The 71589-nt window shown below is 43.3% G+C and overlaps 3 protein-coding genes across 12 annotated transcripts; 1 reads left to right on the top strand and 2 right to left on the bottom strand.

Annotated features, from left to right (window-relative positions):
• Window positions 1-25153: 25153 nt before the first annotated feature.
• ddx3xa (DEAD-box helicase 3 X-linked a) lies at window positions 25154-35861 on the bottom strand. Of its 10 annotated transcripts, XM_061088278.1 has the most exons (22): window positions 35575-35861; window positions 34539-34590; window positions 34129-34176; window positions 33535-33594; window positions 33143-33235; window positions 32974-33045; window positions 31058-31231; window positions 30586-30730; window positions 30246-30344; window positions 30061-30160; window positions 29839-29974; window positions 29614-29708; window positions 29436-29534; window positions 29015-29175; window positions 28763-28907; window positions 28532-28676; window positions 28199-28237; window positions 26911-27092; window positions 26505-26622; window positions 26262-26415; window positions 25969-26087; window positions 25154-25568 (listed from the first exon to the last, which is right to left on the bottom strand). In XM_061088278.1, the coding sequence occupies exons 1-22, from the start codon at window positions 35617-35619 to the stop codon at window positions 25465-25467; spliced, it is 2385 nt and encodes a 794-aa protein (XP_060944261.1). In that variant the 5' UTR covers window positions 35620-35861; the 3' UTR covers window positions 25154-25464. The 10 variants fall into 10 exon arrangements, with proteins under 10 accessions (XP_060944261.1, XP_060944251.1, XP_060944255.1 ...); XM_061088268.1 differs by lacking the exons at window positions 32974-33045; window positions 33143-33235; XM_061088272.1 differs by lacking the exons at window positions 32974-33045; window positions 33143-33235 and having other exon boundaries at window positions 31124-31231.
• A 3286-nt stretch (window positions 35862-39147) lies between these two features.
• On the bottom strand, window positions 39148-45517 carry nup35 (nucleoporin 35). Its single transcript, XM_061088290.1, has 9 exons — window positions 45238-45517; window positions 43581-43736; window positions 43357-43481; window positions 42975-43038; window positions 42358-42466; window positions 42182-42251; window positions 39712-39840; window positions 39488-39595; window positions 39148-39382 (listed from the first exon to the last, which is right to left on the bottom strand). Exons 1-9 carry the CDS (start codon window positions 45248-45250, stop codon window positions 39305-39307), a joined length of 852 nt encoding a protein of 283 aa, XP_060944273.1. The 5' UTR covers window positions 45251-45517; the 3' UTR covers window positions 39148-39304.
• Window positions 45518-46459: 942 nt separating this feature from the next.
• On the top strand, window positions 46460-60052 carry dnajc10 (DnaJ (Hsp40) homolog, subfamily C, member 10). Its single transcript, XM_061088282.1, has 25 exons — window positions 46460-46562; window positions 47614-47855; window positions 47946-48108; window positions 48664-48714; window positions 48793-48875; window positions 49008-49139; window positions 49258-49351; window positions 49447-49524; window positions 51331-51374; window positions 51561-51626; window positions 51789-51854; window positions 51952-52041; window positions 52359-52469; window positions 52542-52656; window positions 53890-54017; window positions 55313-55429; window positions 55513-55614; window positions 56012-56072; window positions 56290-56384; window positions 56581-56714; window positions 56897-56950; window positions 59029-59176; window positions 59265-59387; window positions 59583-59690; window positions 59772-60052. Exons 2-25 carry the CDS (start codon window positions 47646-47648, stop codon window positions 59781-59783), a joined length of 2385 nt encoding a protein of 794 aa, XP_060944265.1. The 5' UTR covers window positions 46460-46562; window positions 47614-47645; the 3' UTR covers window positions 59784-60052.
• The last annotated feature ends 11537 nt before the right edge of the window (window positions 60053-71589 follow it).

Here is a 71589-nt window from a genome sequence, read left to right as displayed (position 1 = left end):
TGTGCCTTATAAAGACCAGTTATAAGCCAATGTTCAATAGGTCTATATTGTAAATGTTTATATTTCTTTATGAGTGATAATGTTTGAAGTAAAGAGACACCATAACAATTGAATGTATGTTTTATGCACTTTAAAATGCAGTTACACTCAGAGAAATGCTTGTAAATTGTGTTTATTTTGAATAAGATGCAGTCTGGATGAGGAACTGAAGACTCCATGTCGTTATTGCTGCTCCATTCATGCTGTATTCTACAGATATACTTTGTTGCTGTGGTATTAACATTAGGGTAAAATGAGCCAAAAATCGAAAACAGTGTTGTCAGAACATGCTAGCACATTGAGGCTTATGGTTAGAGTGTGTGTGTCCAAGCAACTTCGACGAAGAAAGACCTAATTTTTTAAGTTTTTGTGGAAAATCGTTTTGAAAAAATATATTTTTTTTTTTTGGGGGGGGGGGGGGGCGCCAGGAGTGAAGCTTGCCTAGAGCGCCAAATGTGCTAGGGCCGGCCCTGCTCAGGACACATCCGAGCCTGCAAAGACATGTGTCACAGCTGCACCTGAGAATGGCGCTGTGAGGCGTCTCAGAGACATGTGTCAATCAAACTATCAATGGACTCCACGGCAGCACAGGTGTTTTACAGGTGACCTGCAGGGCGTGGCCGGGCACGCTGGTTAATGTCGACGCACCTGAGAGCCGGGGATTATTCCCCAGATTTATAGAATATGTAATAGAGTGGAGAGGCCGTCTCTTCACTCAGAGAACCAACACGACAAAATAACCAAGAGTTCAGTTTATTTGATGTTTCTGTACCTCATGTGTTCTCTAATGAGCTGTGAAATATTATTGTTAAATATATTTTTAGTTTATTTATTACCAAAGCAATCTAACATTATCATTTTAATTTCAATGATTAAATAAATAGCCTAAAAAGCCTGCCCCTTGCAGATATGATGATGAATGCTGCCGTGTGAATTGATTTGTTCACTATGGACCTGATGTCAAAGTTTACCAAGAAGGAAAATGTTCATTAAAAGTTATAATTCGCTGGTCATGTTTGGAGATATGAGGATTTTGGTAACACAGCTGGTCACTATTTCAATACATATATTTAATGAAGCTACTAATGTGTGCTGCTCAAGGTATTTTATATCAAAAAGAAAATAGAAGAACACATAAGTCACTTTTTATTTTACATATATTTATTGATGCATTTATACATTTACACATTTTTGTCTATCTACTTAATCTTACCAATCTATTTTCTATAAGACAGGAGTTTCCATAAACCCAACACCAGTGAATTATTAATGTTTTCTTTGCAATTTTGCTTTTAAATCTGACAAAACAAACAGCTGAGAGCTAAGAGCTGAGATCTCGTTCACCAGGAGGATTATCAGAATCAGAACCAGAACCAGAACCAGAATCAGAACCAGAACCAGAAGGTATTTATTGCCAAGTAGGTTTACACCTACCTGGAATTTGCTCTGGTTATTGATGCATACAATGAACATAGAAACATAAAAACACAATAAATACACCACACATAAGAAAAAAAACAATAAAAAAGAGATTATTATTTACTCACTATTTACTTCTTATTTACTCACTTTTTCTAAAATGTATACAAAGTAACATTTATTTAGACATAAACATATCTATATAAAATATATAAAAGATAAAAGATATAAAAAGTGAAGTAAAAAGTGAAGTAAAAAGTGAAATGCAAAATGCAAAACAGTAACGAAAAGATACAGAAGGAGTCTGAAACCAGGCGGAGTCTAAATGATCCAAAGTGTCTGTTTGTGTTGAAGAATCATCACAGAGCAGATTCATGAAGTGATAACACACAAGTACATCACAAGACATTTCTAGTTTCTCTCACTGTAAAGAAACAGTAGTCAAAACCAACATCATCCAAATATTCATTAATGCATTAACGTTATTAGAATCACTATTGAGACAATTACTGTTTTTCTGATGTCAGGATGTGTTCTCTCTCTCTCTCTCACTCAAGGAAGCACCAGCCGCGCTGTTCCATGCTGTAGCAGACAAAAGGTTTTCTATCTTCACAGGAAATTAATTTCCATTTTCCTCCATTCTCCAAATCTGCAACACCACATCCGACTTCCATCGAGCCAAGTGGGTTGAAACCAGGGAACCAGGAGCTGAAAGAGAAGTTACTTCCGTCGGACCAGTAAATCTGAGGATCTCCGTACAAACCGATCCATGCCCAAAGGCCATCGGGTATCAAGTTCTTTATCTTGTTGTTGTCAGCTTCGTTCCTCACAGTGGCCAGATCTGTGGCGTGTTCTCTGCAGTACCTCTGAGCCTCAGACCAATTCTTTGCTGTATTCACTCGCACAAACTCGAATCCTCCTGCAGCTGAGTCTGAGAACAAAAGAGGGATTGTTGAGATCACACAATGGATTAAAAAATCATATCTTAAACATGATGTTGTATCGTAAAGATCAATATAAAGCACAACATTACCTCTGTAGCAGACAAATGGAAGCGTTCCATGGCAGAAAAAATCAAACCATTTTCCTTGTCTAGTCATTCCCACACAGAGCTCATTGGCATTATAATAGTTTGGTTCATCATGTTTCCAGTTCCTATATTCAGCTCCACTCTGGTTGAACCCATCTGACCACTTCCAGTCCACATGACTGTACAGGCCGATCCAAACCTGAGACCTGTGACCAGCAGCAGAAACTGTGTCGTTCAGTTTCTTCATTTCTTCAGTGTTTCCCACAGTGGCCAGGTCGGTGTACTTCTCTCTGCAGTAGCTCTGAGCTTCAGTCCAAGTCTTTGCTTCAGACACAAAGTGGTACTGGTGGAGGAGGCAGGTGGAGAAGGTGAGGCACCCTGAGGAGGAAACCAGTTATTGTTGTTATGTATGAGGACTCAAATTAATCTCTATATTCATATTTCCTGTTAGACATCATACAAACAGTTAAATTCACTGACCTGAGAGACACAAGACACCAAAGAGGATCCGGTCCATCCTGATGCTGCTCGGTGGACTGTCTGTCCCAGTGTCCTCCACCAACACCTAACTGATCCAGCTCTAGTGCAGCTTTAGGGAAATGTAACTCCATTTCCTCCTCTGCTACAGACAAGAGTGTTCTGTTGAACTCTTTATGCAAAAAGGCAAAGATGCAAACAACAATTTTTTCTCATGTATTTCTGGATGCATGTCACTGTGCAGATAGATCTGATCGTATCTGAACTCCTCTTCCATGTTTCTGGCTGCTTTGCATTGTAAATCCTCTCTGGCAGGAGCTCTGTGTATTCACTCATGTCTCTCAGGGTTATTATCTTTGTTATTATCTTTGTGTTGATGTTGTTTGGAACTCCAGATCTCATGGAGTCGACTCTACTCACCTCTGGCCTTGTTGAGCCGTAAGGCTGCTGTTCTGTGATACTTGTGAAACCTCCATGTTCACAGACGGGACATGGACCAGACCCTCAGTGTCTGTTGAGGACGTCCTGACGTCTCCGCAGCACAGACCTCAGGTCAGCTGACAAACCAGAACTCACAGGTTGTGACTGCGGTCAAAGACAGAAACATGAAAAGGAAGATTTAAGTGAATCAGACAAATGAGTCACTGAGACATCAGAGAGACATCCTGCTCAGCCAATCACGTCTCTTTAATCAGTTCACAGTGTCTGAGGGTCGGAGCGTGGGAACAGGACACACACGTCCATTCACACACCAGCCTGAAGACAGACACACAAAACTCAGGCTCCATCCACACAGAGAGAAGGGGGGGGGGTACAGCAACAGTAATGCACCTGGACGTTGGTTCCAGCCCCAATACACAGAAGAAGAAGAAGAAGAAGAAGAAGAAGAAGAAGAAGAAGAAGAAGAAGAAGAAGAAGAAGAAGAAGAAGAAGAAGAAGAAGAAGAAGAAGAAGAAGAAGAAGAAGAAGAAGAAGAAGAAGTGTGTGGATGTGGTTTGTATCATGTTCACTTCAGTTTCCAGATCAGTTAAATCACTTATTCCATTACATTTTTTATTAATAATAAATTAGTAAAAACTTGGCTGGGACTATTAATAATTAATTAAATCCATACTCAAAAGTTACTAATAACTTTTAATCTACTTGCTCCAATGCTCCACCAGCCAGTACCTGAGGAAGAGAGACGACCCTCTTCGCTACTGTGGTCGTGCCACAGCACCACCTGCAGGTCAGAGGAGGGATAACGTAACAACAAGACGTTTACTAGAGTCTCAGCAGTGTGATGCAGACATGTTATCAGCTCTGTGAGTCTGTGCTGAGGAGCTCTGATGCTAATTCTAATTGCATTAAATGTCATTATCCTTGATACTGTTACTGCGTGGATATGGTGAATGGGGGGGGGGGGGGCAAAGAGGCAGCTGGGGAGATAGACAGAAGGAGGTGAAGGAGGTCAAGGAGGTGAAGGAGGTGAAGGAGGTGAAGGAAAGAAAGAACAAAGACAGGAGCTCCTAACGTTTCCTTTGATCTTCCCTCTCAGCAGGTAAAGTGTGCAGTGAGTCTGGGAGGTCCTGTGGCCCCTCAGGCCCCCCCGACGGCCCCAGGGTGGTCCTCGACTTCAACCTGTGGTCCAGACTGTGAATCATTTCTGTTTGAGGATGTTTCTAAGTGTGTGTGTGTGTCTGTGTCTGTGTGTGTGTGTCTGTCTGTCTGTCTGTGCGTCTGTGTGTGTGTGTGTGTGTTTGTGTGTGTGTGTGTGTGTTGTGCTGCTGCAGAGGTGGACAGCTACGAGCCGGCCTTCTCCTCTCAGGTGTGTGAGCAGCTGTGTGTGGACAGCATGAGGGACATCGTCCTGAGGGACCGAGGACGACCTGACATCCCGGCGGCCTGGACGCAGCACCAGGTCAGAGACAGACACACAAACAGATGCTTTTGTCGCAGACACACACACGTGTGCAGACGACTTGGTTGACATGTCTCTGTCTCACCCTGGTCCTCTGTCCTCTGTCCTCTGTCCTCTGTCCTCTAGGGCAGGGGTCTTCAACGTGTTTCAGGCCAAGGACCCCCAAACAGGTGGAGAGATGGAGCAGGGACCCCCTACTATATATATTGTATAAAACTGTGTTTTATATTAAACTGGGCCTAGTGCCATGTATAAACATAACTACCCTGATATTGTGCATTCAATACTAAGCTATTCAAATATTACACAGGTTCATATATTCATGTTTTTAATTTAAACATGTGCAAGGTACAGGGGGGCCATGCCACTGCTGTTTATAAACATACAGTGGGTACGGAAAGTATTCAGACCCCTTTAAACTTTTCACTCTGTTTCATTGCAGCCATTTGCTAAAATCAAAAAAGTTCATTTTATTTCTCATCAATGTTCACTCAGCACCCCATCTTGACAGAAAAAAACTGAAATGTAGAAATTTTTGCAAATTTATTAAAAAAGAAAAACTGAAATATCACATGGTCATAAGTATTCAGACCCTTTGCTCAGTATTGAGTAGAACCTTTTGAGCTAGTACAGCCATGAGTCTTCTTGGGAATGATGCAACATGTTTTTCACACCTGGATTTGGGGATCCTCTGACATTCTTCCTTGCAGATCCTCTCCAGGTCCGTCAGGTTGGATGGTGAACGTTGGTGGACAGCAGTGCTTAATTTGTAAATCACAAGGTGCCGGAACGCAAAGTACGTATGACAGCGCAGGGATGACGAGACGGACACAGGTCCCGGAACGGAACGGTGCTGAAAAAAACATGCAAATGCCCACTGACAATGCTGTGGGACTTACAAGCCTTAATTTCAATTAATATCCATGGTATAAATGTTATGACAATAATTTACAATTATTTTAGGCTATACAGCACAGGCAAATGCCCACATCAACACAGGTGGGACTTACAGTCAGCAATTAATTTCTCAACATAGATCTAACTTGTAAAACATAAAAAATAAAAGTTCAAAGCTTACAATAAATCACATAAATCTTCCATTATTATTATTTAAAGATTTGCACGGCGGCCTATTAATAGACAGTATGCTCATCATATTTAGTCCAAAACACCCCACATCACGACCATGTCCGGATTCTCCTCCTCCCTGTTTCGGGTTTTACTGCGTGTGTCTGTGGCAGTTCTGTGTCCTTTGGCCACCCACGACCTCACGTACGGGATTGAATTTAGCCAGGGGGGGGGTCCAACAAGATTTAGGAAGAGTAAAGATGATATGGTGGATGTGAGCAGAGAGGAACGGTTGGGAGTGTAAATTAAGTTCATTTGCGAAAAATCCGCGCTCACATTCAGCACTCGCAATAGGAATGCTGTTGACAGCAACAAGTCGCTCCATCAGTTCATCGGGGATGTCTTTTCCTCCGAGTCTCTGTGTTTCCTGTAGGCCCGTATGACTGCGGGCGGGTTGGTGATGTTAAAGCGCTGGCACAGCGACTCAACCTCAGTGTCTCCATACAGCGCACCTGCGTCCTCGGGCCAGTACTGTGCGTAAAGCACCTTCAGGCGGTTGCCTAGGGCGCCACTCAGAGGGGGGTGCCAAAAACTGCGCCCAGCAAAAAAAAATAAAATCTATATATAAAAAAAATAATTTTTGCGCCCCCTTCTATATGTGGTATGCCCCAAAATATTGTATTTAATGACTTCAACAGTAATTAAAGATTATTCCTACTTATATACGTGATAGTCACGTGGTTTATGTTTCATTAGAGAAATATCAGTAAAGGACCGCAGCACTCAGGTGGAACGTTTGGCACGGGAGCAGTTGCACCCCGGACTGTCTCTCTGGGGGGAACGTCCTCCCACATGCCAGATGCAGTCTGGATCATAGATATAAACACTTAAACTCTTTATATATATCTATGGTCTGGATGAGGAACTGGATGCTCCGTGTCTTCATTGCTGCTGCATTCATCCTGTGTTCTACGGGTTAGTAGTGGGCGGAGTCACCTACGTTAGCTCCTTAAGCTTCGCTTGATCACCACGAGTGTCATTGAGACATATTGATATCGTTTTGATTGTCTACTTAGACTGGAAAAAACGTAGAAACTTCGCTGTGCAGTGGGACACTCACGCCAATAGGTGGGCGGGGCTACATTCGCCTGTATAGGTGTTTATTTTACCTGCGCGTCGTCTTGCAGGCGGGTCGAGATAGTATATTGTTTACTTTAGACAGGGTGTAGTTCAGCTCCAACACAAACAGACTCTGTAATTAAGTCATGTATTGTTATTGTGCCTTATAAAGACCAGTTATAAGCCAATGTTCAATAGGTCTATATTGTAAATGTTTATATTTCTTTATGAGTGATAATGTTTGAAGTTAAGAGACACCATAACAATTGAATGTATGTTTTATGCACTTTAAAATGCAGTTACACTCAGAGAAATGCTTGTAAATTGTGTTTAATTTGAATAAGATGCAGTCTGGATGAGGAACTGAAGACTCCATGTCGTTATTGCTGCTCCATTCATGCTGTATTCTACAGATATACTTTGTTGCTGTGGTATTAACATTAGGGTAAAATGAGCCAAAAATCGAAAACAGTGTTGTCAGAACATGCTAGCACATTGAGGCTTATGGTTAGAGTGTGTGTGTCCAAGCAACTTCGACGAAGAAAGACATAATTTTTTAAGTTTTTGTGGAAAATCGTTTTGAAAAAATATTTTTTTTTTTTTTTTGGGGGGGGGGGGGGGGCGCCAGGAGTGAAGCTTGCCTAGAGCGCCAAATGTGCTAGGGCCGGCCCTGCTCAGGACACATCCGAGCCTGCAAAGACATGTGTCACAGCTGCACCTGAGAATGGCGCTGTGAGGCGTCTCAGAGACATGTGTCAATCAAACTATCAATGGACTCCACGGCAGCACAGGTGTTTTACAGGTGACCTGCAGGGCGTGGCCGGGCACGCTGGTTAATGTCGACGCACCTGAGAGCCGGGGATTATTCCCCAGATTTATAGAATATGTAATAGAGTGGAGAGGCCGTCTCTTCACTCAGAGAACCAACACGACAAAATAACCAAGAGTTCGGTTTATTTTATGTTTCTGTACCTCATGTGTTCTCTAATGAGCTGTGAAATATTATTGTTAAATATATTTTTATTATATTTATTACCAATCTAACATTATCATTTCATTTTAATGATCAAATAAATAGCCTCAAAATCCTGCCCCTTGCAGATATGATGATGAATGCTGCCGTGTGAATTGATTTGTTCACTATGGACCTGATGTCAAAGTTTACCAAGAAGGAAAATGTCCATTAAAAGTTATAATTCGCTGGTCATGTTTGGAGATATGAGGATTTTGGTAACACAGCTGGTCACTATTTCAATACATATATTTAATGAAGCTACTAATGTGTGCTGCTCAAGGTATTTTATATCAAAAAGAAAATAGAAGAACACATAAGTCACTTTTTATTTTACATATATTTATTGATGCATTTATACATTTACACATTTTTGTCTATCTACTTAATCTTACCAATCTATTTTCTATAAGACAGGAGTTTCCATAAACCCAACACCAGTGAATTATTAATGTTTTCTTTGCAATTTTGCTTTTAAATCTGACAAAACAAACAGCTGAGAGCTAAGAGCTGAGATCTCGTTCACCAGGAGGATTATCAGAATCAGAACCAGAACCAGAACCAGAATCAGAACCAGAACCAGAACCAGAAGGTATTTATTGCCAAGTAGGTTTACACCTACCTGGAATTTGCTCTGGTTATTGATGCATACAATGAACATAGAAACATAAAAACACAATAAATACACCACACATAAGAAAAAAAACAATAAAAAAGAGATTATTATTTACTCACTATTTACTTCTTATTTACTCACTTTTTCTAAAATGTATACAAAGTAACATTTATTTAGACATAAACATATCTATATAAAATATATAAAAGATAAAAGATATAAAAAGTGAAGTAAAAAGTGAAGTAAAAAGTGAAATGCAAAATGCAAAACAGTAACAAAAAGATACAGAAGGAGTCTGAAACCAGGCGGAGTCTAAATGATCCAAAGTGTCTGTTTGTGTTGAAGAATCATCACAGAGCAGATTCATGAAGTGATAACACACAAGTACATCACAAGACATTTCTAGTTTCTCTCACTGTAAAGAAACAATAGTCAAAACAAACATCATCCAAATATTCATTAATGCATTAACGTTATTAGAATCACTATTGAGACAATTACTGTTTTTCTGATGTCAGGATGTGTTCTCTCTCTCTCTCTCACTCAAGGAAGCACCAGCCGCGCTGTTCCATGCTGTAGCAGACAAAAGGTTTTCTATCTTCACAGGAAATTAATTTCCATTTTCCTCCATTCTCCAAATCTGCAACACCACATCCGACTTCCATCGAGCCAAGTGGGTTGAAACCAGGGAACCAGGAGCTGAAAGAGAAGTTACTTCCGTCGGACCAGTAAATCTGAGGATCTCCGTACAAACCGATCCATGCCCAAAGGCCATCGGGTATCAAGTTCTTTATCTTGTTGTTGTCAGCTTCGTTCGTCACAGTGGCCAGATCTGTGGCGTGTTCTCTGCAGTGCTTCTGAGCCTCAGACCAATTCTTTAGTGTATACACTCGCACAAACTCGAATCCTCCTGCAGCTGAGTCTGAGAACAAAAGAGGGATTGTTGAGATCACACAATGGATTAAAAAATCATATCTTAAACATGATGTTGTATCGTAAAGATCAATATAAAGCACAACATTACCTCTGTAGCAGACAAATGGAAGCGTTCCATGGCAGAAAAAATCAAACCATTTTCCTTGTCTAGTCATTCCCACACAGAGCTCATTGGCATTATAATAGTTTGGTTGGTGATCGTTCCAGTTCCTATATTCAGCTCCACTCTGGTTGAACCCATCTGACCACTTCCAGTCCACATGACTGTACAGGCCGATCCAAACCTGAGACCTGTGACCAGCAGCAGAAACTGTGTCGTTCAGTTTCTTCATTTCTTCAGCGTTTCCCACAGTGGCCAGGTCGGTGTACTTCTCTCTGCAGTAGCTCTGAGCTTCAGTCCAAGTCTTTGCTTCAGACACAAAGTGGTACTGGTGGAGGAGGCAGGTGGAGAAGGTGAGGCACCCTGAGGACGAAACCAGTTATTGTTGTTATATATGAGGACTCAAATTAATCTCTATATTCATATTTCCTGTTAGACATCATACAAACAGTTAAATTCACTGACCTGAGAGACACAAGACACCAAAGAGGATCCGGTCCATCCTGATGCTGCTCGGTGGACTGTCTGTCCCAGTGTCCTCCACCAACACCTAACTGATCCAGCTCTAGTGCAGCTTTAGGGAAATGTAACTCCATTTCCTCCTCTGCTACACACAAGAGTGTTCTGTTGAACTCTTTATGCAAAAAGGCAAAGATGCAAACAACAATTTTTTCTCATGTATTTCTGGATGCATGTCACTGTGCAGATAGATCTGATCGTATCTGAACTCCTCTTCCATGTTACTGGCTGCTTTGCATTGTAAATCCTCTCTGGCAGGAGCTCTGTGTATTCACTCATGTCTCTCAGGGTTATTATCTTTGTTATTATCTTTGTGTTGATGTTGTTTGGAACTCCAGATCTCATGGAGTCGACTCTACTCACCTCTGGCCTTGTTGAGCCGTAAGGCTGCTGTTCTGTGATACTTGTGAAACCTCCATGTTCACAGACGGGACATGGACCAGACCCTCAGTGTCTGTTGAGGACGTCCTGACGTCTCCGCAGCACAGACCTCAGGTCAGCTGACAAACCAGAACTCACAGGTTGTGACTGCGGTCAAAGACAGAAACATGAAAAGAAGATTTAAGTGAATCAGACAAATGAGTCACTGAGACATCAGAGAGACATCCTGCTCAGCCAATCACGTCTCTTTAATCAGTTCACAGTGTCTGAGGGTCGGAGCGTGGGAACAGGACACACACGTCCATTCACACACCAGCCTGAAGACAGACACACAAAACTCAGGCTCCATCCACACAGAGAGAAGGGGGGGGGGTACAGCAACAGTAATGCACCTGGACGTTGGTTCCAGCCCCAATACACAGAAGAAGAAGAAGAAGAAGAAGAAGAAGAAGAAGAAGAAGAAGAAGAAGAAGAAGAAGAAGAAGAAGAAGAAGAAGAAGAAGAAGAAGAAGAAGAAGAAGAAGAAGAAGTGTGTGGATGTGGTTTGTATCATGTTCACTTCAGTTTCCAGATCAGTTAAATCACTTATTCCATTACATTTTTTATTAATAATAAATTAGTAAAAACTTGGCTGGGACTATTAATAATTAATTAAATCCATACTCAAAAGTTACTAATAACTTTTAATCTACTTGCTCCAATGCTCCACCAGCCAGTACCTGAGGAAGAGAGACGACCCTCATCGCTACTGTGGTCGTGCCACAGCACCACCTGCAGGTCAGAGGAGGGATAACGTAACAACAAGACGTTTACTAGAGTCTCAGCAGTGTGATGCAGACATGTTATCAGCTCTGTGAGTCTGTGCTGAGGAGCTCTGATGCTAATTCTAATTGCATTAAATGTCATTATCCTTGATACTGTTACTGCGTGGATATGGTGAATGGGGGGGGGGGGGGCAAAGAGGCAGCTGGGGAGATAGACAGAAGGAGGTGAAGGAGGTCAAGGAGGTGAAGGAGGTGAAGGAGGTGAAGGAAAGAAAGAACAAAGACAGGAGCTCCTAACGTTTCCTTTGATCTTCCCTCTCAGCAGGTAAAGTGTGCAGTGAGTCTGGGAGGTCCTGTGGCCCCTCAGGCCCCCCCGACGGCCCCAGGGTGGTCCTCGACTTCAACCTGTGGTCCAGACTGTGAATCATTTCTGTTTGAGGATGTTTCTAAGTGTGTGTGTGTGTCTGTGTCTGTGTGTGTGTGTCTGTCTGTCTGTGCGTCTGTGTGTGTGTGTGTGTGTTTGTGTGTGTGTGTGTGTGTTGTGCTGCTGCAGAGGTGGACAGCTACGAGCCGGCCTTCTCCTCTCAGGTGTGTGAGCAGCTGTGTGTGGACAGCATGAGGGACATCGTCCTGAGGGACCGAGGACGACCTGACATCCCGGCGGCCTGGACGCAGCACCAGGTCAGAGACAGACACACAAACAGATGCTTTTGTCGCAGACACACACACGTGTGCAGACGACTTGGTTGACATGTCTCTGTCTCACTCTGGTCCTCTGTCCTCTGTCCTCTAGGGCAGGGGTCTTCAACGTGTTTCAGGCCAAGGACCCCCAAACAGGTGGAGAGATGGAGCAGGGACCCCCTACTATATATATTGTATAAAACTGTGTTTTATATTAAACTGGGCCTAGTGCCATGTATAAACATAACTACCCTGATATTGTGCATTCAATACTAAGCTATTCAAATATTACACAGGTTCATATATTCATGTTTTTAATTTAAACATGTGCAAGGTACAGGGTGGCCATGCCACTGCTGTTTATAAACATACAGTGGGTACAGAAAGTATTCTGACCCCTTTAAACTTTTCACTCTGTTTCATTAGAGCCATTTGCTAAAATCAAAAAAGTTCATTTTATTTCTCATTAATGTTCACTCAGCACCCCATCTTGACAGAAAAAAACAGAAATGTAGAAATTTTTGCAAATTTATTAAAAAAGAAAAACTGAAATATCACATGGTCATAAGTATTCAGACCCTTTGCTCAGTATTGAGTAGAACCTTTTGATCTAGTACAGCCATGAGTCTTCTTGGGAATGATGCAACAAGTTTTTCACACCTGGATTTGGGGATCCTCTGACATTCTTCCTTGCAGATCCTCTCCAGGTCCGTCAGGTTGGATGGTGAACGTTGGTGGACAGCAGTGCTTAATTTGTAAATCACAAGGTGCCGGAACGCAAAGTACATATGACAGCGCAGGGATGACGAGACGGACACAGGTCCCGGAACGGAACGGTGCTGAAAAAAACATGCAAATGCCCACTGACAATGCTGTGGGACTTACAAGCCTTAATTTCAATTAATATCCATGGTATAAATTTTATGACAATAATTTACAATTATTTTAGGCTATACAGCACAGGCAAATGCCCACATCAACACAGGTGGGACTTACAGTCAGCAATTCATTTCTCAACATAGATCTAACTTGTAAAACATAAAAAATAAAAGTTCAAAGCTTACAATAAATCACATAAATCTTCCATTATTATTATTTAAAGATTTGCACGGCGGCCTATTAATAGACAGTATGCTCATCATATTTAGTCCAGAACACCCCACATCACGACCATGTCCGGATTCTCCTCCTCCTCCCGGAGGTCTTACTGCGTGTGTCTGTGGCAGTTCTGTGTCCTTTGGCCACCCACGACCTCACGTACGGGACTGGATTGAATTTAGCCAGGGGGGGTGGTCCAACAAGATTTAGGAAGAGTAAAGATGATATGGTGGATGTGAGCAGAGAGGAACGGTTGGGAGTGTAAATTAAGTTCATTTGCGAAAAATCCGCGCTCACATTCAGCACTCGCAATAGGAATGCTGTTGACAGCAACAAGTCACTCCATCAGTTCATCGGGGATGTCTTTTCCTCCGAGTCTCTGTGTTTCCTGTTGGCCCGTATGACTGCGGGCGGGTTGGTGATGTTAAAGCGACTCAACCTCAGTGTCTCCATACAGCGCACCTGCGTCCTCGGGCCAGTACTGTGCGTAAAGCACCTTCAGGCGGTTGCCTAGGGCGCCACTCAGAGGGGGCGCCAAAAACTGCGCCCAGCAAAAAAAAATAAAATCTATATATAAAAAAAATAATTTTTGCGCCCCCTTCTATATGTGGTATGCCCCAAAATATTGTATTTAATGACTTTAACAGTAATTAAAGATTATTCCTACTTATATACGTGATAGTCACGTGGTTTATGTTTCATTAGAGAAATATCAGTAAAGGACCGCAGCACTCAGGTGGAACGTTTGGCACGGGAGCAGTTGCACCCCGGACTGTCTCTCTGGGGGGAACGTCCTCCCACATGCCAGATGCAGTCTGGATCATAGATATAAACACTTAAACTCTTTATATATATCTATGGTCTGGATGAGGAACTGGATGCTCCGTGTCTTCATTGCTGCTGCATTCATCCTGTATTCTACGGGTCAGTAGTGGGCGGAGTCACCTACGTTAGCTCCTAAAGCTTCGCTTGATCACCACGAGTGGCATTGAGACATATTGATATCGTTTTGATTGTCTTCTTAGACTGGAAAAAACTTAGAAACTTCGCTGTGCAGTGGGACACTCGCGCCAATAGGTGGGCGGGGCTACATTCGCCTGTATAGGTGTTTATTTTACCTGCGCTTCGTCTTGCAGGCGGGTCGAGATAGTATATTGTTTACTTTAGACAGGGTGTAGTTCAGCTCCGACACAAACAGACTCTGTTATTAAGTCATGTATTGTTATTGTGCCTTATAAAGACCAGTTATAAGCCAATGTTCAATAGGTCTATATAGTAAATGTTTATATTTCTTTATGAGTGATAATGTTTGAAGTAAAGAGACACCATAACAATTGAATGTATGTTTTATGCACTTTAAAATGCAGTTACACTCAGAGAAATGCTTGTAAATTGTGTTTATTTTGAATAAGATGCAGTCTGGATGAGGAACTGAAGGCTCCATGTCGTTATTGCTGCTCCATTCATGCTGTATTCTACAGATATACTTTGTTGCTGTGGTATTAACATTAGGGTAAAATGAGCCAAAAATCGAAAACGGTGTTGTCAGAACATGCTAGCACATTGAGGCTTATGGTTAGAGTGTGTGTGTCCAAGCAACTTCGACGAAGAAAGACATAATTTTTTAAGTTTTTGTGGAAAATCGTTTTGAAAAAATATTTTTTTTTTTTTTGGGGGGGGGGGGCGCCAGGAGTGAAGCTTGCCTAGAGCGCCAAATGTGCTAGGGCCGGCCCTGCTCAGGACACATCCGAGCCTGCAAAGCAGACATGTGTCACAGCTGCACCTGAGAATGGCGCTGTGAGGCGTCTCAGAGACATGTGTCAATCAAACTATCAATGGACTCCACGGCAGCACAGGTGTTTTACAGGTGACCTGCAGGGCGTGGCCGGGCACGCTGGTTAATGTCGACGCACCTGAGAGCCGGGGATTATTCCCCAGATTTATAGAATATGTAATAGAGTGGAGAGGCCGTCTCTTCACTCAGAGAACCAACAAGACAAAATAACCAAGAGTTCAGTTTATTTTATGTTTCTGTACCTCATGTGTTCTCTAATGAGCTGTGAAATATTATTGTTAAATATATTTTTAGTGTATTTATTACCAAAGCAATCTAACATTATCATTTTAATTTCAATGATTAAATAAATAGCCTAAAAAGCCTGCCCCTTGCAGATATGATGATCAATACTGCCGTGTGAATTGATTTGTTCACTATGGACCTGATGTCAAAGTTTATCAAGAAGGAAAATGTCCATTAAAAGTTATAATTTGCTGGTCATGTTTGGAGATATGAGGACTTTGGTAACACAGCTGGTCACTATTTCAATACATATATTTAATGAGGCTACTAATGTGTGCTGCTCAAGGTATTTTATATCAAAAAGAAAATAGAAGAACACATAAGTCACTTATTTATGTAGCATATACATATATTTATTGATGCATTTATACATTTACACATTTTTGTCTATCTACTTAATCTTACCAATCTATTTTCTATAAGACAGGAGTTTCCATAAACCCAACACCAGTGAATTATTAATGTTTTCTTTGCAATTTTGCTTTTAAATCTGACTAAACAAACAGCTGAGAGCTAAGACCTGAGATCTCGTTCACGAGGAGGATTATCAGAATCAGAACCAGAACCAGAACCAGAAGGTATTTATTGCCAAGTAGGTTTACACCTACCTGGAATTTGCTCTGGTTATTGATGCATACAATGAACATAGATACATAAAAACACAATAAATACACCACACATAAGAAAAAAAACAATAAAAAAGAGATTATTATTTACTCACTATTTACTTCTTATTTACTCACTTTTTCTAAAATGTATACAAAGTAACATTTATTTAGACATAATAATATCTATATAAAAGATAAAAGATATAAAAAGTGAAGTAAAAAGTGAAGTAAAAAGTGAAATGCAAAATGCAAAACAGTAATGAAAAGATACAGAAGGAGTCTGAAACCAGGCGGAGTCTAAATGATCCAAAGTGTCTGTTTGTGTTGAAGAATCATCACAGAGCAGATTCATGAAGTGATAACACACAAGTACATCACAAGACATTTCTAGTTTCTCTCACTGTAAAGAAACAGTAGTCAAAACCAACATCATCCAAATATTCATTAATGCATTAACGTTATTAGAATCACTATTGAGACAATTACTGTTTTTCTGATGTCAGGATGTGTTCTCTCTCTCTCTCACTCAAGGAAGCACCAGCCGCGCTGTTCCATGCTGTAGCAGACAAATGGTTTGCTTTCTTCACAGGAAATGAATCTCCATTTTCCTCCCTCGTTCAAATCTGCAACACCACATACGAATTTCATCGAGCCAAGTGGGTTGACACCCGGGGACCAGGAGCTGAAAGAGAAGTTACTCCCGTCGGACCAGTAAATCTGAGGATCTCCGTACAAACCGATCCATGCCAGGCCATAGGGTTTCAAGTTCTTTATCTCTTCGTTGTCAGCTTCGTTCCTCACAGTGGCCAGATCTGTGAAGTGTTCTCTGCAGTGCTTCTGAGCCTCAGACCAAGTCTTTCCTGTATTCACAAACTCGAATCCTCCTGCAGCTGAGTCTGAGAACAAAAGAGGGATTGTTGAGATCACACAATGGATTTCAAAATCATATCTTAAACATGATGTTGTATCGTAAAGATCAATATAAAGCACAACATTACCATTGTAGCAGACAAATGGAAGCGTTCCATGGCAGTACAAATCAAACCATTTTCCTTGTCTAGTCATTACCACACAGAGCTGATTGGCTCTATAATAGTTTGGGTCACCAGGTTTCCAGTTCCTGTATTCAGCTCCACTCTGGTTGAACCCATCTGACCACTTCCAGTCCACATGACTGTACAGGCCGATCCAAACCTGAGACCTGTGACCAGCAGCAGAAACTGTGTCTTTCAGTTTCTTCATTTCTTCAGCGTTTCCCACAGTGGCCAGGTCGGTGTACTTCTCTCTGCAGTAGCTCTGAGCTTCAGTCCAAGTCTTTGCTTCAGACACAAAGTGGTACTGGTGGAGGAGGCAGGTGGAGAAGGTGAGGCACCCTGAGGAGGAAACCAGTTATCGTTGTTATATATGAGAACTCAAATTAATCTCTATATTCAGATTTCCTGTTAGACATCATACAAACAGTTAAATTCACTGACCTGAGAGACACAAGACACCAAAGAGGATCCGGTCCATCCTGATGCTGCTCGGTGGACTGTCTGTCCCAGTGTCCTCCACCAACACCTAACTGATCCAGCTCTAGTGCAGCTTTAGGGAAATGTAACTCCAGCTCCTCCTCTGCTACAGACAAGAGTGTTCTGTTGAACTCTTGTCTGTAGAGGAGGAGGAAATGTAACTCCATTTCCTCCTCCTCTAGGAGGAAATGTAACTCCATTTCCTCCTCCTCTACAGACAAGAGTGTTCTGTTGAACTCTTTATGCAAAAAGGCAAAGATGCAAACAACAATTTTTTCTCATGTATTTATGGATGCATCTCACTGTGCAGATAGATCTGATCGTATCTGAACTCCTCTTCCATGTTTCTGGCTGCTTTGCATTGTAAATCCTCTCTGGCTGAAGCTCTGTGTATTCACTCATCTCCCTCAGGGTTATTATCTATTAGTCTAGGTCCTGGGAAAGATTTGTATGCACTTCATTTAGCGGAGAATATCTCAACTGTTATAGACTAATATGACCCCACTGAACAACGTGGGATGTGTGCCAAAATCTCTATCCTGGACGAAAGTCCTGAACAAGACCACTACAGGTGACACTATTATCACACTACAGGTGAATGGGACTTTTTTTTCCTTTATAGATATCCTCATCAAATCTACCAGATTAATGTTCATATTAAGAGAAATACTTTTTGTATTACACTTTGTCTCAAAAATTTAATAATATATGCAAATAAGGCAATATCTCATTAAATATGCGTACATATAAACTCTTGAAGCTACAGATTTTCTGAGGTGATCACAATGTTTAAAGTGAAAGAATTCTGGTTTGATATTTCTAATTGTGTCTCTGTAGATGTCCAGGGTGGATGTGTGTGTGTGTTGCTGTTATCATTGGAACGTTAACTTAAAGTGAAAAATACAAAACAGCAGGTTTATTCCCTGTGTTGCAAGGTAACACTTCAGGTCCAGGTACTGGTAGGAGTCCAGGTATGGGGATGATGATGAGAGCTCATTCAGTGATAGGATTTTTACTATTGCCTCCCTTGCATTTGCAGTACTTGCAACAATGGATACCAGCTACCCAGAGGTGTGGACTCGAGTCAGACTCGAGTCATGAATGTGATGACTTTAGACTCGACTTGACAAAATGTAAAGAGACTTGCAACTCGACTTGGACTTGGACATCAATGACTCGTGACTTCACTTGGACTTGAGCCTTTTGACTTGATGAGACTTGCTCCTTTCCCCTAAACCCAAAGATTAAAAAGTATGTTATTAAGGAACGCTCTGTATCTTTCATTGTGTATGTGTGCGTCAGGGGTGTAAAGTAACGGAAGGCAAGGCAATTGTCACTGCAGTGTTAGATGCTGCACAGAGTGGATGACGTTCCCTAACGTGCACATTCAACATATGAAAACTGATCGTAAAGTTCACTGTTCGCGAAAAATATGCGCGACAGCAGGCACGTGCACAGACATTTTGGGGGGCAGGTGCTCAAACCAAAAAAAAAGGGCACCCATCGCCAAAATTATTTATGAAATTAAAAATAATAATGATAAATAAATAAAAACTTACTGATTCTCCCTCATTTGTTTTACTAGTTGATGGCCTGATCCAATATAAAAGAGAGCTGCTACCCTGAGCTGCTTGCTGCAGTTCCCTGTCCTTCTGCTTTTGGAGTCTGTCTTTTCTTGGCATTATGCTGCAAATTTTGTAGATTGAGATAAATCAATTTTGTGCATAATAATCAAGAGTGACTTACATAATCTCTATAAAGCTGACAACACAGTACACACATTTTTGTTTACTGTTTTCTGACAGAGTTGAAGTATAAGCAGCATTATAATATACCACAATATATACCTCACGCAGCTCAACTTAAGATCTACCTTTCATTTCAATAATTACGATTTTAAATGAAACAAAACTAGTCTAATTTGTAGAACAGTAAAACTGCCTTTAAATTCTCTGCCTGCCTGTCTGTCTGCTTGCCTGTCTGTCTGCCTGTCTGCCTGCCTGTCTGTCTGTCTGTCTGTCTGTCTGCCTGCCTGTCTGTCTGCTTGCCTGTCTGTCTGCCTGTCTGTCTGTCTGTCTGCCTGCCTGTCTGTCTGTCTGTCTGTCTGTCTGTCTGTCTGCCTGCTTGTCTGTCTGTCTGTCTGTCTGTCTGTCTGTCTGTCTGTCTGTCTGTCTGTCTGTCTGTCTGTCTGTCTGTCTGTCTGTCTGCCTGTCTGTCTGTCTGCCTGTCTGTCTGTCTCTCTGCCTGTATCTCTCTCCCCCTCTCTCTTCATTAAACATGAAAAACGTCAGTAAACAGCTGGAAAGGCTCTGAAATCACGGACTTCGTGAGTTATTGTTAGTTTAGGAAAAGTCGAACCAGTTGCGACGTAATGTTTTCAGCGCTAATGTTGTGGTTAATTAGGGTGACCAGATTTGAGTTTGTAAAAAAGAGGACACTTTGTCGCGGGGGGGGCACACATACAGAGAATCACTGCGCTACCCAGGGGCGGCCCTAGCATATTTGGCGCTCTATGCAAGACCCCCCCCCCCTCAACAAAAAAAAGTTGAAAAACGGAATTGCAACTTTCAGACGGTATTTTGCCCTGTAAGACTGCATTTCATTTCAAATAAACACAACAACGATCACAACGACATGGTGCTAGCATTCGTTTCAGACAGCGTCTCTGCTCAGGAGAAGGAAAACATTACGTAACGTTTCAGCTTGACCTCAGATAATATGAACGTGTTTACCGTTCAAATTCATTATTTGTCATTAAGTTGCGTTTAGTTCAACGTTCTCATAAAAATGAACGTGTTCAATGAACGCGTTCTTTTGAACTCGTTCATGGACAACACTGAAACTCAATAGCCTACTGGCCTACTGCCTCGGCCGCCTGCGGGTGACTCTTCAGCTGTGCTGGATTGCTGTTCACTGAAAGTGAGCAAATGTTGTGTTGACATGTTAAATGTTTAATGTTTGACATGTTTAATGTCATTGCACTTAAATTTGTAAAGATCTCCTTTAATTAAAAATAACTGTTTTTGGAAACTGTATAGGATTTTTTTGACCAAGCCTGTGTTTTCACACACCCACTTGATGAGGTAAACCCCTTGTGTGATTTCTAATGTGTGTTATTTTATATTCTTTAAGAAATGGAACCTGTTCTGTTTAAAAAAAAGCTCTCCCTCTGATCTCCTCCTCTATGGGAAACACTGTCTGTGCCTCTTGGCTCCGTGTTGAACTGAAAACTTTAGAGACCGTTTATATGTTTGAGCTGAAAGTTTCTCAAACTGAACTGTGACCGAGTAGAATCCAGAATGTAGTTTCCCCCTGAACTATTCATTAAAGGTATGAATTAAAAAAATCACTTAGCTGTTGATAATTTTGTTCTTTTATTAATAAATCTATTGAGACTTTATTGTTTCCAGTCCCTTTATAAAGATGGACGCCATGACAGCCGCCAACATTGGAGCCAGAACACCAGCATCACTGGTCACTGTGTCGAGCCTGGTGATTGGTTCATCGCTTCTGGACGTGCACGTTAGCTCCTGTGTGAAATGTGTGTTCATACATGAGCTCATTTATTATAAAGTGAGTTTGAATTTGGCGCGTTACCATAGAGACAGAGTTTCATCAGTGTTTGAATCTCGTCCCTTCACCAGAGGAACCACAGTGACACCTGCTGGTTAAAGTGGAACCACACAACCAAACAAACCACTAGGAACCGTTCAGCTCTCTTATTTTTACTTTTTACTATTTCATCACGTATCCAGTCAGTAACTTTTATTAATTCACATCCTGACATTTACATGTAGCAAGAAAGAAACTGTCCAAGAATCCAAAACCACAAATTATTAAACTTGATACAAAACCAAGAAGCTGGAACGAGAGAACGTTTGAGGCACATTGGTTAAAAATAGTAGATGTTATATATATAGTATTAATACCCTCACGTTGATCATTTATTAAGTAAATGAGTATTTATATCTATAGTAGAACTAAAGCAGCAGTAAAAGTTGTAAAACTGATGTGAAAGAAACAGTTTTATTGTCCAACAGTTTCTTCAAGATCAATGAAACTCAACACAACGTCGACAACTGGCTTTGGGTGTGTGTGTGTGTGTGTGTGTGTGTGTGTGTGTGTGTGTGTGTGTGTGTGTGTGTGTGTGTGTGTGTGTGTGTGTGTGTGTGTGTGTGTGTGTGTGTGTGTGTGTGTGTGTGTGTGTGTGTGTGTGTGTGTGTGTGTGTGTGTGTCAGTAACGTGCACGGCGTCCCACAGTTTTACTTCATAGAGTAAATACAAACAATGGAGACAAAATAAAAACAAATAAAAAAGGCAGAAGTTGTCAGTACATTCATCACAGCAGGAAACTGTCCCTCTGTCCGTCTGCATCACGGCTGGGACACAGGAGTGTTAATCGATTGGTCGCTGCCCCGGACCAATCAAATCCAGAGCTCCTCCTCCTCTGACCAGTAGCTGGTTTGTCTCGTGGCTCGATGAGGTCAGAGTTCATCCTGCAGAGGACACAACTTGTGTCAGACTTTTCTTCTTCAGATCGCTCACGTCGGGATTTAACACAAACAAGATGTCTTTACCTTTCCTTTGCTGTGTAACCGTGGCAACAGCTGTTGTAGTCGTTGTCTGATGGTGTCAGCGATCACGTTTACACAAACAGAGATAAGAACGACTTGGAATTAAAGAAACTCTGACAAACCTTAATGCAAGGTTTACTTTAAATCATGTTGGGTCCATGTACCATCTGCTAACATGGAGAAGGGGGGCAGATACAACAGCCTGCCACCAGGGGGCGATGAAGGGCTTCACATTTAGATGCCTTGTTGTCAAGTGGCTTCAATAATCTTATGTAAACAGTGTATTTACTGTTTGGATCTTTTACAACTTGAATTGAATTAGAAAAAGTTATTTCCACATTAGTTAAAAGTTTCTTTGACCATTTGTTGATTTAAATATTCTGTTTTAATACCTTTAGATTTATTTCCCGCTCCTCTTCTGGATGAGACATTCATTTTTGCTTCGTAAGCTTAAAAAGGAAAATAAGATTGTTTATGTTTTTCTAGCTTCTGATGTTGATTGGCAACTCGGGTTTTTAAAACAAAAACATCGGCAATAACACACCCGACACAGAAGAGTTGACAAATGAAATCCTTTATATTTTTTGTCAAAAAGAATCTGAGCTCGTCTTCTATATCAAATTGAGTTCTGCCGCCCGGCCGCCCTGAACCACGCAGGGCGGCAGGCCGCGTGCTACAGGTCGCCTCTGCACAACTACAGTAAAACAGGTCTTCAGGAAACATGCTTGATTTTTCCAGATACTTTTGCATTCAAACATTTTATTTGGGTAAAATCATACAAGTGCACAGCTGAGTATTTCCCATGCAGTGCAGGAGCCTAGAAGCTAATACAGAAAGCAAAGTCTACATCTAAAGAGCCCCGGGGTTCTCACGGGAACGTGGAGCAGGTCTCGGGTTCCGAACACGAACCTCCCGCTCACGTCAACGCTGCAGACCTGCTCCACGTGCGGAGCGAACACCAGAGACGTCATATATGCAAATACAACAATGAGAATAAACCACATGTTTGTTTCTTTAAGGATTGCCATGTGCCAGACATTCACTGAAGAAAAGTAATCAGGTCAAATTAGAGTAAAAAAATCAATAATGCACACAATTGGAGAATCTGAACACTTCTGCATTTATATTCTTAGGAAATTTATTTGCTCTTGACAGCTATATTCCAAACCTTGGCATGTTTGTTCAATTCCATTTCAAATTTTGTTGATCAATTGTTATTATCGGATAGAGATGACTGGCCCCCGAGAAGGCCCCGAAAACAGCTGTGGATATTATTTACCGAGTCCAATGTATCTTAAACATTAAAAAGCTCACACTACCCCGAAATATATAAATTTCACGCATACAGGTGACATTCAACATTCAAGTGCCAGTGTTTTTGTACTGTCTTTTGGTCAAGTTTCTGAAACTTTCAAAGAATCACTTTGAGGCTTACAAAAATAAATATTTGTCAAAAATGCTTAATAAATTACACAAAACTAGCAGCAAAAGTAGAATCTAGAAATCTGTGCAAATGGCTAAATTCCCCCCCGACTGCTAAATCCCCTGGTCCCAAATAAATCCTGGTTTTAACGTTGAGAACCCTTCCCCTTTGTAAACAAGCTGCGTTTTCACAATCTCCTCACACACAATATTTGGAAGCTTAAGGACACAGTCAAGACATCTATATAAAACTCTAGATGTGCAATAAAAGAACTTCTGTAAAACTTGATGGACACGACGCACGAGGGCCTACACACCTAAATCAAGTAGCACCATTCAATCTCAAGTTCTCAACACTGTCAGTGCATCAGCTTTTAGTTCAATTTCTTCAAAAATAAAAATGTTCAAGGCACAACACACCCATGAGAAAATAGGGAGCGTTTAGAAGTGAAACGCTCCGTCACCTCCTCTCGATGGCTGCTCCTCTGCGAGAGGAAAAGCCTGCTCCGGCTCCGCGGAGCCACACATTTATTTTTTATCCACGTCTGAGCAGATGAACTCCGAGAGGACCTGACAGTACGTTAATGCTCCACGCAGGAAGTGGACGCTCCGTCTTTGGCCACCTCCACAGTTACACCACGCAGCGATGAAAACCAAAGCCACGGTTAACGGCGGTGCACCAAAAACGGCGCCCCCCCCAAAAACGCCAAACCCCTCCCCCCCGCCCGGTTCCCCCTACCCCCAGTGGTCGGAGCACTGCTCTACCCGCTTCGTTCCTCGCTGTTAAATTGATAAACCTCAGTGATCATTCGATGCCTGTCTCTTAAAGATGAACCATGCCTCCAACGCAGCTTGAAAAGAGAAAACGTTTGTAATTAAGTTAAGCCTGCGACTCAGTTCACATGTCCTTCCTCCTTGACCAAAAAACAAAACACTTGCAAGCGTAGAATACCATCTGGGCCTCGTGGCCGCCGGTCGGGTCAGTAAACACTAACACCACGCCGAGCCCCCCCCCCGATGCTGTGGTCCATTATGCAGCCATTTTGAACTTCACTTTCAAGATGGCAGGCATTTTTTGTTTTGATACATATTGTAGAGAAACAATTAAAAAAAAAAAAAAAAAAGTTGTCAAATTTGCACACACCTGCACCAAATGTCGCAAGTAAAAATAAACAAAAAACACCGCCCACTTAACGTAGCTAGCACTTGGTAACATACTAGCTGCCATAACACTGTCAAGTCAATTGAAAACGTGGAGTAACAAGTTCCAGCATCGATTAATGTTGAACCTCAGCGATCGTTGGCACTGAGCTTAAAGACGTCTGTGTTTCTTAAGATTACGATAGGAATGGATATTTCGACGTCTACCATATCCGTAAGAAGGAGCCTGTCCAGGATAGAGTGAGCAAAAAAAAGAAAAAGAAAGGAAATGTAACTTTGTCCCTTAGGATTAAAATGCGGTTGCTTCACAGAGTGGCCCAGTTTGGATCAATAGTAATGGCTCCAGTAGCTGTTTGACTATAGAAAAGGCTGCGTGATGTTCCTGCAATAAATTTGAAGTTCAAATGGAATCATTATTCCCGGGAACAACGTTGCCCCAGTATTTGCCAAGGTTTGATTAAGTCCAAGCTTATTTTACCTTTCTAATATTTTTCACCAAACTAAACAGTAAAAACAAATTTAGAGCTCTTGGCCATGTTCATCTGGTGAAATGAAAACATAGATTTCCTGTTTAAATTCAAAAGGCACAGTACATTAACATACAAATGATCCTCAGGTTATTCAATCAAGTTTTTCTCCCCCCCCACAAAAAGAACAAAAAATACTTTGAACAATGAAAGTCCGAGGTTGCTGTCGGACAATGCATGTCAGCATCCATGCTCGCTCTGAGGTGCGCACGTCTCTCAGCTCGGGGCGGTGCACGTGCTGGTGACTTTCCTTTCGCGGCGTGCTGCACTTCCTTTCTGAGAGAAGCGAATGGCAGAGAACCAGGGTTGGTAATGTACTGTGTGTCAGTGAAGCTACACAGGGAGGGTTGTTATGGTCTGGCTTGAGTTAACATGTGGTTTCCATTGGGTTTGGTTGGCATGGCAACCTATTCCTTAGGCGACTAGTTGCCCCACCAATCCACGCTGCTACCAGAGTTGCTGTAGTTTCCTCCATAGCTGTCGTTGCCGTAGAAGCCGCCGCCGCCACCGCCGCCGCCGAATCCACCTGGGGGGGGGACAAGGTCAAAGGTCAGACTCCTGGAAAAGGACTTTAAATACTTGCTGGTAATTTGGCTACTTGGGGAAACAGTCAAGACAAACAGACATATTAAGTGTGTTCTCACATGTGAAGAACACAGAGCAACATGAGAACTTGGATTCACAAATAATTAATAGAAGTCTATTTGCTCCATTTCTGGTCCCAATAACTCAATAACTAACATTTGAGACGGAGCACCACAACCACAAACTTCTTTTTCACATCGTCATTTGTAAAAAAAGTTGATTAAAGCTATTTTAAAGATCATTATTGGCAACTTTGTCGTTGCACTAAACAATTCCAGATCTACACGTGATTTGATTATTGCTTTTCAGTTGACAAATGTGAAACACAGATTTTTCCTCACCTCCGCCATAGCCGCCGCGGCTTCCTCCAGGGTTCCTGCCTCCTCCACGGCTGCTGGCGAAGCTCGCAGCGCCGCCGGGCGTCTGACGGTAATCTCTAGCTCCGAAACCGCCTGAGAACCTGAACAAGATAGGTTTTGTTAACGTTATGGTCCAGAATTTCACAAAGTACAAGTTGTAAAACCTTAACTCTGTGAATAAAAGATAGGTGGAGCCTGCGTGGCCTCAGACTTGCACCTGACGAGGTTCTAGCGCATGTTCTGAAACCAGATGTGTTGCTATGAGTGAGCGTTACCTCTTGGAGCGTCCACGGCCGGTGCCCTTGTGCTGGTGCTCGTAGGAGAGACTCTCCAGCCAGGGGGGAACCTCCTGCTTGGCCTCCACCAAGATGTCCAGCAAGTCTTTGGTTATGTTGCTGTTTTTGTCGTTAAAGAACGACGTGGCCAGACCTGCGCAGAGCAGAGCGAGAGAGATTATTTTCAGCCACTGAGTTTCATGCTCATAACAGCATCAGAAAATACAAATGAAAGCGTCTTACCCAGGTTGCCCACACGTCCCGTACGGCCGATACGGTGAACGTACTCCTCAATGTCACTGGGCAAATCAAAGTTGATGACGTGCTTCACATTGGAGATGTCCAGACCTCGAGCAGCCACCTGGAGAAGAAGAGTTGAAATGTGAGAATCAGATTATAGAGTAACACAAAGTCCAGGTTTCTTTTAATATCCACTAGTCGTGTTTTTAAATGGACCTTGAGTAAATAATTAACGTTTCCAATTTTGTAAATTTTTGTTGAAACCAATCAAATGAAAAAGTATATTTATAAAGAGAAAAAAAAACTATGCAGCCCTTTCGGGAATATTTCATGAGTTAGTTGCAACATCTTAAGAACGTTGAGATTTAACTCTATGACCTTGTGTTTTACAGAAGTAGTTATAACATACAGCTGTAGCCACTAAGATGGGGCAGCGTCCGGATCGGAACTGATTCAGGGCGTCTTCTCTGTCTCTCTGGGATCGGTCCCCGTGGATGCTGGTGCAGGCGTAGCCTTCGTGGTACAGAAAGTCCTCCAAGGCATCGGCTCCCTTCTTGGTTTCCACGAACACCAGAGTCAATGCTGCTTTTGCTGTTTGTTCAGAGAATAAAGAGGATGAGAACCAAGAGACCCGAGCAGAACTGAAGGGCATGGAACAGGAAGAATCCAGAAGACACAACGAGGGTAATGGATGCATGTCTGAACTAAGATGAGAAATCAAAACTGTGACTAGAAAGGTCTGAAAACCCAAGATCATGGAGTAAATCAAACAAATGAAAACTTAAAGAGGGAGACAGGCTCAGCCATTAACTGATCCCCCAAGATTCAGATTCTCAAGTTCATAACTTGAATCCAACTACAGTTGAGTCTGTGTTTTAATGAGGCTGAATTAGTTTCCTTTGTGTAGCAGCTGTTCTATGGAGGTCTGCAACAAACAATAATGTACAGGCACAAGATGCACAGCATTTAATGTTTGCAGAGAAAAGTTAATTTTCCCAAAATATTTTCAAACAAAGTGAAAATTAACAAGATCAATAAAATGTCTACATAATCATCAGTTCACATATCGGTCCCTAAGTTCCTCTAAATACATTTGACTCTTGGACATCAATGAGTAGTTATCTGGGATTAGGGTGAAAATCCTCTAATCTCACAATGTTAAAAAAAATGGACGCACACCAAAATCAAATGAGTTCTGTCCTGACCAACATCACATCCTTAAACAAAGTTTGGTGAAGATCTGTTCACTTATGTTTGTGTGATCTGCTTAACAAATAAACAAACAAGGTGGAAGCCATCTCATAGGTGGAGGTAAAAAAAAAAATATATATATATAGTCTGTTTTTTACAGACGTTGCCTGAACTTGATCTACAGAAACAGTTGCTGCCTTTAAATCTGTCAAAGACGCACGACTCATGGAAACTGAGCTTTCACCACAACCACCAGGACACATGGTCACGTTGAGCCACGCGACCTCACTGGTCACGATCCTACAAGCAGACTTCCTCCTCAGTTCTGAGAGGTCAGTGGACACCATGCAAGGTTAAGGCCATCATCAATCCTACTAGACCTTTTTCGAACTGAGTAAAGATTAAAAATAAAACATAAAAACTGGAGGCAGCATGTCCAGCAGGGGAACGAAGGGAAAGAATGGGCGGTGGGAGTCAGAGTTGAGTTATGGTACGTTCACACTTACCTGGTTTGTCTGGGGTCTCGACCTCGTCACTGGGAATAACTAAGATAAAACCAATCCGGACAGTAAACGTGAGGCTTCTCAGTACATACAGCTTTAGATCATCATAAGCACACCACATTAAACACCACATGTGGTTCACTACCTGCTCACCCAGCTGAATATTCGTATATAGTGTTTTGATATTTTATCTTTACTAGAACCAACAGCATTTACTAGAGATTAACAAAATCAATATTAGCTCGATATGGTGCAGACTGACAAACACAGGATGGTTGTTAGAGTCTAATTTGACATTCCAGGGCAGAAAATACTTCATGTGTTTTCTCTTCTCACCTGTGGCGTTGAGCAGATCCAAGAGGAAGGACCTCTTGTCTCCTTCTTCCACCCAAACCACCTTCTGGGTGATGTTTTCCGAAGTTGAACCTACGCGGCCCACTGCCAGGAAAATGTAGTCCTCCAGGAAATCACGAGCCAGAATCTACACGAGCAAACAAGTCAGATATTGAAGTATACAGACATTAATGACAATAAACAAGAGTGTGTAGACTCGAGTGACTTGTGTACCTGGATCTCCTTAGGGAAGGTGGCACTGAACATCATGGTCTGACGAATGCCTTTAGGTGGCATCGTATCCTGTTCCACAATACGTCGGATCTGTGGCTCAAACCCCATGTCCAACATGCGGTCAGCCTCGTCCAGGATCAGGTAGCTGCACAGACACATTCAGCTTGGTTAACAATTAATCAAGTGCCAGAATTAATCAAGCGTGAGTTGTTTCAGTTGGACTCTTTTCACAAAGCCCGGTGTTATACTTACTTGCAGTAGTCCAGACCGATCTTGCCCCTCTCCATCATATCCACCAGACGTCCAGGTGTGGCCACTAGAAGATGACAGCCTCTCTCCAGTTCCCTGATCTGTCCACCGATGTCAGCTCCACCATAAACTACGCAGGGACGCACACGAGAGCGATAGGCAACCTACAGAGTGGGAAGAAGAACCATTGAGAGACAAGATTTCCATTTATTCAATGTCATCCATTCTATGCTGGTGTATTGGCTCCTTCCAAACTAAAATCAAGTTTGATATGTTTTAAATTGGTGAGTGCATCAGCTTCTGAAGGACTCTGCAGTGAACAGCCCAAGGAGATACAGTAATGCTAGGTTAACATCGAAGGGCACTGTTCTTTGTGAATTAACCATGGCGAGTCAGTCTGTGTTCCTGCAGAGTGAGAACTCACCTTCCTCGCCTCGTCGTAGATCTGCAGGGCCAGCTCTCGGGTCGGAGCCAGGACCAGGGCAAGCGGGTACTGTTTGCGACGGCTGTACCTTCCGTTGTCCTGAGGATAACATAAATAATCTATACAAGAAGCCAGAAAGATAGAGCAGGACGTGTTCATTATTCTCTTTGCTCAGTACCTGTCCATTCTTGGAGGCCTGCAGAGCATCTCCTGGTCCTTCGGTGAAGATCTGACTGAGCACGGGCAGCAGGAAGGCAGCAGTCTTGCCAGAGCCTGAAACACAGCAGGGATCAGGTAAACCATCCATCTACAAGTACACTGACCTTCTGCTTCCCCCGTTAGGGTAAATTAATACAGATAACGCCACAATGAGCACAGATTGAAAGCATATAGAAATACACACCAGTCTGGGCGCAGGCCATCAGGTCTCTTTTGGACTTGATGATGGGGATAGCATATTTCTGAACGGGGGTGGGACGAGTGTAGCGACTCAGGTTGATGTTCGCCATGATAATCTCCCCCAATTCCACGTCATGGAACTACAGAACAAACACAGACCATCAGTAAAGAAATAAAAATTGTTTCAAATGAAAAGAAAATAAACAAGCAATGATTACAGACTTACACTATCAATATGAGGCGGGGCGTTGGACCCAGTGGCCTCCACAGGAATATCGTCATATTTCTCAAAGTTTATCCCAGTGTTGCTTGTAGAAAAAAGCTCCCTAGAATTAAAATGTTCGATTAGTTCAGGACTAATGCAGACGATAGGGTGGATGGTTATTTATTTATGAGCAGAATGGTTCTCACGCTTCCAGGCGCTCATTAGGAGGAGTTTGCTTGGACCAATCCTCACTGGAATCCTCCCAGCGGTTGTTTCCTCCACTTGAGAAGCCTCCGCGGTCATATCTACACCAACACATTAGGCACCATAGTTATCAGTGTGTACAAACTAACGAGCTACAGCTAAACTCTTGTCAGAGCACATTACTGTTTCCAGTTTGTGAGGCGACTTGAAATATTAGTTGAGTTATTGACTGTTACTGGCAGTTTGTTTATATAAAGTAATGGAAATACTCATTTTTATACAAATAACATAAGAAATACAGTATAGTCGTGTCAGATTACGTAGTGTAGAAACGTCACACACCTTCCCCTGGAGCCGCCGCCGCCCCCACGCTCATTGAAGAAGGTTGACTTGGACCTGCTGTCGGTGCGCCCCCCAAAGCTGTTGTAGGCAGCGTCCCTTGGAGCTCCTTGCCAGTTGCTGTCTTTGTTTTCAAAACCACCAACTCCTGTAAGGAACGGAAACGCACCCGTTAGCTACACCTGGGATTTCCCCTGTTTAAATTAACCGTTGATCATCACACGATGTCACTTTCTTACCTAAGTGGAGATTTCTGGGTTCTCTTTAAAGCTAAATTACCAAGAGTGGTTCAAAGACCATCGAGGCATTAATCTGATTTCAAATGTTCTGAAAGTCTGCTATGTTTATATGAACAGCTCTTACGTTATACTGTAAAAACAAAGGTTGGGGGAGGGCAAGGTTTCCATCTAAGGCTACACTGCCACCACGCTACAGCTTAAGTCAGACATGTTAAAGCATGACAGGTTTACCCCACCTGCATTTTGCAGTGGTTGATTAAAGGAGCCTCCACCCCTGTTACCACGGTAGGCACCGCGCCCACCTCTATCATTGTGAGGGGGTCCGCGACCTCCAAATCCCCCATTAGTGCGATTGTCGTGGAAACCATTCACAAATCCGTTGCTACGTCCTCCGTCCCACCCAGGTGAGTCTTCATGAGACAAGAGACAGAGAAGCGTGTGAGGGGAAGAATAAACTTCAACATGCGCATCAAGAACAATGTTACTGTAACTATTGTCTTTCTGTGCTAACCTGTTCAGCCTAATATATCATAATACACCTAGACCCTGGACTGAGAGTTTGAAACAGTGGTGTCAAGGGTCAAATGTTTATCATCAAATACAAGAGAACTTTCTACAAGCTCTACCTATGCTAAGAGAATTGATGGATATATTTATTATATTATTAACTTTAGGTAGAATATTAATTTACCACCCTAGACTTCTGATCTTAGACCTACTGAGCCCCGTCTCTTCCTGTATGAGACAGTTACCACATCGATCGACCCAGCTGTGGACACTGGCTGTGTCATCATAGCCATCGGTGGTGACACTGTTACCAGTGCAGACTGAGGAGGCTGGTGGGGGAGGGGGAGGTGGGACAATGGACGGTTAGCACGCCTAAAATCGGCAGTGCTAAGTAGCAGAGGCTGAGACACGTTAGCATCTAGAAGCAGGCCGGCCACACAGATCTGGTCTCCGATTATTCACACTTGAGTCAGCCAAGGAGCCGGTTCTAGATCTGTGGTCAGGATCTTAACTTGCACCCGTCAAACAGGTAAGTTTGTCCGAGTTGGTGCCACCTGCAGGTCAGCACAAGGAAAAGCCATGCTTCACACAGATCAATGTGCTGTAGACACGTCCACATGTTGCCTTGGCTTGTAGAAACGAGTCTTGTGTCCAAGTCATGTTGAAATGGTCACATCACATGAAGCATATAAAGGCATTCGTTTATAAACCACTTGCTAGTTTCACATGTATTTAGTGTCTTGGTTATAATTCACTATTCGGGTAAAGCTACCTTCGACAGTTTTAGGTCTTACAAGTATGAACTACAATTGTGGCAGCAAATGTCACACCTCTTGGGACAGAAGAATGCGTCCCCACATTTCCAAACAACGTCACAAGTTCCAATCCTACACGTTGGCTTCAACAATCTGTTTGGCTGAAAACGTTTCCAGCTCACCATCATCCATTAAATACAGTGAGCTTAAGATGCCAAAAAGGATTGAGTGCTCAACCAAACAGTCGCAGATGTCAATGTCAAACGGCTGTATCACGCCGATTTGAAATACCCATCAGAGAAAAGAAGGATGCTACCGCTGAGGAGAATTCAATCATGTGCCAAGGAGGTTTGAGTTTGTGCAGGTTTCTCTGGCACCAGCTGGTATAAATCCGTTTTTAAAAAGCCTGCAAACACTCGGGTTCAACTGGTTTATGTCAAAAATAAAGCTACATGGTCAAATGTGGAAGTGAGAGATGAGTTATTGATGAGGGTGAATGGATGTCAGCAGAAATGTGAAGTTTCTCTGCAAAGTAAAACACCCGTCTAGATTTCTGTACAGTGACTTACAAAGTGTTAAAAAGGCATAAGCATGTTGGTGCAGAGCGATAAGGTAACAGGTTAACAGCGACCTCATTGTCTCAATTTTATTAGTAGACCTCCACACCGGTGATGCAGCACAGAGTCTTTCAAACGACACCACCGACATGCATCATAAGCAACTTCATCTGCAAAGCTTTGCCAAACGCGGTGTTAGGCCCAGAATTCTGCTGCTTTTTGTGACCATGACAAGCAGGGTCACATTGATTACTCCCTAAGAGTCCAGCTGTCTACACTGAAACTCTGCCAGCGAGTCGATGGCATGGCATGCAGGTAGAGGTCAAGGTATACCACTTCTGTTTCGCCAGCCCCCACTGTAGGCATGGTAAAAGGCCAGCTCTTGAGAGGCCAGTCTTGGGTAACCTGAGCAAAAGTAGGGAAGCAGGCTATAAAAAGACTCACCCAATATTTCTGGCTCATGCAGAATGCGTGTTGGGCTTGACTTTACACTAATAATTACCAATCTTACAGTCATCCCATCCTGATGTAAAGTTACTGTTCTGCCTTTGCTGACACTCTGCCTGCCATGGTTGTGGGTACTGCTTAGGAGAAACTTGGGGAACATTGCAGGTGAAATATGGGCTTGAGTATACAGTGGGAAAACCATGGTCTGGTATGTGCAGCAAGAGAATTAACTCCTACAACCTAAAGGATATGGTTCATTGTGACTGCAAGCATTCCAGCAGAGAGAAGCACATCAATTAATCATTGGCCCATCATTAACTTTTACTGTGAAGTGCTTGGGTCTACCATCCAACCCTTTGCACTGGCTTTGCTGGTGTGTAAAATAGCTATTTCATGCATCTGGAAATGCAGGTTTGCCCTCAGCAAAAGCAGACAGAAGGGACTTACAGAGATTTACTGGTGCCACTGAATAACCGCACTGTATACCTGCGGAATACGCATTTCCTGCTGTGGAATAAGAAAACAGTCAAACGAGAAAAGGGTCAATGTGCAATAACACAGTACCATGACATTTTTAAAGACTGAATATGTCAGCCAAAAACATGTCTTCATTCAAAGCCTTTAAGAGGCTCAGCAAAGAACTGAAACTAGTTACAAAGACATTTTTAAAGTCTTAGATGTGGATATGGATATTCCCTGCATCAGAGCAGTCGACCGCTAACACTCGTTTACACATGGGAGACTGCACGAGGAAGAAATTACTTGCAATTCTGCAGGTTTTATAATTTATTTTCTTATTTTCTTCTGTGCCAAAATAAGGCGTCATGCACAGAATCAGAAATCACATTTGAAACTGCGTTGTCCCAATTTTTGGCTCAAGTTCAAAGTGTTGTCGACATTTGTCTGGTGTGCAACACACGTTGCTGCTTTGTTTTGATCTCCTACCATCCTCTGATGGGCTTTCTACACCCGGGGGGGGGGGCACCACCAGTCCAGCCTGTGGTGCTGGGACTGGATGAGTGGCCCAGTGACTAAACTCACCGTTTTTTGGGGCCTCTCTGTTCCTCAGGTGAGGTGGAATGTAACGACCTGGAGAAAAAGAAATATCAGGTGTCACCTTCAACTAAACCCAGAGATCAGACACTGCTGTTTACCAAATGCATTAGTATGAAAATCTACACCCAGACAAATTATATAATAATATATAGTGACAGAAAACTCTAATTTGAACATTATTCATTTGTCATTCAACTTATGATCAGTGCATTAATAAAAAATAGTTTAATTAGCTTTTTGTATTTACGTTTTATATTGCTCTCCTATGCATGTTGTATTTATTGCGTTTTTATGTTTCTATGTTCATTGTTTGCACCAATAACCAGAGCAAATTCCTTGTATGTGTGAACGTACTTTGCATTAAAATACTTCTGATTCTGATCTGTTTTACTTACGGCCGGTTCCTCCGCCTTGTCCGTCAGCAGAGTTCAAGTCTAGGGCAGAGAGCTGCAAAGAGGAAAAGGTTGCGAAACACAATTACTATGCTGTAAATAATATGTTATGAATATATAACAATCAATAAGGAATGACTTCGTGGTGCATCGTCATGGTGGGAACAAAGCTGTACAACTTGTTCTGATGCCATTAGAGGCGCCAACGGTTTAGTTAAAACAGTAACTTTCACACGTTCAGAAGCTTCAGTGTTAGATTGAGTTTCTACAACTACACGTTTCCTGGTTTATCTGAGACAACGTGGTTTGTCCGCGACCTTTGGAAACGTCTCCATCACCTGCTCGGTGAGGAGCCGGTGACAGATCCACGCACATTCCCCTGATCTGAGAACAAGGCTCCGGGTCCAACCGGCTCCGGGTCTAACCCGATCCGGGCTCAAACCGGCAGCACAATGGAGCTGCGTCGCCTGCGCGTCACACAATCAGGAAACCGCTGACCAATTAAAAATAAAAAAGGACAAAAAAAAGTGCGATTATCCAAGAAACCACCGACTGGTGATTCATGTGTAAAACCGACCTAAACCAAGATGGCTGGTGTTTGTATTTGTGTCGGGTCCTCTGATCTTAACGTAAAGTTTAGTCGCTAAAATCCGTTGCCAACATTTTGTCCTGCGCCACGTTTCAGGCTGAGCAGGCCCGATGCTAGCACGATGCTAGCACGGGACGCCGGCCGGGTGCGAGCTGCTAGCTAGCCCCGGTCCGGCTCCGGCGAGTTAAAACACGACATCACGACGGTAAAAGGTCACTGCGTCACTAAGTGAAGGTTTGTCGTCGTGAAAAAGGGAAGAAGTGATCGTGACGTAGGCTCGGTGCTCCGGCGGCGGCGAGCCTCCGCCATCACAAGCGGCTCTCCGCCGACTCCATTTTAGCAGCGTTAGCTTAGCACAGCTAGCGGCTCGCGTCGCGTCGAAACGTCGTCAGGAAGCCGCAGTGAAAGATCGATAAACGGGGTAAAATGGTAGAAAGTGTGCGAACTCACCTGCTGATCTAGACCGTGTGGATTATCAATGACCACATGACTCATAACTAAAGAGAGGATGGGGCTGCGCTGAGGAGAAAGGGGTTTCTTTGTTAGCGCCGCCGGCTCCGGTCAGACTGGGACGAGCTGCTTCTTCTTCAGGGGAACTGGAGCGAGCAGGCGGCCGAGAAACGAGATGTTAGCGGGGATCTTGAATAAATAAAAGACGTGGTTGTGAAGTGGTTCCGTGAGGACGTGGTTCCGGGAGGGCGCTGCAGAGACACGTTCCGCTGAATGGACCGAGGAGGAGTGAGAGCCGGAGCCAGGTAACGCGAGATAAAAGCCGTGTGACGTCACTCCGGGGGGCAAGTCTCGCGATAGTTCACTGCTGCTCCAGGGCTGAGTGACGCACATGAAGAGGATCACGTGTCTGGACCTGACACTGATCTGAGACCAGAACTTACACTGATCTGAGACCAGAACTGGACCTGAAACTGACCTGAAACTGATCTGAGACCAGAACTGGACCTGGAACTAATCTGAGACCAGAACTGGACCTAAAACTGATCTGAAACTGATCTGAGACCAGAACTGGACCTGGAACTGACCTGAAACTGATCTGAGACCAAAACTGGACCTGGAACTAATCTGAGACCAGAACTGGACCCTAAAACTGACCTGAAACTGATCTGAGACCAGAACTGGACCTGAAACTGATCTGAGACCAGAACTGGACCTGAAACTGACCTGAAACTGATCTGAGACCAGAACTGGGCCTGAAACTGACCTGAAACTGATCTGAGACCAAAACTGGACCTGGAACTAATCTGAGACCAGAACTGGACCCTAAAACTGACCTGAAACTGATCTGAGACCAGAACTGGACCTAAAACTAATCTGAGACCAGAACTGGACCCTAAAACTGACCTGAAACTGATCTGAGACCAGAACTGGACCTAATCTGAGACCAGAACGGGACCTGAAACTGATCTGAGAACAGAACTTGACCTTAAACTGATATGAGACCAGAACTGGACCTTATCTGAGACCAGAACTGGACCTGAAACTGATCTGAGACCAGAACTGGACCTGATCTGAGACCAGAACTGGACCTGAAACTGATCTGAGACCAGAACTGGACCTGAAACTGACCTGAAACTGATCTGAGACCAGAACTGGACCTGAAACTGATCTGAGAACAGAACTGGACCTGAAACTGACCTGAAACTGATCTGAGACCAGAACTGGACCTTATCTGAGACCAGAATGGGACCTGAAACTGATCTGAGACCAGGACTTACCCTTCTCTAAGACCAGAACTGGACCTGAAACTGATCTGAGACCAGAACTGGACCTGAAACTGACCTGAAACTGATCTGAGACCAGAGCTGGACCTGAAACTGATCTGAGAACAGAACTGGACCTGAAACTGACCTGAAACTGATCTGAGACCAGAACTGGACCTTATCTGAGACCAGAATGGGACCTGAAACTGATCTGAGACCAGGACTTACCCTTCTCTAAGACCAGAACTGGACCTGAAACTGATCTGAGACCAGAACTGGACCTGAAACTGACCTAAAGCTGATCTGAGACCAGAACTGGACCCTAAAACTGACCTGAAACTGATCTGAGACCAGAACTGGACCTGATCTGAGACCAGAACGGGACGTGAAACTGATCTGAGACCAGAACTTACACTGATCTGAAAACAGAACTGGACCTGAAACTGATCTGAGACCAGAACTGGACCTGAAACTGATCTGAGACCAAAACTACACCTGATCTGAGACCAGAACTGGACCTTGAACTGATCTGAGACCAGAACTGGACCTGATCTGAGACCAGAACTGGACCTGAAACTGATCTGAGAGTAGAACTTTAACTGATCTGAGACCAGAACTGGACCTGGAACTGATCTGAGACCAGGACGGACCACATAGAGATACCAAACGACCACCTGCAGACACCAAACACACACAGACACACAGAGTTTGCCACAAATTGATGCAAAAACTAATAACAGAGATGCTGAATGACAACATGAGGCAAAACGTAAAAACTCAGAGAAATAGAGAAGTTACATAAAGAGGAAAAACTACATCGAGCTACTTAATGAGCACTGAACAACCACTGAAGTGTTCAGGAAGGATTCAACCGGTTGAGGACTGAACACAAGATGCTAAAGGACTTTAAAGTGATGCAAATCAACCACAGAGACGTTTCTTGTTTTTATATATTTATGTATAAAATTAGTGTGTTTTTTTTTACAGTAGCCAGGTTTCTATTGTGTCATAATCTGTGCAACACAAAGCTGCAGATTAGAGAAGCCTTTATTATCTGTGTGTGCATTAACAATGAACCACAACTTGTTGAGAATGTGTGCCGACCCTCCTCTAACCACACAGCGTCAGATGTCCCTGAAAAGGTCACAAAGGTCAAACATAAGCTCAGTTAAAGCCTCTCGTCGACCCTCCCCCCCGCTCTGGCGCTCTGTTGTGCGCTCGCTCCAGCCGGCGATGCCTGTTCTTGTCATTTATCTCGTGCTGCAGCAGCAGACCATATGTCGCTGGGATAAGTTAAACCAGAGGGAATTGGTGAGTAGGAGAAAGGTCAACTTCTGTGATGACCGAGGAACCCCCCCCCCCCCCCCCACTGATAGTTCATGTTTACATGTTCACACCTTTTAAATTTGAATCTTTATTCAGTCAACGTGGTTCTGTCCTTTAGGTTGTGGAGAAAATAATTAATTTCAAATTACTTCTGCTTCATATTTCTTTTTCTCAAGTTTCACAGAGAATATTGGACTTTCGACTCGACTACAGTTAAGTGACAACTTTAATTACTTTGGATATTTTATTTATTAAATAAATTTAAATATGATACGATAATTAGGCAAATCATTTATTCAAATTACTAACTAAACAAATATTATATATGACAAGGAATCTGTATACTTATCTTTGGATTGCACATAACAAAAACAGCCTTTTATATATTATTAGTATTTCTTACTGTTCTTGTTCTGCTCTGTCACTTGAACTTTTCCTCCACAGAAGATCAATAAAGGCAAATCTGATTTGTCTATTTGAACTTTTACTTCAGGTTCAAAACTTCCACCACTAATATTTTCCTCAGTAACTAATCTTAGCAACGTCTCTGAGTATTTTGACGTCTACCGTTTAACTCTCGGCTCCGTGAGTCACGATCTGAGTCATGAGGCGACTGACGGACACCGAGCTGCACCTTCTTCCGCCAAATATGTTGCCGAACTCGATCCAGAGCAGAGGAGGTGGAGGTGAGAGCAGTTACATAAACACTTCCTTATGTAACGTGTTTAACTGCACCCGAGCACAAGCTTTTGGTTCCTGGGGCTCAATGAACATGTGAACTGTCTCAAATATTCCAAATAGAAAATACAATACAGACCTTTAATAAACATGCTCCATGTTCTTGGTTTTTTGTGCTGGACACATTTATATTTCACACTCGGAGTGAACCTGTGAAGCTCTGCCGAAGGTTCGAGCTCAAACACTCAAACTCACGTCATGTGGCTGCTTAGAGAACAGCACCTGTGAGTGACCATTCACTGGATTCAAATCAGACAACTTTATTGACAAACAGTAAAAAACAGTTATAAGAGAGATTCATTCACACACACATACACGCACGCACCACACACTCAGAAAGTTCATCTGTTGATTCTCCCCCCTCCCACGAGGCTGCTGTATCCCATAATGCACTTTGGACGTCACCAGCCGAACATGTACTCCATCGCTTTGGAAACTATGCTGTTGTCCTTCCGGGGCGTCTGTCTGTCGGCCACCACCTGAAGACGGACACACACGGGTTTATTCCTGAAGTTCCAAGAACAAATGAAAACCACTGCAGACTTTAAAATAGAGCCAGTGTGAGTCCTGGGGTCAGAGGTCACCTGGTAGTCGCTGCTGGAGCTCCTGTAGGCGGCGCTGAGCGGTCTGATGGCCGAGCGAGGAGTGGAGGGGAGGGCGGAGGAGACGGCCTCGCTGCTGTCCATCACACTCTGAGAGAGAGAGAGAGAGAGAAACGACATCACTCAGTTCAAGCTGTCACCTGATGAGCAGGACCAATCAGACGGCAGAGACACGTACAGACGCAGGCAGGTAAACAGACACTGACCTTGTCTATACAGGGCTTCACTCCCACCATGATGGCGTCGCCAAACACTTTCCCATCCTTCGACAGAGCTTTTCTGGACTGAAGCCTGGACTGATACTGAAGGTGCATCCAGTTACCAGGAGACGCCATCTGTCAACACATCAATATTTCCTTTAATACTTCAATGTTTCCATTATTTCATCCTCAATGTTTCTGTCCATGTATCTATCACCAATACATCTGTACGATCTGAGTTCCTTGAGTCCTACTCTACGTTGATTCACTGATCAAGGAGGCGACTAATGATCCTTGGTCGCAGCGGTGAGACAAACATTTATCTTGTGAGTGTATTTGATAGAGTTTCCAGTCACACACAGGCCCCGCCCCCGCTCACATGGACAGTGAGGCAGAGATGAGGGCGTGAACGAGGCGGGAAACTTTGAATAGTGGCAACAAAAAGTGTGAAAACAGGATTTCCACGACGGACCACTAATACAAAACAATTAGTGTCACTGCTCCAGGATCAGTTCAGAAGCAGCGGTTGGTTTGAACCGTGTCAGAGTCTCTGTCTGAGTGTCGTCCTCCAAACTGACCTGAGATCACTTTTAGGGTTGCAAAGGGGCGGAAAGTTTCCGGTTAGTTTCCGGTTAATTTCCGGAAACTTTCCACGGGAATATTAAGCTCGGGAATTTTGAAAAAAAAACAACTATGCAAATTAGACGCTGAGCAATAAAAACATCCTTCAAAACTCTATTTTAAAGATGTATGGAACGTTGAGTTTCAAGCCTCCACTGGTCATTCTTCCATCACATGCACAGATAACTCCCAGCATGCTTCACTCTACAGCAGGGCTACTGAGGCCTGCTGTAGAGTGCAGGACTAGTCAGGTAAGTTTCCATGATATTACTGGGAAAATATATGAGCATGCTGATTGAGGATTGTTCATCTGTTCATCTAGCCTATTTCCATTCATTTATCCATCAATTGTAAAATATGTTTACAGACGATTCCAATTGTTTGGCTAACTGTTTATATCTCTGGCATTGCATTAGTGTTTTTTTACAAACTTTTTTCTCATCTTATTCTACAGAACAATGCCACGTGCACTCTCTCATGTGTGGAGACATTTCACCTCATCCAATGTAGAAGGAAAGGCTGTGTACATTTGCAAATACTGTGCAAAGACCTATGTTAAGAATGACACAACGATGCAGAAGCATATAGTCAAGTGCCCAAAGTTTCCTCAGGGCTCAAATCAGCCTATGACAAAACAAAATGTTTATATTTATGTCTGTATATGACAAGGTAAATACAGTTAGTATAAATTACCCACAACATTTCCAGTTTATTCCCGTATATTCCCGTTTATTCCAATGGAAAGTTTCCAACTTTGAATATTCCCGGAATTTTGCAACCCTAATCACTTTACACAAGTTGTTACAACCTGAACAGAACTGAAGTTCACTTTGTGTTGTTTGATTCTCTCCAGAGTTTGAGACTCATATTAATTAAAGTTTATTACTCTTTGAAAGGAGGACCTTGCATGATGATGCTATAATATTTGTTGTTATACCAATAGTGTGACGTGGTTTCACAATGACAATATCATTTATCACAATGATTCCTGGGACAAAATATCGTCCCACAAAATGTGTCATTGTGACATGGCTCAGTTCATATTTTGAATAATGCACCGAGTGAGAGGTCTAGCGTTCAGTTTCCAGCTTCAGATGGAAACGTTAGTCTGGAGCCTGTCGGCAGGGATTGGCTCAGCTCCCGACGATGCTCACATGATAAGTGGTGTCGCTCATGAAAGGATAATTCAGCAGTCCTGGCACATTCCCTACACGAGCCACAGATACAACATGCATCCAGCGACTGATTCAGAAACCTAAACTGATCTGATATCAGTGCTCTGTCTTAAAGGTTCAGTAAATATGTACAAAGCCTCAGTTTAACTCATGTGCACAGACACTTGGACGCCACAGACATGTCGTTGTGTTACTTCTGCTCAGAGGAGTGAATGTGCGGTTGGTGCAGTTGTAGTTCAGCGGCTGAGCAGACAAAACCAGTTGGTGAATATGCTGATGTCAGCAGAGCCTCACATTCAACCTCAGTCCAACACACAGTCCAACACTTGCTCAACACTGTTAGGATATTCGTGAGGCTGTGAGAGAGCGTGTTTTCTCTTTGTGGAGACAACATCTTCCTTTTTACACATGTGCATACCTGAGATTACAGGTTTGAGAGCTCAGTTAACATGTGACCTGGGTCTCGTTCATGTGACACAGTTTGGGCTTCAGCTTGTTGTTGCTGTGAACAGCTTCAGTCTGACAAACATTAACGAGATCACATTTCGACTGGTCATCGCCTTTTCTGGGTTCAGAGTTCGGTGTTAAGTTGAGATGTCTTTGCTGAGGACAGCGGGTGGAGGACACATTAAGACATCGAGGGACCTCACTAAGACAGAAGGGTTCGTGTTCCATCTCACCGTGTGTTTGATGATGTTTCCGTACTGAGCAAACTGCAGCAGGATGTAGGAGGCCGAGGCTGGAGGGAAACTAACACACACACACACACACACTTATTAAACTGCATATACATGTGCTTATACTTGTTTCATACTCTTATTCAGCAGTGCATCAGTTTATGGAGGAATAAAAATACCCAAAGACGGTGACCCAGGTCTGATCCAGCTGATCGTCCGATGATAAAGATTCTCCCTGACTGTAAAACGGGTCCACCTGAGCTGGAGACAGACACAGCTGCTGCACACCTGGAAGGAGGGAGAGAGGGAGGGAGGGAGGGAGGGAGGGAGAGAGAGAGAGAGAGAGAGAGAGAGAGAGAGAGAGAGAGAGAGAGGGAGGGAGGGAGGGAGGGAGGGAGAGAGAGAGATGTTCACAAATTTGATAAGTTGAGCTGCGGTTGACTTTGCTAGAAACGTGTACATTCAAATGACAGATATTCTTCCAAATATCCAAGTATTAGCAGAATGAATATTGTTTTAAAGAATAATGCGCAAGTTAATAAATCTGACGATATTTGCTCGTTGTAGAAAGAGACTTGAATCCATAGTGTGAGAATTAAGTTCAGATCCAGTTCCCGATCCTTCAAGAAAAAAATCCCAAATTACGTGTACCTTTCTAATCTCTGTATTGTTCTTGTGTTGTTGAAGAGTTCTCCAGCTTTATACATGGAGGTCATAAAAAGGGAGGACAAGTAATCGATGTTAGTACTACTTGTGAGTTAGTAGTACCAGCAGTAGTAATACTATCAGGCTGTACCTGTTCCTGCTCCTGGAGTTGAGGGCTGACGTCCACACAGAGGTGACTGCATGACTGAGAAAGACTGAGAGAGAGACAGAGAGAGAGAGATTTAACACGGGTCTGAGTTTTAAAAAGAAAAACTGTGGAGTTGTGAGGACATTGCTTTGTGAGGACATTGTCTCTCAACTGCGTCGTGCAAAATATCAGTCACTAAAGACACTTATCTCTTCATGAGCTGATCTAAACCTGTTTCCTCTCGTAGAATATCTTTCCCTGAGTTTCTCCTGCTGATCCTCAAAGACTAGATCCTCTGAGATGTCTTTTGTTAAGATGACATTTCTGCTCCCAACCAAAACAAATGTGTCACTCAGGGAACTTTTGTCAGGTGCCACGTGCTAACCTGTCTGTGAGCACTGAGCGGCGTCCCTACAGACACCAGGTCATCACGGATACTGCGGACAGGTGGGGCTCCACTTTTGTCTTTGGGGGTGGGAACCACGGGCTGAGGGGCGGAACCTCCACATCCTAAAATGAAAGACGGGACACTTAAACAAATTCACAGAAGAAAACAACAATCAGCTGATCTGCAGGTGGGTGTGTCTTCCTGACAACCTCCGGGCGAACCTGAGCTCTCCAGGACGGGCATGCTGAGGCTGAAGGGGCGTGGCTGCGGAGTGGAGGGGGCCGGCAGGTCGCCCATCAGAAAGCCCGGCAGGAACTGAGCTCCGGAGGTGGGCTTCGGGGAGGTGGGAGAGCCCAGGGTCATCGGTTCAGTTCCCACTGACAGAGAGGGAGACGGGTGGTTTTTAACAAGCAGCCACAGACAGATCCGGAGGAGGAAGCCTGAGAGACGACGGCTCGTAACAAGAACTCTACTGAACATTTATCCTACGCTAAGAGACAGGGTTCATACACATTTTGACCAATGGATTTCCATGACTTTTCCATGACTTTAAACCAAATTTCCATGACCGAACATTGCGTGAAATCTCGGTGTATACGCGAAAAAGTGACAAAATGTAGTATTCAAACTAACAATGAGAATTCCAAGGCATACAGTAAACCTTAAATGACACAAACCAAAGTATGCCTGCTTGTATTTTGAGCATATTTCTTTAAAAATGTATGAATTATTTAAAACTCAGCGTAAATGAACTAGGGATGGGCATTCGATTAAATTGTCTTAATCAATCGTCGGAAGAATTAACGATCGATTTTTCGATTAATCATTCATATTTTTATATTAAAATTCACTATTTATAGCCTATATTAAAATGCAGTGAAAATAGAAAAAACAGCGTGTTTCCTCGAGTATTTATGCCCATCCCTAAAACGAACGACATGAAAATAAGAATATAACAAATTTCCATGACTTTTCCAAAACTTTTGGGAAATTATTTTTTTCCATGACTTTTCCAGGCCTGGAAAAACACATTTTAAAATTCCATGACTTTTCCAGGTTTTCCATGACCGTACGAACCCTGAAGAGATCGTCTGTAACTGAAGGTTGAGGAGAAGTTAGGCCTCAATTAGTTTAAACCACAGAACAAGGATATCCAGGACAGCAACTGATTATTATTTTCATCATTGATTCATCTGCCAATTATTGTTCTTCAGATTGAATATTAAAACAAAATGAGGTTTAGCCTGAAATGTCTTGTTTTGACAGCTGCCTATTATAACTATTACCGTCACTGATTCAATGATCAACTGTTTTATTGATTGTTCTGTCAATAAAAAGTTAGACATTAGATTTTCAAAAACCCCACAGGATGTAATTAAACAGTCATACTGTCAAAGTGTGTAAGGTTCAGACCAGTGAGGATGATGAGGTCGAGATTTATCATGGAGGTGAATCTAGAACTCAAACCCAATTTATTGACACATCACACTGTTGTCAGCACTTCTGATGGAAGATCACATTTCTCAATAATAAAATTAATTAAAAATACTATATAAAATCCAGACTAGCAGCAGGAAATGAAATGAAGGAATAATAAACTAAAAACACTAAAGTCTAACACAAAGGTAAAAACACATATTCATTAAATAACAGTCTGCAGGAGTTAGATAAATGTGAGAGATGATCGATTCGCTTTGGTAAAAGATTCAATGAAGACAGAACTTCTCAAGAGATTTGAACTTTCTCCTCCTTCACTTTTAAACTGTTGAACTTCGTCAATCAACATGTTGCAACGTTTATGATAAACCGCAGCTAAGAGCTAATACTGAGCTAACAGATTATTAATATGTAAATAGCATCAGATGAAAACTCAGTTACCTTGAAGCTCCATCTTCTCTGCTTCTTCGTTCAGGCCGCGATTTTCAAAAGTAGGAAATGACGCAAGGCACCGAGCTAGCTAGTTAGCGGGCTAACGAGGCTAGCGATGCTACGTGCTAAGCTAACACTCAGTGTCCCGGACACTCTCAGTAGGCGATGAATCTAATAACGTGAAGCTGAAGACTTCCGGTCAGTTTAAGAAGTTTAATATCTGCTCGACCTGCTTGTTTCACTGACGCTGGAGACGTGGTGGAAGCGCCGCAGCTAACACAGCTACTTCCGGCGCATTCATTCAGCGTCATGAGAAGAGGCGTCCCGGGAAGTCGCCTCTTAAGCGTAACTCATAAAATGTGTTTGTCTTTTTATTGAGCACATTTTAATTTCACTTTGTATTGACATGTGTGAATGATACATTCGGGCATTAATTTGAAATGAGTTGTACAATTAGTTTAGTTTAGCTTTATTTGGGACTCAGGTCATATCAGTATATAAATGCATAATAATACAGAACACACATATAGGAACACAATTATCACACTGTGTTTCCACAGAGTTTAAAAAACACAAACAGACCCTTTTTATTCACGATTTGTCATTTTGGAATTTGAAATACGAGTTGATAAACAGCTGGTCCCTTATGGTTTCAAAGGTTGCTCGACCTTACAGTCCGAATACTTCTTTAGATATTTCATGGAATTGATGTAAACGTTGGTTCTTCGAAACATGAAAAATAACTTTGAACTATTTAACAACAGGTGAATTAAATTATAAGATTAGATTAAACTTTATTGTCATTGTGCAGAGCACAAGTACAACGCTATTGAAATACAGTTTGTATCCAACCAGAAGTGCAAAGGCAGTATTTATACAGATAAGTGCAGGAAGTACTACAACTTCAGTGATGCTATAACTTACAATATTTACAGTGGTGTTCAGTTGCTATAAACAGATAAATACAGGTGAATAGTATAAATATATATGTTCCTTATATATCAGCAACATTTAAACAAAAATATGTTTGGATGAAAAAACTAATGTGAGACATTTTCACGTGATGTTACACAAAATGAGCAATCAAACAAAAAGACGTGCGGATTTTAATTTATTTTGAAAAGTCCGATGCTAAACATTTGTTTGTCACACATTTCACGGCCATGTTGGCATTTTATTGTGACATGCAGTGAGCGGAAGCGGAAGTGTGTGTGCTGTGGGTGTAGCTTGATGCCGGTGTGAAGCTCCTCACAGTCTGAAGTGTGAACCGGATCCTGATCCGGGTCCTGAACCGGATCCTGAGTTTCTCTCTGTGAAGTGGAATCGACTCTCCGGTAACGAGCTGAGGCTTTTTATTCTTTTACATCAGATTCCTTTGATCTTCAGCAGGAAACTGAGTGTCGCTGTTTAGCTAAGTGGCTAATTAGCCTGCAGGCTGTTATTAGTGCTGCAGAGCGGAGCTAGCTGCTAGCTTAGCTTCGTTGAGCTCAGTCTAGCTTCCCTGCAGAGAAACTAAATGAGAGAAAACTCAGATTTAAATGTGTGGATCATAAGAATCAGTGACCTCTGACTGTCTGTTAGTTACACACAGTGTCTGTGGTTATAAACATGTTAACTACAGTGTCTTACTGACACTTTAGATTTATGTTTTCATATACATATCTATATGTTTTATGTAGTTCATAAATACTATAGTTCATAGATACAGACTCTGGCTCCATGTTCACTCCAGCGGCTCGAACTGTGTTAATGCTCAGATCTCATAAACGAGATAAAGGCAACAAATAACCATTATTGTCCAAATCGATGACATATGAATGAAAGTGTGTGTGTGTGTGTGTGTGTGTGTGTGTGTGTGTGTGTGTGTGTGTGTGTGTGTGTGTGTGTGTGACTGTGTGACTGTGCGTGTGTGAGTTCAGGGTGTGCACTGTATGCTGGGAGTGGGGCTGCAACTAACACATTTACGCTTTAATGATTAATTGCTTAATGTTTTTTTTTCCCCAGTTAATTAACTAATGAAATTCCAGAAACAGTGAAACATGTAAGTCTGAGTGTTTCTGTCCAGCACGGCCAAGATCACAGATATTCAGTTCACAGATACAATCCTCAGACAACACTCCTTAGTTACTATCTGAATGGGGTTGGGCAATATCTGCTCACAGAGGAAATACTTGAATGAGCAGCTGATGGAATCCTGCTCTTACTGCAGCCCGAGGGGACATTAGGAGACGTGAGGGGACATTGTTATATTTACTTTGAAAATACTTAGTTTACATGATAATAAACCTTGACCCAGGATGTGTTTGGCTGAGTTTCCCAGTTGGACGTCTTCACCTTCTCGTCCTCGCTGATCCTCAGAAGGATGTTTGTCTCTGTGTGTTCCAGCTGCTCTGGTGGTCGTGGTGGGAGGACTGGTGATGGGGCTCAGGGTTGTCCTCGGGGTTCAGCGGCGCCGTCACGTCCGGTTAACGCTGCCGTTGCTGCTCTCCATCGCCATGATGGCGGCGGTTTGGGCGGAAGGCCGAGACTACTACGATCTGCTGAGAGTCGGCAGGGAGGCGACGACCAGGGAGATACGACAGGCCTTCAAGAAGCTGGCGCTCACCATGCACCCGGACAAAAACCCCGTGAGTTACTCTGAGAAGCTCTGATGTTCCCTGAGACACTTTCTGCACATTTGAACTCTGACCCCTGACCCTGAAACCGTCGTGCTGCAGGGCGACTCCTCGGCCCACGATAAGTTCGTGGAGGTGAATCGAGCTTATGAGGTCCTGAAGGACGAAGACCTCCGGAAGAAATATGACAAATATGGAGAGAAGGGATTGGACGAGCAGCAGGGAGGACGCTACGAGAGCTGGAACTACTACCGCTACGACTTTGGTACGTGTCTCCAGTGAGGAGGCTGTCGTGGCGATTTCTACAATCCCACGAGGAAACGAGACACAAAATTCTCTTACAGTATTGTCACACTTTAATGCTCAGAGCATGGTACATACCACAGGGTTGAGTCTGTAATATGCACACCGATAGAAACCAGTTCACAGTCTTTATACATTTGGCTGACCACTCCCATGCTGGAGGGGGTGTGTTAAACAGGAAAGGTTGAGATTCTTTGATCCCATGAATACAACAATCTAGCAATCAGGCCAATATGCATTCAGTAGTAAGGGGCTGTGTCGAGAGGAAATCAGGTAACAGTGTCTATGTTAATCAGGCCAGTAAACATTCAGTTTCTACAGGAAAGACGGCATGATCAAAGAGAGGAAGCAGACTAATGAATTTAGTTACTTACAGGAAACCTTTAGTGTAGGGATTCAAACATGATCAATCAAAGGGGAAATAAACATTTTATTATGGTCAATTGTTATATTTCCTTTACAAGGCTCACATGTGAGTTTACTGAGAGTCCATTAATGTCTCTCTGTCTCTGTTCAGGTATCTATGACGATGATTTAGAGGTCATCACGCTGGACAGCGGAGATTTCGGTGAGTGGGATTATTTTCACTTCTAACTCAGTCAAACATAGTAACGGCAGTAACCGTAGTAACGGCTGTTTGTTTCAGAGGCGGCAGTGAACTCCGGAGAAATCTGGTTCATCAACTTCTATTTCCCACGATGCTCCCACTGTCACGAGCTGGCGCCAACGGTAACGACACCATGAATATATTCTTTTTTCTCATATCTTGTTGAATACATTATTCATCCTGTCTGTGTTGAACAGATAAAAGCAGCGGTGGAGTTTAGAGTTTAGTGTGAGTAACATGTGTGTGTGTCCCAGTGGAGGGCGTTTGCCAAAGAGATGGACGCAGTGATCCGGATCGGAGCCGTGAACTGTGGAGACAACAACCACCTGTGCCGCAGGAAAGGGATCAACAGCTACCCCAGTCTGTTCGTATTCAGATCAGGACAGGTCGGTTTATAGACCCTTCAAAATCCATTCTCATCTTTTTATTCTCAAAGCTTCATTAATCTAAACCTTGAAAAAAATAACGATTGATTACATGTTTTTTAATGGAACCTTTCTACAGAAACCAGAGAAGTATAACGGGGAGCGTTCTAAAGACCAGCTGGTGAGCTTCTCCATGAAGTTCATCACAACCACCGTCACTCAGCTCTGGCAAGGTGAGCGACTCCCAGCTGCATTAAACTCAATCAGGATTCACTCGTATCATCAGACTTGTGGATTTGACCCGTGAGTGCGACCGGTTGTGTTACAGGAAACGTGTTCAGCGAGGTGGAGAGTGCGTTCTCGTCCGGGCTCGGCTGGCTCATCACCTTCTGCTCCGACACCGGAGGTAACGCTCTCTGTGACTCGGTGACCTGCTCTGTTTGTGCCTGGAAGTGTTCTCACACGTGTCCCATGTGTAGCGTGGGACACACAAAGACATGAGTCACACCGGTGTCTCGTGTATGGACAACATGTTTATGCGTAGAAGCTGAAACATTCCTCCACAAAACCTGGAATCCTCAGATGGTGGAAGTCAGGCAGAACGTGTTCTAAGGCATTTGTGTTGACACGTTTCTCCACCACAGAGGACACTGGTCATGTAGCTTGTCATGCTGCTAACGTGTCCTTGCTAACGTGTCCATGCTAACGTGTCCATGCTAACGTGTCCATGCTAACGTCTCCTTGCTAACGTGTCCATGCTAACGTGTCCATGCTAACGTGTCCATGCTAACATGTCCTTGCTAACGTGTCCATGCTAACGTGTCCATGCTAACGTGTCCATGCTAACGTGTCCATGCTAACGTGTCCATGCTAACGTGTCCATTAGGGCTGCTCAATTAATCGAAATATAATCGTGATTACGATTATTGGATCAAACGATCTCCAAACTACTAGAATCGAGTTGAAACGATTATTTGGCATTTAATATTGAGAGGAAATTTCAAAGTTCTCAGTTACAAAGTGTTTTTATGGAGCGTGTTAGGGTTGCCATCACTAAGGGTTTGAATAACCAGGCACCGATATCCTGCATGGTTTCATGGAGAAATAAGACACGCAGCCGTAATAGGTGTTAACCGGAACCGGAAGTGACTGGTACTTCCGGTTAGTCATTAAAAAAAATAAGAGCACATATAAATAATCGTTTGAATAACCGTGATTTCGTTTTTGTCCAAAATAATCGTGATTATGATTTTTTCCATAATCGAGCAGCCCTAGTGTCCATGCTATCGTGTCCATGCTAACGTGTCCATGCTAACGTGTCCATGCTAACGTGTCCCTGCTAACGTGTCCATGCTAACGTGTCCATGCTAACGTGTCCATGCTAACATGTCCCTGTTAACGTGTCCATGCTAACGTGTCCATTAGGGCTGCTCAATTACTCGAAATATAATCGTAATTACGATTATTGGATCAAACGATCTCCAAACTACTATAATCGAGTTGAAACAATTATTTGGCATTTAATATTGAGAGGAAATTTCAAAGTTCTCAGTTACAAAGTGTTTTTATGGAGCGTGTTAGGGTTGCCATCACTAAGGGTTTGAATAACCAGGCACCGATATCCTGCATGGTTTCACGGAGAAATAAGACACGCAGCCGTAATAGGTGTTAACCGGAACCGGAAGTGACTGGTACTTCCGGTTAGTCATTAAAAAAAATAAGAGCACATATAAATAATCGTTTGAATAACCGTGATTTCGTTTTTGTCCAAAATAATCGTGATTATGATTTTTTCCATAATCGAGCAGCCCTAGTGTCCATGCTATCGTGTCCATGCTAACGTGTCCTTGCTAACGTGTCCTTGCTAACGTGTCCATGCTAACGTGTCCATGCTAACGTGTCCATGCTAACGTGTCCATGCTAACGTGTCCATGCTAACGTGTCCATGCTAACGTGTCCATGCTAACGTGTCCATGCTATCGTGTCCATGCTAACGTGTCCATGCTATCGTGTCCATGCTATCGTGTCCATGCTAACGTGTCCATGCTAACGTGTCCATGCTATCGTGTCCATGCTAACGTGTCCTTGCTAACGTGTCCTTGCTAACGTGTCCATGCTAACGTGTCCTTGCTAACGTGTCCATGCTAACGTGTCCATGCTAACGTGTCCTTGCTAACGTGTCCATGCTAACGTGTCCCTCCCTCCGTCTCAGATTGTCTGGAGCCAAAAACAACACAGAAGTTGGCAGGAATGTTGGTGAGAATGCACCATTACTATTTTAGTTAAATGTTTTATATATAGTAAATAATTACACGTTACACCTGGTTTCACCTGCAGGGGTCACATGACTCTGAAAGTTAGATTATATATTATATAAGCTTGAGATTCAAAGAGTTTCTGAGCTGAACGTCTCTAACTTGTCGTCCTCGTGTGTGAGTGCAGGACGGACTGGTGAAGGTGGGATGGATGGACTGCATCGCTGAGGAGCAGCTCTGTCACAGCTTCCATGTAGGTTTATACTGCAGTACTACTGATACTAGTATTACTACGGGTACTAGTATTACTACGGATACTAGTATTACTCATATGTACACGTGATTCTTCAACTCACAAACCAGTGGAGGCAGAGAAGTTGATCTGTAAGTATTCACTCTCTCTGCCGTCTGTCAGGTGACCGGCGGAGCGACGGCTTTATTCCCTCCTGGTTCGTCTCTGGACCAAAAGGACAGCGTGCTGGTGAGTGACATCACTTCCTGTGTGGGTTCACTTAGTGTTGTATGTAGTAATACTGTGTGTAGTACTGCAGTAGTGACTCAGTGGGTTTGTGTTTCAGTGGCTGAACACTCTGGACAGTAAAGAGGTTTACACTCAGGTCATGAACCATCTGCCGGATCTGGAACTGCTGACCAGGGACAGCTTCCAGGTACACACCGCTACACAACGCTACACACCGCTACACACCGCTAGACAACGCTACACAACGCTACACACTGCTACACACTGCTAGACAACGCTACATAACGCTAGACAAGGCTTCACAATGATTCACAGCGCTACACACCGCTACAAAAGGCTTCACACGGCTACACAACGCTAGACAACGCTACACAACGCTAAACAACGCTACACAACGCTACACAACGCTAAACAACGCTACACAACGCTACACAATGCTACACAACACTACACAAGGCTTCACAACGCTATACAACGCTGTGATGTATATCTTCCTGTGTTCAGAGCAAACTGGCCCGTCATCGCTGGTTGGTCAGTTTTACGTTTGGAGAGAGAAGCTCCACCTCCAGCGAGTATAAGAAGCTACAGTCTTTCCTCAGGAACGACCACATACAGGTACCTGTCTGTCTGTCTGTCTGTCTGTCACTATGCCCGTCTGTCTCTGTCTGACGCTGTCTGTCTCCTCAGGTCGGTCGAGTTAACTGCATCACAGACTCGGAGCTGTGTCAGTCTCTCTACATCCAAAAACACTGCGTGGCTGTTTTCAAAGGACTGGGAATCCACGACTTCGAGATCCACCACGGTCAGTACCACGGACTGAACCACAGACCGTACCACATAGTATACCACAGACCGAACCACAGACTGAACCACAGACCAAACCACGGACTGAACCACAGACCGAACCACAGACCGAACCACAGACTGAACCACAGACTGAACCACAGACTGAACCACATAGTATACCACAGACCGAACCACAGACTGAACCACAGACCAAACCACGGACTGAACCACAGACCGAACCACAGACCGAACCACAGACTGAACCACAGACTGAACCACAGACTGAACCACGGACTGAACCACGGACTGAACCACGGACTGAACCACAGACTGAACCACAGACTGAACCACAGACTGTACCACAGACTGAACCACAGACTGAACCACAGACTGTACCACAGACTGAACCACAAACCGAACCACGGACTGAACCACAGACTGAACCACAGACCGAACCACGGACCGAACCACAGACTGAACCACAGACTGAACCACAGACTGAACCACAGACTGAACCACAGACTGACCCACAGACCGAACCACAAACCGAACCTCAGACCGAACCACGGACCGAACCACGGACCGAACCACAGACCGAACCACAGACTGAACCACAGACCGAACCACAAACCGAACCACAGACCAAACCACAGACCGAACCACAGACCGAACCACAGACTGAACCACGGACTGAACCACAGACCGAACCACGGACTGAACCACAGACCAAACCACGGACTGAACCACAGACTGAACCACAGACTGAACCACAGACAGAACAACAAACTGAACCACAAACCGTACCACAGACCGTACCACAGACTGAACCACGGACTGAACCACAGACTGAACCACAGACCGAACCACGGACTGAACCACAGACTGAACCACGGACAGAACCACAGACCGAACCACGGACCGAACCACGGACCGAACCACAAACTGAACCACAGACTGAACCACAGACAGAACAACAAACTGAACCACAAACCGTACCACAGACCGTACCACAGACTGAACCACGGACTGAACCACAGACAGAACAACAGACAGAACCACAGACGGAACCACAGACCGAACCACAGACTGAACCACATACTGAACCACAGACCGAACCACGGACCACACCACAGACTGAACCACAGACCGAACCACAGACAGAACAACAGACTGAACCACGGACTGAACCACGTTGAGACGCTCGTCCGTCTCTTCAGTGTCTGTCTCTCTAACCCGTGTCTTCACACAGGTAAAGATGTGCTGTACAACATCGTGGGTTTTGCGAAGGACAGCGTTCGCGCTCATGTGACGACTCTGCAGCCCGACAACTTCCCCTCCGACAGGAAGGAGCCGTGGCTGGTGGACTTCTTTGCTCCGGTTTGTAACTGCTCTGCTTTAATAACAGCAGCTAATCGTGATGAAGCCGATGCGTCAGCGGGGAGGCACAGGATCAGAAAATGGTTTCTGGCCACGTCATTACTGATACTTCAGCTCAGATTGTTTTGTGTTTGAAACTCTGCTGCTCGATGGCCGACTGACTCCATGTTTACCTTCAGGGCTGGAGATGGAGCTCCACCTACAACACAAACATGAGGGATAGGGAGACGGACGCTGAGACACAGATCCACGTCACTCACATATAAACATGTCTCTTTGCTACAAGAAAGTTTTGTTTGTTTGTTTGTTTATTTGACATGGACAGTGCATATTAATAGACATTTCTGTAAATATGCCAGATTTAGCCAGAAGGTTAGTTTCCATCTGCAGTCCTTGGCCAGATGTAACAATAGGCTCCCTAAAAAGCAAATAAGCAAATAACAGAAAGAGTTTAAAAAAGAAACATAGAAAAGCAACAGATAAAACATTAATTATAACCACATACAAGTATTCAGTAGTTCAAGCATTAAAATACATGAAGCATGCAGGACAAACAAGAGTCAGCATCAAACAAACACAAATTGAAAAGGTAGACTAGGACTTATAGAGGACATCTATATGTGTTAGACATCGAGGCAGTAGCCCACCAAAGCAGACAGTACATGCACAACAAACTAACAAAAAGTCGACATGACAATAGTACATGAAGCAGCACAGGAGAGACATAGAACGAGCTACAAAAAGCATACAAACAAGCAAGCATACAAAGTAAGTTGCAGGACAAATTCACAGACACGCTGACACAAGGAGGCAAGAGCAGGCGGGTCAAGTTTAGTGCTGGCAGATCATATTATCAAACAGCCACTGTTTCAGATTAGAACTAAATGACCGATATGTGTTTAGGTCTCTGATACATGTTGGGATGTTATTCCAAGTTTTAATGGCACCGGTAGAAAACCCCGGTTGATCTGGATCTGAGCTTTTAAATCAGTGTTTAAAGTTTAATAGAATCAAGCTAACTTCAGTGTTGAGAGAGAATCTGACACTTGACTGAAGATAAAACTATCAAATGACTAAGATGAACAACACGTCCCCATTTCCTTTCACTAAATAAAAACGAAGCCAAAATATCTCGGGTACCGATGTGAAGTCATCGGGAGTCTGTGCCGTGGTGACATAGGTCCCGCCCATACTCACGCCTGACCAATCACGAGTTACTCTAGGTTGTCACTTGTGAACTCTGTGACGTCCGGTGTTAGACTTTAGTCTGACAGAGGTTTGATCTGTGTTTGCAGTGGTGTCCTCCCTGCCGAGCTTTGCTCCCCGAGCTGAGGAAAGCTTCCATCCACTTGGCCGGACAGATGAAGTTTGGAACTCTGGACTGTACCATCCACCACAACCTCTGCTCCAGGGTGAGCACACACACATCTGGACTGTACCATTCATCCCGAGAAAGGCGTCAGAGAGACTGAAACCTTTTCTCTCTGTGTCTCAGTATAACATCCAAGCGTACCCCACCACGGTGATCATTAACGGCTCCTCCCTTCATGAATATGAAGGACAGCAGTCAGCCGACGGCATCCTGGAGTTCATACAGGTAGGACATCCCACCAATGACATCGGGATACAACATAAGATCTACAATTCACAGTCTGACAACAATTACAGCCGTGATATTGTTGTCAAGACAAACCATAGAAGCAGGGAACTCTTTTAACCGGAGGAGGAAACTCTGGTGAACTCTTTACCTGCAGGTCATGTCATAAACACAAACTGTGACTATGTTGATGAACATCACCGACAAAAAGAGACGAGAAGAAAGTGTTGTTTCAAGAACTTTGACGAAAACTATAAAATACAATTTTACTATTATAAAAAGGGTAAGATAGACTAAATCCTGACTGACTGAATCTAAGCTAACATGAAGCTTTGGCCTGTAACCTCCCAGCTGTGTGAGGTTCAGACGGTGACATCACTTCTTTCTGCCTCCTCAGGATCTGGTGAATCCTTCTGTGGTCGTCCTGGATCATTCCAGCTTCACTGAGAGAGTGAAAGGTAAAACCCAAACAGGGTTTAACTCACAGACCGTTTTCTGTTCAGGAGAGGATTTCACTTTACCACAGACTTCAGGGCTTTTTAACTTTTGACATGAAGAGCATGATGCAGTCTCTAAAAGGAAAGTGAGGATCTATAGAGTTTAAACTATTGAATTGTTTGTGCAGTTGTTTAACTCGAGGACCATTTTCTGTTGTAACCGGTGACGTGTTTGCAGGTCGAGCTGAAGGGCAGATCTGGGCGGTGGATTTCTACGCTCCGTGGTGTGGACCCTGTCAGGCTCTGATGCCTGAGTGGAGACGCATGGCCAGGGTACAACAACACGACACGTTTAACATCAACCACACAACGTACAGAGGCTTTTTATAAAGTCACTGAAACACAATTTAACAGGAACAACTAAAAGCCCATGAGGTTTATTTGTCTGTAGACACTTTTTGTCCTGTGCAGCTACAAACTGTCTGATGCTTGAGTCTCTGGTGTCAGTGTCTCTCCCTGTTCCTCTCAGCTGCTGTCGGGTCAGATCCTGGTCGGCTCAGTCGACTGTCAGCGGTTCCAGTCGTTGTGTCAGAGTCAGGGTGTGAGGGCGTACCCTGAAATCCGACTGTACCCCGGCAACGCCCGGCAACCAGATCGCTTCATGTATGTAACGCACTTTGAAACTCTCTGTCTCTCTGTGGTCGTCTTCAAACTACAAAAATACAGTTTTCATCAGATTGATCAAATACAAATTACAAAATACTTTATTTTGTATTCCCAAAAGGTATTTTAAATTCATGTATCCTAAACACTGCTCATCCCTGATTGTGGATTTGTGTCTGCAGGAGTTATAACGGTTGGCACAGAGACGCTCAGTCACTGAGAACATGGGCCCTGAGGTGAGACTCTGTCTGTCTGTCCCGTCCTCTGTCTGTCCCGTCCTCTGTCTGTCCCGTCCTCTGTCTGTCTGTCCCGTCCTCTGTCTGTCTGTCCCGTCCTCTGTCTGTCTGTCCCGTCCTCTGTCTGTCTGTCCCGTCCTCTGTCTGTCTGTCCCGTCCTCCGTCTGTCTGTCCCGTCCTCTGTCTGTCTGTTCCGTCCTCTGTCTGTCCCGTCCTCTGTCTGTCTGTCCCGTCCTCTGTCTGTCTGTCCCGTCCTCTGTCTGTCTGTCCCGTCCTCTGTCTGTCTGTCTGTCCCGTCCTCTGTCTGTCTGTCTGTCCCGTCCTCTGTCTGTCCCGTCCTCTGTCTGTCTGTCCCGTCCTCTGTCTGTCTGTCCCGTCCTCTGTCTGTCTGTCCCGTCCTCTGTCTGTCCCGTCCTCGGTCTGTCTGTCCCGTCCTCTGTCTGTCTGTCCCGTCCTCTGTCTGTCTGTCCCGTCCTCTGTCTGTCCCGTCCTCTGTCTGTCCCGTCCTCTGTCTGTCTGTCCCGTCCTCTGTCTGTCCCGTCCTCTGTCTGTCTGTCCCGTCCTCTGTCTGTCTGTACTGTCCTCTGTCTGTCTGTCCCGTCCTCTGTCTGTCCCGTCCTCTGTCTGTCTGTCCCGTCCTCTGTCTGTCTGATCCGTCCTCTGTCTGTCCCGTCCTCTGTCTGTCCCGTCCTCTGTCTGTCCCGTCCTCTGTCTGTCCCGTCCTCTGTCTGTCTGTCCCGTCCTCTGTCTGTCTGTCCCGTCCTCTGTCTGTCTGTCCCGTCTTCTGTCTGCCCCGTCCTCTGTCTGTCCCGTCCTCTGTCTGTCTCGTCCTCTGTCTGTCTGTCCCGTCGTCTGTGTGTCTGTCCCGTCGTCTGTCTGTCTGTCCCGTCCTCTGTCTGTCTGTCCCGTCCTCTGTCTGTCCCGTCCTCTGTCTGTCCCGTCCTCTGTCTGTCCCGTCCTCTGTCTGTCCCGTCCACTGTTTGTCCCGTCCTCTGTGTGTCTGTCCCGTCCTCTGTCTGTCCCGTCCTTTGTCTGTCCCGTCCTCTGTCTGTCTGTCCCGTCCTCTGTCTGTCCCGTCCTCTGTGTGTCTGTCCCGTCCTCTGTCTGTCCCGTCCTCTGTCTGTCCCGTCCTCTGTGTGTCTGTCCCGTCCTCTGTGTGTCTGTCCCGTCCTCTGTGTGTCTGTCCCGTCCTCTGTGTGTCTGTCCCGTCCTCTGTGTGTCTGTCCCGTCCTCTGTGTGTCTGTCCCGTCCTCTCTGTGTCCGTCCCGTCCTCTCTGTGTCCGTCCCGTCCTCTGTGTGTCTGTCCCGTCCTCTGTGTGTCTGTCCCGTCCTCTGTGTGTCTGTCCCGTCCTCTCTGTGTCCGTCCCGTCCTCTCTGTGTCCGTCCCGTCCTCTGTGTGTCTGTCCCGTCCTCTGTCTGTCCCTCCCGTCCTCTGTCTGTCCCGTCCTCTGTGTGTCTGTCCCGTCCTCTGTGTATCTGTCCCGTCCTCTGTCTGTCCCGTCCTCTGTCTGTTCCGTCCTCTGTGTGTCTGTCCCGTCCTCTGTCTGTCTGTCCCGTCCTCTGTCTGTCCCGTCCTCTGTATGTCTGTCCCGTCCTCTGTCTGTCTGTCCCGTCCTCTGTCTGTCTGTCCCGTCCTCTGTCTGACTGTCCCGTCCTCTGTCTGTCTGTCCCGTCCTCTGTCTGTCTGTCCCGTCCTCTGTCTGTCCCGTCCTCTGTCTGTCTGTCCCGTCCTCTGTCTGTCTGTCCCGTCCTCTGTGTGTCTGTCCCGTCCTCTGTGTGTCTGTCCCGTCCTCTGTCTGTCTGTCCAGTCCTCTGTCTGTCTGTCCCGTCCTCTGTGTGTCTGTCCCGTCCTCTGTGTGTCTGTCCCGTCCTCTGTGTGTCTGTCCCGTCCTCTGTCTGTCCTGTCCACTGTCTGTCCCGTCCTCTGTGTGTCTGTCCCGTCCTCTGTCTATCTGTCTGTTTTGTCCTCTGTCTGTCCCGTCCACTGCCTGTCCCGTCCTCTGTGTGTCTGTCCCGTCCTCTGTGTGTCTGTCCCGTCCTCTGTGTGCTTCCATGTCTCTAACATGTCCCATGTCCAGTTCTTTACCCAGAGCGACAGTGGACTTGACTCCGGAGACGTTCAGGTCTCAGGTGCTGTCGGGTCGGGATCACTGGGTTCTGGACTTTTACGCCCCCTGGTGTGGACCCTGTCAACAGTTTGCTCCAGAGTTTGAGATCCTGGCTCGGGTGAGAGAAGTTCTTCCTTTGAGAATCAAAGAGACGTTCTCCCTGTGGTTCTACGAGCTTCTGAACCAAGTGTTTGTCTGATTGACAGATTCTCAAAGGGGAGATTCGGGCGGGGAAGGTCGACTGTCAGGCTCATTATCAGATCTGTCAATCAGCTGGAATCACCGCCTACCCGACAGTCCGATTTTATCCGTACCTGGCAACAAGGAGGGTGAGGACACACGCACGCATTTCCTGTGACTATCACAATAAAAGCCTCCCCATTTCAGTAATTAACAACAAGCAAGTTGAGGTTTAATTGTGAAAGAGTTGAAGATGGACCTGGAGAAAATGTAACGCTGTGTGTGTCTGTGTGTGTCTGTGTGTGTCTGTGTGTGTCTGTGTGTGTCTGTGTGTGTGTTGACAGTTCGAACACAGTGGGGAACCCATCAACAGCCGGGACTCTAACATGATCGCTGACACCATCAGACAGCGACTACAACAGCTGTTGCCACGGTTACACAGCAAAGGAAAGGTAAAGATATCTTGTTTGTGTTAAATCCCGACGTGAGCGATCTGAAGAAGAAAAGTCTGACACAAGTTGTTTCCTCTGCAGGATGAACTCTGACCTCATCGAGCCACGAGACAGACCAGCTACTGGTCAGAGGAGGAGGAGCTCTGGATTTGATTGGTCCGGGGCAGCGACCAATCGATGAACACTCCTGTGTCCCAGCCGTGATGCAGAGGGACAGACGGACAGTTTCCTGCTGTGATGAATGTACTGACAACTTCTGCCTTTTTTATTTGTTTTTATTTTGTCTCCATTGTTTGTATTTACTCTATGAAGTAAAACTGTGGGACGCCGTGCACGTTACTGACACACACACACACACACACACACACACACACACACACACACACACACACACACACACACACACACTACCAAAGCCAGTTGTCGACGTTGTGTTGAGTTTCATTGATCTTGAAGAAACTGTTGGACAATAAAACTGTTTCTTTCACATCAGTTTTACAACTTTTACTGCTGCTTTAGTTCTACTATAGATATAAATCCTCATTTACTTAATAAATGATCAACGTGAGGGTATTAATACTATATCTATATATAACATCTACTATTTTTAACCAATGTGTCTCAAACGTTCTCTCGTTCCAGCTTCTTGGTTTTGTATCAAGTTTAATAATTTGTGGTTTTGGATTCTTGGACAGTTTCTTTCTTGCTACATGTAAATGTCAGGATGTGAATTAATAAAAGTTACTGACTGGATACGTGATGAAATAGTAAAAAGTCAAAATAAGAGAGCTGAACGGTTCCCAGTGGTTTGTTTGGTTGTGTGGTTCCAGTGTAGCCAGCAGGGGTCACTGTGGTTCCTCTGGTGAAGGGACGAGATTCAAACACTGATGAAACTCTGTCTCTATGGTAACGCGCCAAATTCAAACTGTCTTTATAATAAATGAGCTCATGTATGAACACACATTTCACACAGGACCTAACGTGCACGTCCAGAAGCGATGAACCAATCACCAGGCTCGACACAGTGACCAGTGATGCTGGTGTTCTGGCTCCAATGTTGGCGGCTGTCATGGCGTCCATCTTTATAAAGGGACTGGAAACAATAACGTCTCAATAGATTTATTAATAAAAGAACAAAATTATCAACAGACAGTGTTTGCCCATAGAGGGGAGATCAGGGGGAGAGCTTTTTTTTAAACAGAACAGTTTGTGATAATTCATTTTTGATAAAAAGTTCCATTTCTTAAAGAATATAAAATAACACACATTAGAAATCACACAAGGGGTTTACCTCATCAAGTTTGGATATGAGTCATAACGTATCTGTGGTCTCTCTTAAAAACACCTGAGTGTGAAAACACAGACGTGGTCAAAAAAATATTGTTTTCAATTTATTTTCAGTCGACAAACCAAGGTGCTCTCGTTAACATTTAAAAGAAATACTAAACAAAAATACTTTAAAATCAAATCGACAGGAAGAACTCTCTAATGAGCTCTGACGTTACCTTCTGTGTAACTGGATTCAGACTCAGCCCCTATCAAACCTTTAGCCCCTCCCACCGGGCTTAATTACCAATTCAGACAAATGTATCTGCAAAACCAGTGCTTGAAAGCAAAAATAAGAGTTTCCAATGACCTCTTTACATGTCACCGAATAAATCATCTTTAAACAAACCAAATGACTTTTATTAACAAAACGGTTCCAACTATAAACAGTACGACTCTTAATAATTATCTTTAGAAAAAACACACAACCGGGAAACTACTTAAACCAGAAGGTGTTCACTTTCTCTAACTTTACTCTGGCGTCGAGATGAACGCGCCGCTTCCTGAACCGCTGGTAAGTGTTTGTTTGTTTGTTTGTGTGTCTTTGTGTGTGTGTGTGTGTGTGTGTGTGTGTGTGTGTGTGTGTGTGTGTGTGTGTGTGTGTGTGTGTGTGTGTGTGTGTGTGTGTGTGTGTGTGTGTGTGTGTGTGTGTGTGTGTGTGTGTGTGTGTGTGTGTGTGTGTGTGTGTGTGTGTGTGTGTGTGTGTGTGTGTGTGTGTGTGTGTGTGTGTGTGTGTGTGTGTGTGTGTGTGTGTGTGTGTGTGTGTGTGTGTGTGTGTGTGTGTGTGTGTGTGTGTGTGTGTGTGTGTGTGTGTGTGTGTGTGTGTGTGTGTGTGTGTGTGTGTGTGTGTGTGTGTAACCCAGATGCGGAGCTCGGTCGCTCCACAGCTCAACAGAGTAGATGTGTTAGATAATGAACTGTAACTTGGAGCGTGCAAATGTTTGTTCGCGTGTGCGTGGTTGTGTGCACCTGTGTGAATGTGTGTGTCCCATGTGCGTAGCTCAAAGATCGTGTGCGGTGACGATGCTCGTCCTGAGCGTCAGAGTCACCCCGAGCTACTGTTCATCATGAACATGTTCAGATAATATTTATTTGAAGTTTATTAAATATTATGAAAATTAATACAAATATACATAATTTACAGCTCAGTACCGGTGATAGAAATGTACGGATCACTTTTTTGACGCCGGAGCTTCTTCTGCCTAATAGATGATCTCAATAGTAGCTGTAGTTGACCACTGGGGGCGCTGACGGGTTTTCTGACCCGGATTCATAACAACAGCTGGAGACGGCTAACGAGCTAGCGGCTAATGAGCTAGCAGCTAGCTCCGTGATTCCGCTGCTAACGCTAGCAGGTATTCACGGTCAGCGTCACTTAACCCCGAGTCCCACAGACATGACATGACGACGGCTGCTCTGCGCTCAGGCTAAAGCTAGCAGCTGTCAGTAAACGCTAGCTAAACAGCTAGCCTGCTAAAGCTAGGCTGCTAAAGCTAGCAGCTGTCAGCAGACGCTAGCTAAACTGCTAACGAGGGACGTTCCGTGTCTCCCGGAGAAATTAACACTGTGTTTTTAGTATAGAAAGACGTGAATTATATTCGTTCACAAGTCATACAGACTGGTTTTGTTATTTTCACTTTACATTAACACTTACAGTTTAGTGCAGTGTACTTGTTTGCCGTGATAATTAAATGCCAGTGTGATAATAGATGCTAACCCTAAACACAGTGTTCATTTCTCCGGGAGACAGTGAACGCCCCCCCCCATGAGCACATGAGCTTCCTTGTTACACCTCCTCTCACCTGATTGGCTAGTAGATGATATTAATGCAGTGTTTTTTCACTGCTGATATATGTAGTTTCAAAAACAAAGTGAGCAGAACAGTGGAAACAGAATGTAATGTGTGTTAGTTCTTCATTTGTGTTTCAGCTGATTTATTATGAAACATCACAATGATTTTAACCGTTGGTTTTTCCAGTGATGGGGAATCGGCTGGCTGGCCCCGCCCCCTCTCAGATCCAGTCTGTGGACAGTTACTTTTGTTTGTTGAGCCTCTCAGTCTGTGTAGTATGCTGCTGTCTGTGATACTCTCAGTCTGTCTGGCTTGCATGTCTGTTGTCCCCCGATGAGGCTGTTGTCCCCCGGTGAGCCTGTTGTCCCCCGATGAGCCTGTTGTCCCCCGGTGAGACTGTTTGTTCATCCTCTCAGTCTGCGTGGCTTACTGCTGTCCATGATACTCTCAGTCTGTCTGGCTTGCATGTCTGTTGTCCCCCGTTGTTTTCAGCTGCTGCTCATGAAGAAAAGCTGGGTTTGAAATGTGCTGTCGCGTCGGTTGCCTGGTAACCATGTGGTGAACGGCAGCTTCGTCATTTGACGTCTCGGCATGAAAGGTTTATTTTAAATAATTAGTGGAACTTTTGCTGTTGACTCATCATTCACTTATTTGTGATGGCGATCATTAAAAGCAGACCAATGACCGTTGAACACTTGAATGACCCATCCTCACCTGAACCTTTGACTCCAAATCATATTATTTCAATGAAGTCCACCATCATTCTTCCCCCACCTGGACAGTTTATCAAGAAAGATCTTTATCTTCAAAAAGAGGTGGCATCGAGTTCAATATCTAGCCAATGAATTTTGGATTCGATAGAAAATGTTTATTTGTAATAGCTTGAAGGTACATTTCTCTTTGCTTTTTGTCAAGTCACCCTTGTTTACACTTGTTCACAGGGGATTTAAATATTGTATTAATGAGACATTAAGGTGCAGCAGGGGGCGCTGTGGGGCTGAGAAACGTTTCAGAAGAAAAGTAAAGTTTTCTTCAGTTATATCAATCTTATTATAAAAACTTTTAATTTGAAACTTCTGACGGAAGTGATAGAGGGAAGCTTAAGAAAAAAGGATCAAAGATATTATCATTACTATTAAATTATATTAGTATTATATTACTTTTAATGTTAACATATTATAATCACTGTTTTTAATTATTTTATTGTTAGTATATCATTATGACTGTTATTATATTAATGAAGTGAAAATAAATTACTCTAAATTTTATTCAACAGTAAAAACATTTAAAACACTTTAAAGTTTTAACATGATTAACTTGATTTAAATATAGATATAATATTATTAAAAGTGAACTTTTTGACACTTTGAACTTTATTTACAGTCAAACAACAACCAGTCACGGTGACGGGTGGGGGTGGGGGGGGGGGGGGGGTTTCTTTTGACGTGCTCGTGAGTCTGAGGATCTTCAGCATGAGGAGCGCGAGCAGGCTGCTGGGGACCGGGAGTCTTCATCTGCCTCATCTTCATCAGCAGCTTCATCAGAGGTCCGCGGGGATCATCGGAGCACCTTTCTCCAAGGGACAGGTGCGTGTGTGTGTCCGTTTGTGTGTTTTAGTGAGTGTGTGTGTCCGTGCGTGTCTGTTTTAGTGTGTATGTGTGTGTAGTTGGGACCTGTCTTTGTTTGTTTATTTGTGAGATTTTATTAATTTATCACAACTTCAGGGATCTGAGGGTTTTGATTTTATTGTTTATGGTAGAATCAGTGTGTGTGTACTTATACATATATATTAGGGCTGTCAATAGATTCAAAAGTTTGTTTTTCTTCTAAAGACTAAGTCTTATAAATTAAAGAGTAATCACTTCACACAGCCTGTATTTTACACAATGTTGTGTTTTCAAAGAGGCTCAGGCCTATAACACCTACCTATAAAGTGGCAGCCAGGTCGTTTAATATCATGAATGTTAAATTGTGTACAAATTTTTTTTTTAAAACCAGCTGAAAATATTCCCAATGTCCTTGGAAACAATAACACTGCTTCTTTCTTCATTGAAACATCCAGATTAGTAAAAGGTAGCTTCCAGCTGCTTCCTCTTCTTCTTCTTCTACTGTTTAATTTTCTCTCTGCTTCCTGTGATTGGTCCGAAAGTCCAAACAATCCAACAAAGTGTTTTCACTGCAAAGCAACAGATTGTTTGAATTAACAAATGACAAACATCGGAAGAAAACATGAATAATGACATGACTCATTTTCTCCACAACAAAGGTCCCAGTAATTACGATGGAAGGACCAACTGTCCAAGTCGCACAATCAGAGATGTTGTGTTTTTATTCCTAAAGCTGCCTCCAGATACGTGCTCTATGCTGCCCCCTGGGGGACTTGGCTGGGATAAGACCCCTCTACACTGCATCCTGGGGGACTTGGCTGGGATAAGACCCCTCTATGCTGCCCCCTGGGGGACTTGACTGGGATAAGACCGCTCTACACTGCCCCCTGGGGACTTGGCTGGGATAAGACCCCCTCTACACTGCCCCCTGGGGGACTTGGCTGGGATAAGACCCCTCTACACTGCCCCCTGGGGGACTTGGCTGGGATAAGACCCCTCTATGCTGCCCCCTGGGAGACTTGACTGTGATAAAACCGCTCTACACTGCCCCCTGAGGGACTTGGCTGGGATAAGACCCCTCTACGCTGCCCCTGGGGGACTTGGCTGGGATAAGACCCCTCTACACTTCACGGCATAGATTTATATATAAAGACTAGATGACTCGGCCAACGGAGACGGACGGCCGCACATGGCGGCCATCTTGCTAGAATAACGTGAGTTAGACCACCATTTTGAGAGCCTATTATTGCCACGCCTCCTCTCTCTCTCTCCTCCCATTCTGGCTCTAAGATCCAAAGCAGCTCCGCCATTTTGTTTGTAGTCAAACCACCATTTTGAGAGTTCTTCCGTGAACCATTGTTGGCCGCCATCTTTGTTTTGACCAGACAACGTCACCATGTGACTGCGTCATCGCCACTCCCCCTTTCTCTCTCTCACACACACACACACACACACACACACACACACACACACACATCCACATACACCTCCACATACACCGAGACACATTGATAGACACATACACAGACACACACACACAGATACATATAGATGGACCATAGGTTACATGTGTGTTCTAAATTGTGATAAGTGCTGCTGCTGTTGTTATCTTTGAAATATTGGAGTTTGTTAAAATGATGAATCATTAAATAACATTACCTTTATTTCACACACACACACATAGACACACATACACACACACACACACAGAGAGACACATTTACACACACACACACACACCCAGAGACAGACGTACTTAGACCACAGGTATTGCATGTATGGTCTGAGTTGTGATAAGTGCTGCTGCTTTTGTTATCTTTTAAATATTGGAGTTTGTTAAAATGATGAATCATTAAATAACATTAACTTTATTTCCCCTTTTTAATAAATGCTTTTGTAATTAAAGTATCTGTAGTGTGTGATTATTTGTGCATATGTATGTGAATGCAGCTGGATTATGATAGCCTGTGCTCGAGCTCAAAACCCTTCACTGTTTATTAAATAATCATTAATATTAACTATTGAGATTATTATTTTAACATTTATCATATGAGAGTGATATTTATAGTTTGACTCGTTGGTCCCTGTAACCAGGGTGGTGCCCCGCTACGATAAGTAATATTTTCAGATTGTATCATTCTTAATTGATAATTTTATTGTTTTCATTCATTATTTAACTATTCTTAATGGATAACTATCATTTCTAATTGATTATTTTACTATTCTTAGGTGATAGCCTTATAATTTTTAATTATTTTTAATAAATAATTTTAATTATTTTAATAATCATATTTCATGATTATTAATAATTAGCCCACGTCAAGTCTACTCCTATTGCACAACACTACTATGTGTGCTGCTCAAGGTATTTTATATCAAAAAGAAAATAGAAGAACACATTAGTCACTTATTTATGTCGCATATACATATATTTATTGATGCATTTATACATTTACACATTTTTGTCTATCTACTTAATCTTACCAATCTATTTTCTATAAGACAGGAGTTTCCATAAACCCAACACCAGTGAATTATTAATGTTTTCTTTGCAATTTGCTTTTAAATCTGACAAAACAAACAGCTGAGAGCTAAGAGCTGAGATCTCGTTCCCGAGGAGGATTATCAGATTCAGAACCAGAACCAGAATCAGAAGGTATTTTTTGCCATAAAAACACAGTAAATACCACACACATAAGAAAAAAAACAATAAAAAAAGAATATATATTAACTCACTATTTACTTCTTATTTACTCACTTTTTCTAAAATTTATCCAAAGTAACATTTATTTAGACATAAACATATCTATATAAAATATCTAAAAGACAAAAGATATAAAAAGTGAAGTAAAAAGTGAAATGCAAAATGCAAAACAGTAATGAAAAGATACAGAAGGAGTCTGAAACCAGGCGGAGTCTAAATGATCCAAAGTGTCTGTTTGTGTTGAAGAATCATCACAGAGCAGATTCATGAAGTGATAACACACAAGTACATCACAAGACATTTCTAGTTTCTCTCACTGTAAAGAAACAGTAGTCAAAACAAACATCATCCAAATATTCATTAATGCATTAACGTTATTAGAATCACTATTGAGACAATTACTGTTTTTCTGATGTCAGGATGTGTTCTCTCTCTCTCTCTCACTCAAGGAAGCACCAGCCGCGCTGTTCCATGCTGTAGCAGACAAAAGGTTTTCTTTCTTCACAGGAAATGAATCTCCATTTTCCTCCCTCGTTCAAATCTGCAACACCACATACAACTTCCTTCGAGCTAAGTGGGTTGACACCCGGGAACCAGGAGCTGAAAGAGAAGTTACTCCCGTCGGACCAGTAAATCTGAGGATCTCTGTACAAACCGATCCATGCATATTCGCCATCGAGTATCAAGCTCTTTATCTCTTCGTTGTCATCGTCGTTCCTCACAGTGGCCAGATCTGTGAAGTGTTCTCTGCAGTGCTTCTGAGCCTCAGACCAAGTCTTTGCTGTATTCACTGGCACAAACTCGATTCCTCCTGCAACTGAGTCTGAGAACAAAAGAGGGATTGTTATCTTAAACATGATGTTGTATCGTAGAGATCAATATAAAGCACAACATTACCATTGTAGCAGACAAATGGACGTGGGTCATGGCAGAAAAAATCATACAATTTTCCATTTCTATTCATTCCCACACAGAACTGATTGGCTGCTCTATAGTCTGGTTGGTTACCACCCCAGTTCCTGCCTTCAGCTCCACTCTGGTTGAACCCATCTGACCACTTCCAGTCCACATGACTGTACAGGCCGATCCAAACCTGAGACCTGTGACCAGCAGCAGAACCTGTGTCTTTCAGTTTCTTCATTTCTTCAGTGTTTCCCACAGTGGCCAGGTCGGTGTACTTCTCTCTGCAGTAGCTCTGAGCTTCAGTCCAAGTCTTTGCTTCAGACACAAAGTGGTACTGGTGGAGGAGGCAGGTGGAGAAGGTGAGGCACCCTGAGGAGGAAACCAGTTATTGTTATGTATGAGGACTAATCTCTATATTCATATTTCCTGTTAGACATCATACAAACAGTTAAATTCACTGACCTGAGAGACACAAGACACCAAAGAGGATCCGGTCCATCCTGATGCTGCTCGGTGGACTGTCTGTCCCAGTGTCCTCCACCAACACCTAACTGATCCAGCTCTAGTGCAGCTTTAGGGAAATGTAACTCCAGCTCCTCCTCTGCTACAGACAATAGTGTTCTGTTGAACTCTTTATGCAAAAAGGCAAAGATGCAAACAACAATTTTTTCTCATGTATTTCTGGATGCATCTCACTGTGCAGATAGATCTGATCGTATCTGAACTCCTCTTCCATGTTTCTGGCTGCTTTGCATTGTAAATCCTCTCTGGCAGAAGCTCTGTGTATTCACTCATCTCCCTCAGGGTTATTATCTATTAGTCCAGGTCCTGGGAAAGATTTGTATGCGTTTCATTTAGCAGAGAATATCTCAACTGTTATAGACTAATATGACCCCACTGAACAACGTGGGATGTGTGCCAAAATCTCTATCCGGGACGAAAGTCCTGAAAAAGACCACTACAGGTGACACTATAAGTAATATAGGACTACTTGACATAAAGTATTGAAGTTATCCTTCAAAAATGTTTACCCTCATCGATGCTGCTAAAAAACTTTAATCCCGATGATGTTTTCCTACACTTGACATCTGTTGCACTTGTGTCCGTCCTGGGAGACAGATCCTCACATGTGTCTCTCTGAGGTTTCTACATATTTTTACCTGTTAAAAGGGTTTTTAGTAGTTTTTCTTTACTCTTGCTGAGGGTTAAGGACAGATGATGTCACACCATGTTAAAGCCCTATGAGACCAATTGTGATTTATGAATGTGGGCTATATCAATAAAATTTGATTGATAATTACACTACAGGTGAATGGGACTTTTTTCCCCCTTTATAGATATCCTCATCAATTTCTACCAGATTAATCTTCATATTAAGAGAAATACGTTTTGTATTACACGTTGTCTCATATATCATATGCAAATTAGGCAATATCTCATTAAATATGCGTACTTATAAACTCTTGAAGCTACAGATTTTCTTAGTTGATCACAATGTTTAAAGTGAAAGAATTCTGGTTTGATATTTCTAATTGTGTCTCTGTAGATGTCCAGGGTGGATGCTGTGTGTGTGTTGCTGTTATCATTGGAACGTTAACTTAAAGTCAAAAATACAGAACAGCAGGTTTATTCCCTGTGTTGCAAGGTAACACTTCAGGTCCAGGTGCTGGTAGGAGTCCAGGTATGGGGATGATGATGAGACCTCATTCAGTGATAGGATTTTTACTATTGCCTCCCTTGCATTTGCAGTACTTGCAACAACGGATACCAGCTACCCGACAGGGACTTCCATTCTTCTGTGCACACTTGCCACATGAGCAGGGATCTGGCAAACCTTCAGGTTTTGAGATTACAATCTCAGGGACTAATAAACGGCCCTTTCTTACAAAACCATAAGCATCTGCATTAGAGATTGAGGTGGCGTCTGTAAATGGTGCTTGGACCCAAAGCTGCTGTTGATAATAGGCTCTTTGTATTTGTCTTCTTGCATTAGTTGAGGTGCAAGCAGTCCTCTCAAAGTCCATCTTGAGGACATTACTATCCAACGCAGCAATGCGCAGGTCGTCAAATGTCTCCATGTCTGTTGATGGTTTGAGACATTTGACCAAGAATGTTTCCGCCATTTGTATTGCACTCTCTGTTAGCTGTGGACAGTTGACATTGAGAATCAGAGAAGAGTTGTCTGGTTTGTGGACAGTGTTCAGAGCTGCAAGTTTAGTTAAATGTTGCTGGTTGTATCACAGCCAGTCAGCGCATGTAGTGCTGGGAGGAACCTTGCTGGACAGCCATGTGCTCTGCTATGTTGTGCAATAGGAGTAGATTTGATGTTGGCGAATTATTAATAATCATGAAATATGATTATTAAAATAATAAAAATTATTTATTAAAAATAATTAAAAAGTAAAAAGGCTATCACTTAAGAATAGTAAAATAATCAATCAGAAATGATACAGTTATCCATTAAGAAAAGTTAAATAATTAATGAAAACAATAAAATGATCAATTAAGAATACAATCTGTAATATTTACTTATCGTAGCGGAGCACCACCCTGGTTACAGGGACCAACGAGTCAAACTATAAATATCAGTCTCATATGATAAATGTTAAATTAATAATCTCAATAGTTAATATTAATAATTATTTAATAAACAATGAAGGGTTTTCAGTTTGAGCACAGGCTATCATAATCCAGCTGCATTCACATACATATGCACAAATAATCACAGACTACAGATACTTTAATTACAAAAGCATTTATTAAAATGAGTTTGCGTTAACGCCGTTAATAACGCGTTAAACTGACAGCTCTAATATTTATACATATACATACAGTGGATATAAAAAGTCTACACACCCCTGTTAAAATGCAAGGTTTTTGTGATGTAAACAAATGAGACAAAGATAAATCCTGTCCGAACTTTTTCCACTTTTAATGAGACCTATAACGTGAATAATTCAGTTGAAAAACAAACTGAAATGTTTTAGGCGGAAAAAAATAAAATGAAAAAACTTCAAATAACCTGGTTGCATAAGACAGACAGACCGATAGGATCCACCAAGGTTAAAGTTTATGAGCTTTATTTCAAAGTTCAGGTCCAGACTTTTGTTGCTGTGACAGACATCAGTGGCTTTCCTGGGATACTACAGGGCCTCATGTCGATAGTCACAAGAAGAAGCAGCTGCCACTAGTTTAGATAGATTTACTGTTAATTATCACTTCATTAGCAGATATGACACTTCATATGACAGTTTCTTTTCATCCAGAATAAAACGGAGAGTTTTCAAAGTAAAACGAGAGCAGCAGCGTTTACACACTTCTCTGTTTCAGCGTCTCTGTTAAAGCTCTGGAGTCGTGTGAACGAGTCTTTATCAGAGAAGATGTAACGTAGATGAACGTCAGTGACGTCCTTCAGAGGTGGAAGTCTATCTGCGACGCCTGAAGGTGTGAACGAGTGTTAACAGGAACCAGAAGAACGTTGAGTCTGGTCAGAACCTGAAGGAAGAAAAGCAAATATTCTACTGACCATCAGAGTGACAACAGAGAGAACAGGGTCGTTTGAATCAA

This window comes from Limanda limanda, chromosome 16 (assembly GCF_963576545.1).
Source record: "Limanda limanda chromosome 16, fLimLim1.1, whole genome shotgun sequence".
Taxonomy (NCBI): domain Eukaryota; kingdom Metazoa; phylum Chordata; class Actinopteri; order Pleuronectiformes; family Pleuronectidae; genus Limanda; species Limanda limanda.
The sequence above is the reverse complement of the archived record's forward strand: the minus strand, read 5'-3'. Positions and strand labels throughout refer to the sequence as shown.

Bases quoted from the DNA above. Each gene is read 5' to 3' on its own strand.
- nup35 (XM_061088290.1), bottom strand. The intron at 43,482-43,580 runs GTTCGCCCGGAG...CTTTCATTTTAG, and splicing joins GCCCGTCCTGGAGAGCTCAG to GATGTGGAGGTTCCGCCCCT. The intron at 42,252-42,357 runs GTATTTTTATTC...TGTGTGTGTTAG, and splicing joins ACCTGGGTCACCGTCTTTGG to TTTCCCTCCAGCCTCGGCCT.
- dnajc10 (XM_061088282.1), top strand. From the start codon at position 47,646: ATGGGGCTCAGGGTTGTCCTCGGGGTTCAGCGGCGCCGTCACGTCCGG. The intron at 49,352-49,446 runs GTGAGCGACTCC...GTTGTGTTACAG, and splicing joins CGTCACTCAGCTCTGGCAAG to GAAACGTGTTCAGCGAGGTG. The intron at 51,855-51,951 runs GTGAGTGACATC...TTTGTGTTTCAG, and splicing joins ACCAAAAGGACAGCGTGCTG to TGGCTGAACACTCTGGACAG.
- ddx3xa (XM_061088278.1), bottom strand. From the start codon at position 35,619: ATGAGTCATGTGGTCATTGATAATCCACACGGTCTAGATCAGCAG. The intron at 28,908-29,014 runs GTAAGTATAACA...GTGTCTGTGCAG, and splicing joins ATCGGTCTGGACTACTGCAA to CTACCTGATCCTGGACGAGG. The intron at 27,093-28,198 runs GTAAGTGTGAAC...CTGAACAAACAG, and splicing joins CGAGACCCCAGACAAACCAG to CAAAAGCAGCATTGACTCTG.